Below are 72,089 nucleotides of genomic sequence, written 5' to 3'. Positions count from 1 at the left end.
CAGCCAATAAACGAAACGACCAGTGTTGCCATGTCCACTTATTATAAGCGACTTTGGCCTTGTTTTTCTGTAAATTTGCTTGTACATATTTGTGGTTGCGGTTTTTGGGGCTTGTTTGGAGTTGTTTCTAAAGTGTAGTTGCTTATTTAGGCTTAATTGCTTCAAAATGTTTTAATTATTTTAACCAGTGGTTCTCAAATATTGTCATGTACACCACCACATTAATATGTATTTGTCCCTAAACCCCATCTGAAAATGTTTTGTGCCAGGGAGCCCCGTACCAGATTTGTGTTGTTAGAATGTTTCAAATATGTGTACAGGAGTAGGACAGGATTAAAGTGCTCATATATGGCCTAAGTGCCTATAGTTGCTTCTTCTGGGCTTGTTTTCCTAGACCTGGTTGCTTATTTCTCTCACAAAATCTGGCAACGCTGGAATCGACATTGGTCACATGACCAGGAAGAGATCTCATTGACTGCGTAGTGCGTGATGGTAACGGATGGTAACCTGACTGTGAACATCATCGTTGGGCTTTGTGTCGAACTTGAAATCATAAACTTTAAAGTTGTCAGCTAGTTATTTACATTACCAACTATATAAGTGGCTCATTCAAGCGCTTCTGAAATGGGAAAAAGGGACAAAGGAGATCGAGGTAAGAAGATCTTATCTCGAAGGGCTTTGAACCTCACTCGAGGACCCGAGACAGTGGGACCTCATCTAGGAGCGTGGAGAGTGAGGTTCCAAAAGGGGATTTAGGACATTTTTAGGACATGATAAATAGTGTCAACTGTCAAGTGACGTTCAAACAAGAAGAATCATCCTGATTGTTGCGTTTTGACATTATATTGAAAAACTGAAAGAGCCATTCACTAGGAGAGGATAGCTACGTCTTATCTCAACCGTGACTAACAACTGTGTTTATTTACTACGACGAATATAGTCCCAAGTTGGAAGGTTTCCAGTTAACGGTCCCATGCAGGACAAACCGATACCCTCCCCATACCATAAAGAGCTATCTTGTTGTTAGATAAGATTTGTGAATAACGATAAGGTAGATTAGATGCATACCAATATTTACTTACTGTTAACCTTAATACTCACACACATACTAATAACCACACAATACAACCATACTAGTGTTGGACTGACACCTTCACTCTCAGGCTGCTGTGTTGTCTTTCTCCAGGGCAGCCCACTGGTAGTAGTGAAAGGAAAGGGTCCGTTTAACTGTGTGTTTAGGGTTCGGAACAGAATCAACAGATCTATATATTTGTTGACAATCTTACCACAATTCAATTCTCCACATCTTTCTTGGTGTGTATCTGTCCATGGCCATCGGCTGATAGTGTCCAAGCTTAGCCAACGTGTTGACTGACACGTACGATGTCTACCCATAGAAAAGAAGTCCAAAAAGCGTGTATATGAGGAGGAAGATGAGGAGGAGGAGGCGATGGGCAGTGAATCTCAGGAGGCCATACCCGCAGCTGCGGGGAAACAGGTGGATGAGGCCAGCACCAAACTTGATGAGTACGGGGCCAAAGACTACCGTGTTCAGATGCTCCTGAAGAATGATCACGCCGCACGTCCCCTCTGGGTGGTAAGACAGTAGGATTTGATTAACTCTCCAAGATATACTTGTAATGAGAATCACCTTTTATTTCATACAGTGTCCTGATTCTAAAACAACTGAACTTTGCATCTCTACATGTTTCTATCTTCCTTTTTTTTTATTTTTCTGTCTCTTCTCCTCCAGGCTCCAGATGGACACATTTTCCTCGAGGCCTTCTCGCCCGTTTACAAATATGCGCAAGATTTCTTGGTGGCGATTGCAGAGCCTGTTTGCAGGCCCGTCCATGTCCACGAATACAAGCTGACAGCTTATTCCCTCTATGCAGCTGTCAGTGTAGGACTGCAGACCTCTGACATTGTGGAATACCTGCAGAAACTCAGCAAAACATCCATACCTGATGGCATTGTGCAGTTCATCAAGGTGTGAGAGACATAATACACGTTTTTTTATACAAGGGATGCGAGTGTCTGGGATGAGGATGTGTGAATACATACATACATACATACTAATTAAGACTTTGTTGGACTTGTTGTAAACCCCTCAAATGTGTTTAAACAAATCAGAAATGACCACATTCCGTACCATACATAATGTTTGACAGAAAGAACATTGTACTCACTAATATCCGGTGACAGTGTCATGTGTGTTTGTGTTGTCACTTGACTATAATTACATTTCTCTCTGTCTCGTAGCTTTGTACAATGAGCTACGGTAAAGTGAAATTGGTGCTCAAGCACAACAGGTAAAATCACGTCCTCTTTGCCTAAATATCCATTATTTTATTTTCAGCAAATGTTTTCAAACTGTGCCATATTATCTAACACAGATACTTTGTTGAGAGTGCCTTCCCCGATGTGATTCAGCGCCTCCTGCAGGACAACGTGATCCGTGAATGCCGTCTCCGTACTGCCGACGGAGCGGACACTGAGCTCATCACTGAGATCATCCACAGTAAATCTGCGGTATGGCAACCCATTTCCCCTCTTCCAGTTAATTTGATTACACAAACCTTAAAATCCTCTGTTTAGAGTTCTATCAGAGTTACAAATGGATAAATGAACACTGAGGATTTTACTATGTACATATCGTAGATATACATTTCTAAAAAGCATAGTTCCATTGTTTGGTTCTCACTGGCTATGTACCGTAAAAACACTAGGTCCTCCTAGGCATATAAACAAACACATGATAGGACCACATATCAGTATCACTCAGCCAACATATTGTTTATTATAATCACACTATCGTTCCATCAGTGTACTACCATTCACAATCTTGTTTTTCCTATGGCAAGGTAAGAGGAGCGCTCCTTTCATCCTGTGTATGTGCAAGGTTTACAAATCACTTTAAAACAAGGCAGATCCGCTCAGGTAATCTGACGTAGTGTGACATGTTTGTGTCCTTGTTGTGCATTGATTACTAAGTATCTCACTTATTGGATCTTTATTGAAAAGAAAGGTAGGCCTTTCTGTAAATGCAACCTAGGCTCTCAAACCTTTTTTTAATTGGCTTTATTTATTTAGTAGAATATAAAAAAAAATAAGAAATGCTGATCATTGAAATGTTATGAATATACCATATATTATCTGGTTTATTTTTCCTTTTCTTTTTTTGGGTTGTTTTTTACCTTTTATCTCCCTTTGTTTATTTGTGTCTGGTTTACCAAGCACACCTACATGACTGTTCTAATGTCATCCCTGCAGTCAGTACAGTACCTTTTTACTCACTGGTTGGCCAATGTGGTCTTGTTGTGTGATATATTGAGCTGATAGCACATTGATGGCTTGCAGAGAAACAGTTTCTAGCTATCAGCTCTTCATCAGTGATTAACCAATTAAGCCCTATATACTTCATGGTACAACAAGTAATGGAGTTGTTGCTATTTTTGAACATCTTTGAAAAATGTTGCTACAATACAGTAGGGACGCCAGTTGTTTGAAAGTCGTTAATGGTATGTTGAGCTTTGGCAGTACCCAAATAAGACCATTTGGAAGTCTTGATGAAGTCTTATTCCCTCATACAGATCTCTAAGACCGTGCAGGACAAGGGAGGGGCTTCTACTTCCCAGCAGACCGCTGAAGGTCAAAGTTCAACCACCCAGGTTCCCGATGACATTTTCAGCTACTACGAGCAGATGGATAAGGAAGAAGAGGAGGAAGAGGAGACACAGACTGTGTCCTGTGAAATTAGACAGGTCGGTGTCAATCTTACCTCACTCTCTTTCTCTTTTAATGTAATTACATTAATTCACAACATATGATTGTAATTGTTGATTTTTACATATATGAATCTAGACTGCAGACACACTCTCCCGTTTCATCTTTTCTGTTGTGTTTTCATGTGGACCATTTCAGGAGATGATTGAAGAGCTGCAGAAGCGTTGCATCCAGCTTGAGTACCCTCTTCTGGCCGAGTATGACTTTCGCAATGACACGGTCAACCCAGACATCAACATGGACCTGAAGCCCACCGCAGTGTTGCGGCCCTACCAGGAGAAGAGCCTGCGCAAGATGTTTGGAAATGGCCGCGCTCGCTCTGGAGTCATTGTACTGCCTTGCGGTGAGACAACAGAGTTTCTGTGATAGGTTATTTACATGTAAAGGTACATCTTGTTTTCATATTCTCAGAAAAGTACAAGTAATTGCATTGAAAGCTATTCTGTAGCACATCAAAATGGGCAACGTGCTTCTATATTTGATGTCCTTCATTTCCTTCCCAGGAGCGGGCAAGTCTCTGGTGGGTGTGACGGCTGCATGCACGGTGCGTAAACGCTGCCTTGTGCTCGGCAACTCCTCTGTGTCAGTAGAACAGTGGAAGTCCCAGTTCAAGATGTGGTCCACCATTGATGACTCGCAGATCTGCAGATTCACGTCTGATGCCAAAGACAAGCCCATCGGTTGCTCTGTGGCCATCAGCACCTACTCTATGCTGGGCCACACCACCAAGCGGTCCTGGGAGGCGGAGAGGGTTATGGAGTGGATGCGTAGTCAGGAGTGGGGGCTAATTATCCTAGATGAGGTTCACACCATCCCTGGTGAGCTGTCACAACAACTGCCAATATAACGCATACAGTAAATCAGCCTTTGTAACCCCTGAGTTATGTTACAAGTAAATATAAAAAACATTTACAGGTACATGTAAAACAGTACATGTAAATGTTTATTGACAGCTTCAACTATATATATTACATAAACAGGCAATTGTCCCATTAATGGCTTTACTTTCAGATTTATTTCTCCAAAGTCATTAAAATGTTAACAAACTTATCTGAATAACTGAGTCAATGTTGCCTCAACATCATTACATAGTCAACAAGTCATGGATGTATTTGTATATGTATTTATTTTACTAATTTAATTGGTAAATCGATCTTTTTCCATGGGAGTATTTTCAGCCTGACTTTTCAAATCAATCCAATCCACACTTAAAAATGCGTGTAACGCAACTGTAACATAACTTTGTCAATACTGAATGCTGAATTACCTATCTAATGCAAGTTTAAAGCCTTTGCACGTTGCTTGACATGTTATAATGAAATAAATGGAATCCAATGACTCCCTCAAAAATCATAGCATACTATGGAAAAAGGTTGGCCGTAATGTCAAGTATACCGAGTCGTAGACCACCTGTATGGTCCTTTGAGAGGATTTTGAGGATGTACCTATAGTATTTGCTTCAGGTCATCTGACCTATTGCCATTTAATTTAATAAGATAAATGTGTCCATGGGTGGATTTACAAAAGTCATTTAAATATAAAGGATGTGCTCAGGATGTTATTGAATGATGCACACAATAATGTAAATTTGGTCAAGTTGAGACAGTATTATAACAGTTATGTGTGCTCTTTGCAGCCAAGATGTTCCGTCGTGTTCTGACCATTGTCCAGGCCCATTGCAAGCTGGGTCTCACTGCCACACTGGTCAGGGAAGATGACAAAATAGTGGATCTCAACTTCCTGATTGGGCCTAAGTTGTTTGAAGCCAACTGGATGGAGTTGCAGAACAATGGCTATATTGCCAAAGTCCAGTGTGCTGAGGTGAGTCTTACTGTGGCAGTAAACTGCTATATCCAAATTGGCCCATAATGGTGCATTTGTACACTCAGAATTAAATGAACACTGTGGATTTATTATTTCCACGCCAGTTCCCAACGGGTACAACTAGTACATCAGATAACAGAAGTGTTGCGCAACGGGTGGGGCGTGTATTCCTGACTTGCATCGTTTCCGACTTGCATGACCACCGAGTAGGTCTAGCTTAGTTATACTTGGTCTAGCTATACTTCATCATAGATGTTGATCTGTCTAAGTTCCTCCTGGTTGTCCATACTGTATTTCTTCCGTCTCACTCAATTAGCACACAGAGGGTGGGGAGGGAGGTTGGGGAGGTCTGCCAATCTTCTCTGCAGTCAGATAGTTGTGGATTATTGTGCCATCAACAATACACTCACTTTCTAAACACAATGCAAACTTGTCCCCCAAGATTTCTGTATTTTGGAATTCTTGACTTAAAGACGGAAGCATTAAATAGACAACTTAAATATATTTCACATTTCATATTGAGTGATCAACACAAATGTCTGAAAACTGTCTTCTGAAGGAGGTCTCTGCACCTGGCTTGTAGAAAGAGCTGAGGCATTCCAGGGCACCAGTTAAAGCCTTACTGGAAGCAGGATGCATTTTATTATTTACATAAGACAGTCATTCAAATTGGAGATGGTACACTGCTATAGTGGTTGGCTCTCTGAATCCTTTCTGTGTGGATTTTGCATGTTCTTCCATGTGGGTTTTCCCCGGGTGCGCTGGTTTCCTCCCACACCATAAACGCAAGCATTATGGGCAGGGGTGCACATAACTTTTTAGGTCTAGTACTCAGAAGAGCACCTGGAGATGTGACTTGGTGCGCACAAAATAAATGGTCCCGTGCCGTTTTGTCGGGGGGGGGGTGTGCCTGTTCTCAGTTACATAATTAGTCTTACTAAATGCCATGCAAAATGTGGTAATGTGTCACATTCTCAATACATACTGTAAAGTGTGGTGGCTCTACTCATACTGTAAACAGAATAAAACAGACGTACAATAAATGAAAACAAAAAAACACTTTTGAAAGATTAGATGGATTTGGATAAAGCATATATCCCAAAACCAAGAATAATATTCTTGGGTTTAGAATTTGACAACTTAATGGATAATGGATGAACGCTCTCTGAAGAACTCACCTACAGTATGTGCTTGTCCCTCAGGTGTGGTGCCCAATGTCTCCTGAGTTTTACAGAGAATACGTGGCTATTAAGACCAAGAAACGTATCCTGTTCTACACTATGAATCCCAATAAGTTCCGTGCCTGTCAGTTTCTGATTAAATTCCATGAGCGACGCAATGACAAGATCATTGTGTTTGCTGATAACGTCTTCGCCCTGAAGGACTACGCCATCCGCCTCAATAAGTAAGTTGTTGAAACAATTAACACACTCATTGTTGCAGTCAAACGCCTATTTGCTCAAAATTGCCTCATGTTTGGTTCAACTCTAACATTTTTTGTTTTTAACTGTCCTTGCAAGGCCTTACATCTATGGCCCAACCTCCCAGGGGGAACGTATGCAGATCTTGCAGAACTTCAAACTCAACCCCAAGATTAATACCATCTTCATCTCCAAGGTCAGGACATGACTGTTGCCGCCTTGTCCTTGTAATCTGTTAACAACCCCTCTTTATCATCATACTTTTTACCAGTAATTCTTCTCCGAAGTGCACTGACTATTATGTCAACCATGCACATGTATGCCAACACTGACATCTGATAGGAAAGCAGAATAGTGCCCTTATTTAAATTCCTTAATATCGCTCACAGGTTGGAGACACTTCATTTGACTTGCCAGAGGCGAATGTCCTGATTCAGATTTCATCTCATGGTGGATCCCGCAGACAAGAGGCCCAGAGGCTTGGCAGAGTGCTCAGAGCCAAGAAAGGTCAGTTTCTTTTGCTTATTCAAAAAAGTATGTCGGCAGTGCAGAATATACTTTTTTTAGGGAGTCTCTGTTACACAAGTGTTCTTTACTCTTGTGTACCTGCACATCATGCAAAGAGACACCTAACACTCACTCCTTTTCACTTCAGGAATGGTGGCAGAGGAGTACAATGCCTACTTCTATTCCCTGGTGTCCCAGGACACCCAAGAAATGGCTTACTCCACTAAGAGGCAGAGGTTCCTGGTAGACCAAGGCTATAGCTTTAAGGTGCGTTCATGGCTCCAAGAACTCCTACAGTATGTGCACTCCAGCCACCCCACTCCACCAAACACATTTCACCTTATGCCTGGTACACCTGATACAACTTTAAGTCAGAGAACATGTCCAATGTATGGATCTCACTGCTCTTTCTGTCCTAAAGGGTGTCTAACTAGGCAACTAGGAATCTCGGGGCGGGTAGAAACACATTTCATGATTCCCTCATGACTTTTCAGCACATTTCCAACATCTGTTGAACCATGAGTGTACTGTGATAACGTTTCCATGAAAAGCATCATATACGTAGTGACACCCACTGCTCCTAATAGTTAGCATGGGTAAATGCCTGGGGGGAAAAAAACTGGTGGAATGATTCAATGTGGAAACTGAAGGCAGGGGTGCCAACAGCAGTGGCATTGAGCCCTGTGGAGGCCACGAGTCATCACCCGAGTCGACTCTGCACCGTTCACAGAGGGTGAAAATCGGTCATAATCTGACATTTTTGAAATTGTACATGGTTTCCACATGGAGTCAACCACGTCTGCATTCCGTAGTCCTCAATATAGGATGCAAAAGGTCACTTTGGCGTCAGCATGTGGACACCAAATGAATCTGCCCAAGTATCAAAATGTAATGCCTAGAGACAAGAACAAGCAGACTGTGAGTTAGGTCCCATGTTTTGGTAGCCAGTCATTGTGTAGCACATCTGAATAACATGAGGAACACCGCAAAAGAAATTGAGAAAATCTAAACATGTTACATTTTGTGCCTGTTGCCACCGTTGTAAGACTGAGCATTTGGCGTCTCAGCCATGCACCCTGTGATTTGCCTAGAAATCGTCCCATTTGCTTTTCCGAGTTGACTTTGATTTCAACTCTTGTTTTTTGTGTTTTATTGCTTTTAATACGAGATTTTTTTCCCCTTTTAAAGTTTTTTTTCCTCCTCCCTGGCCCCCACGCACATTCTGTATGTTAAGTGACTTTGAGTGCTTAGAAAAGCGCTATATAAATTCCAGGTATTATTATTATTCATTCGCACACTTTGCTTTTTCTTTCGCGTCCTAGGTGATTACTAAGATGGCAGGTATGGAGGAGGAAGACCTGATGTTCTCGACCAAAGAAGAGCAGTATCAACTCCTACAGAAGGTCTTGGCTGCGTCAGAGCTGGATGCTGAGGAAGAAGTGGTGATAGGGGAGGTGGGCGGACGACCACAGGTGAGAGTCCCTCTCCTTCTGAGTTACACAACAGATCTGGGTTTTTTAATGCTTAGTTTGTGTTACATTATTCTGATATTCATTTCTATTGCTTCTTATTTTTCTTATTCTGTACCTTCCGTACTTCCCATCCCTACCTCTTTCCATCTCTCCCAATTAGTTCTCAAGGCGACCAGGCACCATGAGCTCCATGTCGGGTGCAGACGATGCAGTCTACATGGAGTACCACCGGGGTAGCAAAGCCTCCATGGCAGGCAAGAACATCCATCCGCTCTTTAAGCGCTTCCGCTTAAAGAAGTAGATGTGCACTGGCTCCATCTTCACCCCCTACTGGGTTACTCAGGAATTACAAGGTGACAGGACTGAGGCAGAAAGAAATATGCACAGACTAGTAGCCCATAGTATCGGGAAAGTTGACTTGGAAGGTCTGAAGCAGGATGAGAGCAGCTGGAGATGAAGCTAGGAATGATGTGCCTCCAAGATAAGGGTGATGCTGCCCTCTTAAACTTGATGACGAGCTTTATCCCGTGAGCTTGATGTCCTGTAACTACTGTCTGTGTATGTACTGCAGTCTCAAATGTATATTAGTGTTAAAAGGGCAAGGATTCATTTGTGCCTTGACTGATTTAACCTGTCTTTTGTAATATTTGTTGAAACATTCAATCCCTAAGCCCACATTGTCAGTGGATCTAGAGCTGTTCTGATGTAAATAATTTCATGTTTTGTTTAGTTTTTTGTAAAAGCAGCATCGTGGTCATGAATGATGTTGAGTGTTTTTTCCAAAGGATGTGAGACTGGGAAACTTTTGTGTAAAAAGTGCAGCTGTATAAAAATAAATAAAATGAATATAAAAAGATTTTCTTTCTCAAGCGTAAGAGGGGGAGAAACTGTATAGAAAAAACATTATAGGAAGTTAGCAAATGAATGACATTGAGAAGACTTCACTGATGTTATTCAGAAAGCTGGTATATTCTTGAGTAAATATGCACATATGTAATTCTATCCGAAAGATATTCACTATTTGTTGTATTAATGTTGAAGCACTGAGTAGAGTTTCATAGTTTTGCACAAGGTGTGTTTTTGTGGTGTAATTGAAAACGGTGAAGGGTGCAAGAGAAGGGAGGTCTTGTTTCATTTAGATTCAACATGAGAAGTAGCCAGGGATGGGAAGGAGAGACACAGCGAATGTTTATACTTCGTTGCACACACTGTCACCCAACGAAAATGGCAGATCTACAAGTTCACAGGTTGTGAGCTTGTAGATTGGCTATTTTCGGTGCACAACTAAGTATACATCCGCTTTATTCACTTCTTGAAGACTTGAACGTTTTCCAAAACAACCATCCGCAGCCTGGTGACTTATGCCAGCTTTCAAAGAGTGAGCGTGGGAAAATAGCCACCTCTATCTCAGAGCCACACTGTGACGAGAAGAGAGCAACGGTCTCCCCTGTGAAAAGCCACTCTTCCCCCTGGCCCCTTTGATTTAATCCCTGGATTTGACATTGCAGCGAAGAAGGAAACCCTCATTGGTTCTGGAGGAGGTTTGGACCACACGTGATCTTATTGGAGGACAAAAGATGGAACCGTAGTGTTATGGGTTAGATGTGAATGGAAACGTTGCTCAATATGGGTTGAGGGAATTGGGAGGGAGTAGGCCTACCCATCACGCAATGGACACAATATAACCTAAGAGCCAACATTACAACTTCAACCATTTAGGTTTTCATGTGAATTCAGTAGCATTTACATGATGGAAATATAAAAAAAATGTATATTTCCAGTGTTTGTTCAAATCTATTTATTTATACAGCACTTTTGTCACAATGTGCTACGGTAAACTACACACCCTATAAATACCCACGTCCCTTGTAACAGAAGAGACACAGACAGAACAAACCATATCCACTGTAGACTATACTCAAAGCGGATTCACTCAGAAAACAATATTGCTTATTGATCATCATATCTTTAAAAAAAAATCTTATTACAAACTATTGATTTAATGGGAGATTTGTTACCATTCTTTGATACAATAAATATGATAAGGAATGGCTTTGATGGCTACTTGCCAATATAATATATAAACTTGGTTTTAGGGCCATTCTCAGTACCAGGAGTCTGTTCAAAAGATGCTTTACATTACCTTCACTACCTGACTGCAGCCATAGTTCAGGCAATATGTCTATTTAGTATTTATGTATTTATTTGCAATATCATTCTTGAAACATGATTTAACTTTATTAATCATAAGCTAATAACCATATAATGTGGAATAATTAGATTTCAGAACAATTTTGTTGAACATCTCTCAGGGAAAGACACTTTGTCTACAAGTAGCATAGTAGGGCCTGCCAGCATTGTTTCATATCTAGGGGAGCTTTGCGTCCCTCCGGAGCATTGGTGCTCAAAGATGGGGTCCGGGGACCGCCAGGGGTCCTTAAGGGAGTTCCAGGTGGTCCCAGAGATAGAAATGCCATTAAATGGGGGTCCGTAGCCTAATGCATGTCAAACTGGGGGTCCTTGAAATTAAAATGGTTGAAAATCACTGCTGGAGCTGTAAACATCTTCTCTTATGGGAATATCTTTTCAAATGGGGGTCCGCCGGCTAATAAGTGTCAATTTGGGGGTCCTTGACATGAAAAAGTTTGACAACCAGTCCAGACTAGAGGGCTTTGCATCCCGCACTTCCACCAATCAATTGAACTGTTTTGACACGTTGTTGACACTCCTTCCTTTCCAAAAGGAAGAAAGAACCGTTTTTTGAGGATACGCCCACACCTAGCTCTGGTCCATAGCGTTTGAAGGAGTTACTTTCGAGCCTTTGCCCACACACCCCCGGTAGCGCAGTCTCTCGTCTCTAGTAAAAATAAAAAAACAGCCTTTCGCTACTCACCAAAAAAAGACGGTTTTAATGTGTTGAAAGACTACTTTGTATAGTGGGAACACTCGGAGCCCCCCACCTCCTGTCTAAAATACACTTTTTGGCCAGAAAATTAAATATTTCACCCGAAGGAAACAATGTTTTAGTTACTCCACTGCGCCCTCTACAGATCTTGTCAATAGAAAAATTCCATTGACCAGATCTTTTCTTTCCGGTGAAATATTTTCTTTTCTGGGCAAAAAGTGTATTTTAGACGTACGGTGGGGGTCTCAGAGTTTTCCCACTAAGGAAAGTAGGCTTTCAACATCTTAAATCCGTCTTTTTTTTGGTGAGTAGCAAAACTGTATTTTTTATTTTTACTACAGACGAGAGGCTGCGCAGCCTGCGCTACCGGGAGAGTGCGGGAAACGGCTCGAAAGTAACATAGCGTATTAGCGTGAAGGGGAACTCCTTCTAAAGCTATGGATCAGAGCTACGCCCACACCCAAAACACTGAGTTATTCCTCCTTCTTTTGAAGCGAGCCAATCCTTTTCCATGCCTTTGGTTGCACAAGCAACATTTCACACATATTCAACAATTCATTGCTATTTAAGGAACGATTGCTCACGTGCAGCGAACATGCATCCAACATACGAGAAGCAGATTTGAACTATAACGTGCTATAAGAATTTGTGTGGAACTTGATCACAAGTTTTTATTACTTTTTGAAATTATACATCTATTTTTTTTATTACTTTTTTTCCAAGCAAAAAAGTAATAAAATCTAAATAATAATGGCCCTGCAGAATAATATGCGCTTATGCGGCAAGATGCTACACAAACAGTTATTACCCCTTACTTTGCGCGCTCTGCACAAATCCGTAGCCAGCGAGGCGATGCCAATGTCAGCAGCCGAAGAAGAGGCTTTGCCAACGGAGAGCTTGATCACACACAAAACTCCAGTCAAGTCGCTGAAGGAGATGCCTGGACCCAGTGCCGTTGGCAACCTGGTTGAGTTCTTTTATCGAGATGGTTTCAGCCGAATCCACGAGATCCAGGTAATCCATCTGCCTGTCTTATTTTTATGCATGCATGGATTAAAGCAAAAATATATCTCACGACTGAAAACAGTTGTATGGCCAAAAGTCCTATTATGCGATTTCTGAAACAGTGTTGAAAGAAGCCCACACGCCAGTGCTGTTTCCTAAACAATCGACACAATATGTAAAATGATGATGTTTTAATAATATTGTTCCTGTTGTTCTACATACTGCCAACCATGTGAAGAAATCACAGACTGTGGCTTTAACCTTTGCTTTTATGAAATATCCTATAAAATGCTTATAAATATATTGATAGTTCGACCACTTCAAATGCTCTAATCTAAAAAGAAAAAAATACTAATAATCCATGTGCATGTCAATCTATCCATCCAGTGTATTTAGTAGCCTACTCTTCCCCTTGACAATGAGTTTAGTCTGATCTGACTAGTGCTCACAACTGCGTAAATGGCACGGACTGACTGTTGCGTAAAAGCGCACGTTTGGGACTTTAGTCAGTTACCCTCAACTTGTTTGTTAGTTCACATGGATTTCAGTGGTACTCACATGTCTTACTTAAGTATTGATTGATTGATTGATGTACTTTATTTAGTAAGACATGAGAACATCAGTACATGGAAGTACAAATTCGCAATACAAGGTCTACTAAACTGGGAGACTCATTAAGCACTTGTTTAAGATGAGATCCCCATCCCCATGCACACAAATCATGATGACATATAAGAGACAGACAGATATACACACTACTATACAGAATGTCATACAATCAGCTTACAGGTTACTGGTATGAAGAGTGAAAAAAATGTACAAAAAGAAATAGGGGGGGGGGGGGGGGTAGGTAGGTTAAGACTTAGACAGGGGCCATTTTCGAATTGCAGCCTCCTGAAGGTGTAGCTTTAGGGCAGTATAAGTATCAATACTGCAATATAGAAGCACTCGGTTACAAGTAAAAGTCCGGTAATCAAAATTTTCTTGAGTTAAAGTACAAAAGTCTAAATGTACTTAAAGGGATATTTCACTTTCAAAAAAACTTTGGGTCATTCGTCTACACAGGCTTTTGTGAGCCCCCCAGACAGTTTTTAAGTTGCTTGATTCAGTATTTAGATATTTTTATATTAATTTAATCAGACACGCCCCCTTCCTATACAAACCCATTATAACTTCAAACTCCATTTTTAACATGTTAGATTCATCAAAAACACCCGTCCTTGGTTCTGGTGACTCATCCTGCCCTCCTAATACGCGAGGGGGCCGTGTTTTTTCCATAACTTTTTTCATTTATTTTTTATATATTTTTTGGAATTTAAAAAGAATTAAATACAATAAAAGAAATTAAATAAAATAAATGAAAAAAGTTATCAAAAAAACACAGCCCCCTCGCGTATTAGGAGGGCAGTATGAGTCACCAGAACCAAGGACGGGTGTTTTCGATAAATTTAACATGTTAAAAATGGAGTTGGAAGTTATAATGGGTTTGTATAGGAAGGGGGCGTGTCTGATAAAATGAATATCAAATATCTAAATACTGAATCAAGCAACTTAAAAACGGTCAGGGGGGCTCACAAAAGCCTGAGTAGACGATAAAATGACCCAACGTTTTTTTTAAAGTGAAATATCCCTTTAAAGTACTAAAAGTATGCAGAATGTCCAATTTCACAAGTTTTCAAAAGTATAAAAATCTTGAAAATAGCAGATACAAGCTCACAATGCATCGTGAAGCATTGTGAGCTTGTAGATCGGCATTTTTTAAATGGCCGAAATGTATATAAGGCTGAAGTGTAATAATAATCAAAATATAAAAATATAAAATATAAAAGAAATCTAAAAGCAACTAGTTACTAAAATTGTCAAATAAGTAGTAAAAGTACAATATTTGCCTCTGAGATGTAGTGGAGTAGAAGTAAAAGTACTGAAAACTGGAAATACTCCAGTAAAGTAAAAGTACCTCAAAATTGTACTTAAGTACATTACTTGTTGAGTAAATGTACTTAGTTACTTTCCACCACTGGCCAGTAGGCTTTGTACAATGCAAATTAGCGTAGGTGAAGATCAACATGATAAAGCAAGGCCATCTACAGTATCTGCCCTTTTGTCATACAGGAAACTAAAGTCTACAGTAGGCTATACTCCTTTCATTGAGCACAATGTACTGATCCAAAGAGGGATATCTGTACCACTACCTATAAGAAAATTACACGGGGCGGCCATAGCTGAGTGGTTAGTGAGCCCGCCTAGGGAACCAGCTGGCCCTGGTTGCCCCAGGTTCGATTCCAGGCTATCCCAGCATATGTGCCGATGATATGAATATGCAAGGACTTTCATGAACGACCTGTTAAAAGGAATTATCCTTACACTCTGTCTTACTTTCTTTATACAAGTTTCGTTCTAGCCATCTTGTATCAGCCACATTCTACAAAAACAAAACAAAATTATTGATAGCACAGAATCAAAGTAGGAAACGCATTGTTTAATGGAAGTGGGAACTTAGACAAAATGTGAAAAGTAAATCAACATTTCGTTTTTTGGAAACAAACACCCTTTTCACTTTTGTCAACAATAATAGCTTTTCAGCTGTCAACTAGCTTCCCTAGAGCTCTACTGTCACCACAAGCACTCAGGCCTTTTCCTTCCAGCTAGTGATATTGATAACTGTAAACAGGTTTGCGGAAAAGCAAGAAAACTGTGATGGCAAGCAGGGTTATCAAAGGCCAGGTTTGGCTTAGCCTATACTATCAATGAACTATTCACAGATGTATAACTTCACTCTATACGAGTAAATATATCTTTAAGACACAAATATATGTGTATATGCAACTGTGATAGATTTATTGTGTCATTGTGATGCCAAAATGTACTCCACTGTCTAAAAGAGTTATTCCTTATTACACTAAATTATAAAGTGCTTACATCTGTAGAACAAATAAATCGGCTAAGTTGAGGCTCTATAAGTGGATCATGAACAGTGTGTATTTTAAGCAAGATTTATTCCAATGAAGGTATGCCCGTTCCCAACAATACCCCTCTAATGTAATTTTACAGGTTCCTGCTGAGCAATATCTTGTTTGAATGAATAACTGCAAAAATCTGAAGTATAACTATACTTATTCATTTGTGTTTAGTACTTTTAATAACTGCCGTGTTTATGCTTTGCAGATGGACCACATGCAGAAGTATGGGAAAATTTTCAAATCCCGTTTCGGACCTCAGCTGGTGGTATCTATTGCAGATCGTGACCTGATGGCTCAGGTGCTGAGGGCAGAGGGTGTGGCCCCACAGAGAGCTAACATGGAGTCCTGGAAGGAGTACAGAGATTTGAGAGGCCGTTCCACTGGGCTCATCTCTGCGTGAGTCACCTATGACCTTTGATCTTTGACCTAGTGTCCAAAATAAAATACTAAGAATGGAAGGTGGAATGATTCATTAGATTCTCTCTGTCTGTCTGTCTGTCTGTCTGTCTGTCTGTCTGTCTGTCTGTCTGTCTGTCTGTCTGTCTGTCTGTCTGTCTGTCTGTCTGTCTGTCTGTCTGTCTGTCTGTCTGTCTGTCTGTCTCTCTGTTTCTCTGTTTCTCTCTGTCTCTCTTTTTCTCACTGAGAATTACATTACCAACACCAGGGTTCTATTATACAGGTCTCAAAAGAAAAACATAATTTTAAGCCCAATGTTCTGTGTGTAGTGATGTTTATTGGCAGCGAAGCCTGGTCAATGGTGTGCTCTGCATGCAACCTTAGTATAAAGCTACAGTGCAGTGTCTACAGCTCTTTTCACAGTTATTCTCATTGGTATAACGATGACCTTTGAAACATCATATTAACCTCTTCCAGAATTACTACTTTGTAGTACGTTGAATATATTCAGAACTTTAAATGCTCAAGATAAAACCTGATGCCCTGTATCCTGTTTTCCAGTGAGGCGGAAGACTGGCTAAAGATGCGGAGTGTGCTCAGGCAGCTCATCATGCGTCCACGTGACGTTGCACTGTACTCAGATGATGTGAACAAAGTAGTAGATGACCTGGTGAAGAGAGTGTGCATGCTACGCAGCCAGGAAGCTGATGGTGCTACTGTCTGCAGCGTTAATGACCTCTTCTTCAAATATGCTATGGAGGGTAGGTATCAGCTTGAATAACGCACAGGAAAGGTTGAGTCACGTGATAGGAAAAGAGAAACTTGGAATCAAGAATCAAGAGAAGAATCAAGAGGGATTTATTCGTCACTTACTCATACAGGTACAAGCAGTGAAATGTTGGTGGGACATGTTATGCAGAGACTGTGCTGACACAATACATTATAACAACAAGATAATAATGATAAGATATGTGCAGGGTACACTGTAACTCTGAGAGTGGTCCCACTTGTACACTCTCAGAGTTAGATTAACACTAAATTAACACTTTTATTGTTAAGATAAGCTAAATATGTGAACGGAGAGAGAAGGCAGAAGATGTAGAGAAAGTAAATGTGATGGAGAAAAAAGATTGCATCTGGTAGTTAATAGAGTTATATTCTAATATTATCACACTAAATATTGTCACTTGGTGCTGTTTGAAAAACACTCCATTGATTACTGCTAGAATGATCAATTATCCCTATGGAATACTATTTACACTTGGAAAATTAGCACTGTATATCCTCTCCACATCTTTATGGGGATTTTGTATTCATAGTCAAATATTTGGTGATTAGACTCCCAAACATACGAAGACGTAGACATTGCTGCCCACCCCCAGAGGACTTTACTACTCATATTTCTAGCCTCTTATCAACCTCCCTCTTCACAGGTATAGCAGCCATTTTGTACGAGACTCGGCTGGGATGTTTGGAGAATGAAGTTCCCCAGCACACACAGGACTACATCACTGCACTGCACCTCATGTTCAGCTCCTTCAAGACCACCATGTATGCTGGGGCCATCCCCAAATGGCTACGCCCCATCATCCCTAAACCATGGGAAGAATTCTGTAAATCTTGGGATGGCCTCTTCAAATTTAGTGAGTGTTTTCAAGTTAATCTGAGTCCTTTATTATACAATGGGTGGCATGTAAATATACGTACATTGAAGATTATGCCTTTGGAGTTTACAGTGTAGAAATAATTGATTCTGTCAATAGTCAGAAGTAGTATTCTCAAATAAAGACTAGGTATTTGTGATGTGGTTAATGAAGTTGTAACAAAGCTTTTCTTTAATAGAGCCAGACGAAAATACTATATGATCCCTAGAAACAAATGACAGCTCTTTATTATGCATTCATTTGCTTGTTGCATTCAGAATGTTGTTCAACCATTCAATGAGTTGGCCCCAGATCATTTGAAAAGCTCCTTGCAAATGGTCCCTACGTGCATAAACAAACGATAACAATGTTATCAGCTTCGTCGTTTTACGGCATGGCTCTGCAGGAGGCCAGCCATCTATAAGAGGGTCGGTCTGTGTGTCTGTGTGTCCACAAATCTTTTTCACCCATGATTTAAACCTTTTGAAATATTTCACTTTAAGTTATAATCAATTTGGAGTCAATGTCATAGATACATCATAGATGACTGAAGTCACAGGCTGGCCACATGAAGTCTGAGATCCACATGAGAGCCACGCCGTTCCCATTTGGATTGAGAGATCCATGTGATTCAATTTTTAAATTATGAACGATAAAAGCTTCACAGTAAAAATCCTCAGTGTTTTTTATCCATTTGCAACTCTTTGAGAGTGGAAAAATGTAACCAAATGGACCCCCTAAATTAACATTGAGGATTTTACTGTGTTAGTTCTTGAGTTGGCTGAATTCTTGTGGCTAAACAGTTGCCCATTAACAGAATGGAATGTGGAACTGCATAGGATCCTATACGCCATGTGTAGGAGTGTGTGTGGGGGTACCTATGTTACATAACTTGTCCTCCATCTGCCCTCCCTCCTTTTACACCCGTCCTTCAAGCCCCATTCCTCACTTCCTCTCCTTTATTTCTCTCTCCATTCATCCTATACCCTTTTATTCTCTGTCCACTCCTAGGCCAAGTCCATGTTGATAAGAGACTGGGGGAGATCAAGGCACAGCTGGAGCGAGGAGAGAGAGTGGAGGGGGGGCTGCTGACACATTTGCTAGTTACCAAGGAGATGAACCTAGAGGAGATCTATGCCAATATGACCGAGATGCTGTTGGCCGGAATCGACACGGTACGTATGTGTGAGTGAGTGTGTGTAAGCAGGGCGATGGGTCGGTGTATATGCGTGGCGGGATGTGCAAAGAAGTGTAATATGTGTGTAATATGTAGGGGTGGGCTGTGAAGTGTGTGTGTGTGTGTGTGTGTGTGTGTGTGTGTGTGTGTGTGTGTGTGTGTGTGTGTGTGTGTGTGTGTGTGTGTGTGCGTGTGTGTGTGTGTGTGTGTGCGTGTGTGTGCGCGTGCGTGTGCGTGTCCAGGTGCGTGTGCATGTGCATGTATTTGTGCATGCGTGCATGTGAGCATGCATGTGTATATCTGTGAGTGCGTCAGTGTCAGTGTTGAGTTTCAAGGCTTGGGTTTCTGGCGCCATATCTAAGCCTGTGTAGCTTTGCCAGCGTGGGGTCAAAGCAGTGAACCAGGGGGTTTACACCCATATTCCGTTGACAAAGTTGTTCTCTCTCAGATTTAGTTTCTTTTCATTTGTCTCCATCTGTTAGATCTACACAGGGGGGCTTTTGTCTTTTTCTATACCAGAGTCCAGACATCTCTCTCTCTCTCTCTCTCTGTGTGTGTGTGTGTGTGTGTGTGTGTGTGTGTGTGTGTGTGTGTGTGTGTGTGTGTGTGTGTGTGTGCGTGTGTGTGTGTGTGTGTTAGACTGGGTTAAATAATGTTTGTAATGTTGGGTAAAGGTTGGTTTGTTAATGGTCAGAAATGTCCTTGTAAATCTGAACTGTTGCTCAACGATGTTCACTCTAAGTATTTACTAATACAAAACAATTAACAAAAAAACAAAAAAAAAGTGTCATTTGCTTGTAATTCATAAAAAAAAGTCAAACCCTGTTTGCCCCAGATCTGGTACAGTATTGTATGTGTGTTTTGTGTATATGCACAGTATGGGTACATGATGTGCAGCTAATAGCAAGATTGTTTTGGGTGCTGTCATGTTAATGTGAATTAACATATCAGTTTATGGGGGGGGGGGGGGGTCTTTCCCAGACACTGGGGTGGTGGGGATGAAAGTCTGTGTGTATGTGTGTGTTTTTGTTGAACTTGTCACAACGGCCACATCCTGACAGGGGGTTGGCTTTAGCTGAGCATTACCTGACCTCGGGAGCATTAGCCTTTACTCGGTACACACAGAAGCTGTCAGGATCTGTTAGCCATGGCCAGAGTTATGGCACAGGCTCCACAGAGGTGAGACAAGAGGGAGGCTGAAGAGAGTGGGACAATGTCGGCGAAGCAGTCGCAATTAGGGCGGGGGGGGGGGGTGTAGGGGAGTGTGAGATGGGTGTGAGATGAGAAGATGTAGGGGGGTGGAGGGGGGGGGGGGTTGGATGCTATCTACAGCTGTGTTTGGGTGAGTCCATCATGCGAGGCCTCTCCAGCTTTGTCCGAGGTGTTGCCGGATCATGTGCCAGCTGGGATTGATTAGAGGGGATTGGGTGGACCGTGGAGAGGAAAGGGGGAACGTGCGACTTTCCGCTGGGCAGGGAAACAGAGAACGAAGGAAGTGGAAGAAGAAAGGAATCGAACGAGGGATGGGGAGTAGGCGGAGATTTGGGTAGATACTCTTTTCTCCCTTCATCAGTCCTCTGGGAGATGTTGACCTCAGACTGACCTATGGAGTCTATTTGGAGTGGGATGTTTCGGTAATAACAGATAAAAAAGCACCTGTGGGGAAAAGTGTCAAGGCTGAATGGGAAGAGTGAGGATGACAGGAAGAGGTAGCAGGGTATAGTAATGAGGCTCAACATGCAGTAAGTAAGGGCTTCAGAAAAATACATGCCTTCAACATATGACATACTCATTGACCTGCACAGATGGGGGGGTAGGGGGGGCGCATTTCTTCTCAATGAGACAGAGATAGTTTGGTTAAAAGAATCACGAGAGTGGTAGGGATGGTTTGAATAAAGGCAAAGAGAAAATGAAAAAATACCAGGAAATGTCTGAGAGAGGAAGCATTTTCAGGACAGTGGGAAGCAATGATCTCTAGACGGGAATAGATCAGATGTGAGTTGTAGAGAGACAGCAAAATGTTGGGCAATATGTATGTTGGATATTTGTGGAGAGAGACGCCACCTTCCCTAACGTTTCCCTAACGCGCTACTTCGCCTCTGTTTGTGACTTGCCCACCCTATCTCTCTCTCTCAGACGTCCTTCACTCTGTCGTGGGCCTGCTACCTGTTGGCGCGTCACCCTCAGGTACAGCAGCAGATCTATGAGGAAGTGGTGAGTACCCTCGGACATGGAACATGCCCTGGGGCTGACGATGTCTCTCGTCTGCCTCTCATCCGGGGCCTGGTTAAAGAAACACTCAGGTATTCTCAACTCCCAACCTTGTGTCTATATTTACTTTTCCATCTCTCATTTGTGTGATTGTTTGTTTGATTAATATTAAAGGATCTACACCATGATTATTATTTTTTTTTTAATATATTTAATATCATATGGTGTATGTCCCTCAAACCTTTTTCAAAAGGTTTGAGCCTAAATCATCACTCAGATATACTCATCCCAAGTCAATTGTCTCTGGCTTATACAGCACTTTCAGCTGCAATACCAAAACGTCCTCTTGGGCAGGGGGGGGGCTACTGAGCAATTCTGTCTGGCCAGCATCAATGCAATGGCAATGCAAGTGATGTCACTTGCATTGCCATTCTGAAATGGCCTGTTCAGACACGCCCATTCTGAAAATCTCTGAAATGAGAATGAATGACTGAATGTTAAAAATATATATTTTTTGGGGTACAAGAGACACTGGGGAGCCCAAAAAATACTAAAAACCAAAAAAAAAAATGAAATTCATGGTGTAGACCCTTTAAGACCTGGAACTGTGTCATTTTTAGATTTGAGCTAAAAAGCATTATTTTACACTTTGGGCTATTCAAAAATAGCAGATATACAAGCTCATAGCGCGGCACCGAGTGCCGCGCTACGAGCTTGTAGATCTGCTATTTTTGAAAAATCATGAAAATGTGTGCAAATCTTTGAATATATATATTTTTAAAGCGAAATTTTTTTACTCAAATCGTTGCTTCTGGGGGTCCCTGGAACAAAATATTTTGATGGGGGTCAGCGGCCAAATACATATAATTCTGGGGGTCCTTGAGATGAAAAAGATTGAGCACCACTGATATAGAAACATAGGTTTTTCAGAATACTGTTGAGATTTAGGAGACATGTAGAATCGGCTTCAGGTCTCAATGGGTTAAAACATTAGAAACATTTAGATTGATCGGTGAACAGAGATTGTCTCTTCTGAATGTCCTCCTCGCTCACAGTTACCTTCTGTTTCTCTTGCACATAAATCACTCACAGCATGATGTGTACATGCTGTTGAATAACACTCTTTGTCCGGAACCTTCGCCCTCTTCCTGGGAGCAGGCTTTTTCCAGTACTCCCCGGCAACGGACGGATTACCCAGGATGATTTGGTAGTGGGCGATTACTTCATCCCCAAAGGGGTAAGGCTGATACAGTGCCACTGGGCAACATAATAGCCATGAGTCAGGCATGTGTGCGTGCATGCGGAAAAAAAATAGTCTGCTACTCTGCCAAAACCATTACAATGGTATCAAATGTAACATGATTCTGCATTACTCATGCACATGTTTCTCTCCCCCCTCTCTATCACCCCCCCCCCCAAACACACACACACACGCACACGCACACACGCACACGCACACGCACACACGCACACGCACACACACGCACACACACACACACACACACACACACACACACACACACACACACACACACACACACACACACACACACACTGTTAGACTCAGTTGGCTCTGTGTCACTACTCCACATCTCGGCACGAGGACAATTTCCATGGTGCTGATGACTTCAGGCCAGATCGCTGGATACGTAAAGACACCAACGACCGTGTTGATAACTTTGGATCAATCCCCTTTGGCTATGGCATCAGGAGCTGTATTGGCAAGAGGATAGCAGAGCTGGAGATGCACCTGGCACTCACACGGGTAAAGGAGCAGGCACACACACACACGCGCGCGCGCACACACGCACGCACGCACGCACGCACGCACGCACGCACGCACGCACGCACGCACGCACGCACGCACGCACGCACGCACGCACGCACGCACGCACGCACACACACACACACACACACACACACACACACACACACACACACACACACACACACACACACACACACACACACACACACACACACACACACACACACACACACACACACACACACACACACACACACACACACACGTACACACACACACACACACACACACTCGTACACAACTCAGCCAACCCAATTTGACATTGTGCCTAGAAACATCACAAATGCAATCATAGATCATTTTTGACGTTGTTTATGACAGTGAGTCATGCACGTAATTTGCCAGCTGTGTGTTCTTTTTCTCTTAGCTCATACAGAGGTTCCAGATTGCTGTGTCCCCTCTCACTGGTGCTGATGTCAAGGCCAAAACCCACGGGCTGCTCTGCCCTGCCGCCCCCATCAACCTGCAGTTCATTGACAGGCAACACTAGATATGTATCTTCCCATCTTCAGTGTTAATTTATCCATTGTACACTGAGGATTTTACTGTGTATATTGACACTACCCAGGTTAGGTTATATTCGTACACTCTCCGAGTTAAATGAACACTGAGGAATTTACTGTCTATGTTTCACTGCTGTTACAGAAAGTTTACAAAAGCACGCATGTCCAAATGATAAACAGGTGCTGGCCAGAATAATGTGAAAAACTGAAAAATAAAGTCTGCACACTGGACAGTGCTCTCATGAACATTTATTGGTAAACCACCAAGCGTCAAGTTCTTCTTCTTTTTCTTCTTCAGAAGAGCTCTATTTTTCTGTTTTTCACTACTGTTGCAGCCCACCATTACTGGGAAGGAGACCCCCCCCCCCCCCCCCCCCCCCCATTAGGTCTCAAATCATTCTCGCCGGTCTTCAACTGAGGTTTTTTTCTCAGGCATGAAATACAGTATGTTTTTTATATGTCAAATAGAAGAGGACACAAGTATATTCCAAGCCAATAACATACAATGTAATATCTCGAGGATTCATTTAACTTTAAGAGTGTAAAAACTGTCCCGTAAAGGTCCTGTAAGGAACCGTAAGGGTCAGTTTTTTGCCCCACTAATAGGCGGGGCTCTAACAATGGCAATGTATGTCTGTCTGTCTGTCTGTCCGTTCGTCCCTCCAACGTTTTGGTCCCAAACAAGATATCTCGAAGACTACTGGCTGGATTGCCATGGAATTTGCTGAGCACCTTCATGCTCCCTGGAAGGTGAAGCCTACTGATTTGGGTGACCCACTAGCGCCACCCGTAGGCCAAGATTTTCAGTTACACACAAGATATCTCTAAATGTAATGAGCAGAATGCTATGAAACTTGCAGAGAACATTCATGCTCCCAGGAGGATCATTTGAGTGATCCCATGACCAGCACTACACTCAAGGCGTAATGTCAACTTTGTACACAATATAAGTAATCATTTAATATGCAGATTTTCAGGATGAACACTACTGGTTTTGCTAACTAGCAGTGGAATAATCATTTGAAATCTTCATTTTATTGTGCATTTTATCCCCATTAGTAAGATTGTGGGGCTATGAGGAGGGCCGTGTCAGTCAGTTCAAACCACTTTGGTACGCTTGGGCCTCTGGGGCGACTCTAGTCAGGCTTTTAAAGTCAGTCTTGTTACACTCTCAGTTAACTTGACTGTCAGGATTTCACAATAATTACATATTTGTTTATTTGTAGTAACTGTGCACCACAGCATTTTGTTTTGGGCTGTTTACTCTTTCCATTCATGAAATTGTGAGGTTATATAAAATACATATTTTACACTGTTTGTTTGTGCATGTTTGTGCATGTATGTGCACATGCACACACACACACACAGAATTATTTTGTTACGGACTCAGATTGTGTTCTTCCCTCCCTGTTGTATTGTGAAAGTGATCTCTTGGAATGTCAAACAGTCACTGAATGTACTGAGGAAGTTTTATGAGACTTCAGGAAATGTTGTGTGTTATCGGGTTTAACTTAAAGGTATATTCATAATAACCTTAACGGAGCACTTCTTTCTCCCATTTTCAACCTTAACTTGATATAATTGGTCCAGTAATACTCATTATAAGATGTAACCATTTCTGTCTAGTCACTCTGTGTCTCATAGGTGGGCTGTGGACAGTTATGAAACTTGCCTATCAATTACATCATATATTGGGGATTACAAGCTAATAGAAACTACAGCCTTTCTCTTCCTGAAAAGTTAGTATGCTGAAATAGAAGACATTGTTGTCGCATAAAGAAACAAGTTTGAAATTTGAAATGACAAAACCTGCCTACCAATGATGTCATTGGTATCTGAACTGTTTCTGAACTGTCCACACCCCACCTATGAGACACAGAGTGAGTGGGCAGAAATTGTACCACCCTATAATGAGAATTAGTGAGGACCAAAATGTAGATACGGTTGAAATGGGTGAAGTACTCCTTTAAGTCTACCTTTGACAGAGAAATGTTTGCATATGATAACATAGGAGTAGGGCAAAGGAATGTTGGATGAAAGTAGGCCTCTGTCTGGCTATTGTAAAGAAAGAATAACTTGAGTCATTATATAGTGAAAACATACACGTTGCAACAAATCCTATATTAAAATTGGCTTAAGGGAGGACCAGCGGGCGGGCGGACCATGACTCAGTCATAACCATATAAGGCGTTCCCAATGCAGCTATGCCCAAATATGGAGTCTGTTGTCTAACCTCAATGTGTCGTCATGGCATCAGGTGCAAACAAATCAGTCAGCTCCATATATAGGCACAAAAGGGGTCATGTCCATCTATGGGCATTTACTGATGACTTCAGGGATCTCCATATATGGCCATAGAAGGGACAAGGACTGACAGATACAGAGATCTCCATGGGCATTTCGGTCGGATCGGCGGTGCAACGTAGGTGCGAACTCTAGATGTAAGGGCCACATAGCGGCCCGAACCTCTAGTAAGTAAAACCTCCAAGAAAGTGAAACTAAGTTAACTTATGTTGGTAAAATGTCAAACTGGTGTTTTACTGAACTCAACCTTTTACAATGATGTATGGTTATAACTTTGTTGCTTACACCAAAATAGATGGGCATATTATAAGCTATACAACTTAAAATCTATTGAACTAAACCACTATACACACATGTATGTATCTGTATATTGGTCGTATATATGTTACTTGAGTTGTTGTTTAAAGTAGTCTAATGTGTTTGTATATTCAAGGACAATGGAAACATTTATAAGACTCATATGGTCTACTATTGTGTCCTCATGATACTGTATCCTTTTTGCAACATGTATATTTCTACTGTAGTTCCAGTGAAACTGGGAACCAATAAAAAAAGATCCAATGATTATTTTAAACATTGTGTGTTAACTTGTTTTTGCCTTTTCCCCATACGCAGGGTCAGTACTTGTAGTTTATAAGATTCATAATATAGCCAGACAACTCTGTCATATAGGCTGCAGTTCCAAAGATTACAGCATTGTTTCCAATGAGCACCTGCTTGAGGACTCAACTCCTTTACTCCACACAAGCACATGTGTGAATTTTACCATTGTTGTAACCATTGTTTTATAGGCAATAGCATAATCTATAAAAGTATAATGAAAAATACCAGCAGGAGATTACTGAGACACCATAACAAAGGTAGACAATGAGAAATAATGACATACTTCTACATTATCTCTGTGTAGCCCTGTATATTAAGTCTGTAGCGAGAGAAAGCTAAAATAACTTCCATTGAGAATATTGGCAGCGTCACATTTCTTATTTCAATACATTTCTTTTGGCGAGTTTTAAAATGTAATGCCCACTTCAACCTCTCAGGTGTAGACTATTTTCTGGTAGAGATAAATTTGTCTTTGACATCTGAAATACATCCTGCATCCATGGGCCCCTGGGCCTGGGATTGCCTCAACCCCACCCCATCCCCTCCCCTTACACATGAGATATCTTAAATGTAATTAGCAGATTGCCATGAAACCTGCAGAGCACGTTTATGCTCCCTGGAGGATGAATCATAATCATCTGAGTTACCCCATCACCTTTACACTCAGGTCATAATCTCAATCTTGTACACAATATAGCGTTTACTTGGCATATTTACATGATTAAAACCTCTCTGAATTAACCCAGGAATGACCCTGGTAGCATATCATCCAGGTATTTTACCTGTTCAGTATAGGCTACGACTTTTCGTCATACTGAATCTGAAATGTATTGCAACTTGCAGGGATGGTGAAGAAAGGGAACTTGGAAAGGTACTTTCTGACAAACCACAAATTAGTTAAGACTTCTCCAGCTCAGAAAAAGAAAGAAGGAACTGAAATCTCAGCCATACCGTTTGTATATATGTACCATACAGCACAGTATTTTAATTATATATTTGTCTCAAACAGCAACAACTGCACAGTAATTGCAAAGAAATAACGGAAATTGCAACCATGTGTCCCATACATGAAACTGGATCAAGTGCTATTATATATATACTTTTTGCATTATTGTTTGATAATAACAGTTTTCATCATTTTGCATGCCGTTTTTATTCAAATAAATGTAATTGAAATTAGTTAGTAGTCTATAATAAAGCTGAGAGCTCATTATAATCATCTGAGCAGCCATCAGCTGGGTGAAGCTGAAACTTCCATCCCCTCTCCTCCCTCTCCTTTTCCTCTTCCTTTCCTGCCCATCTTCACCCTCTTCTATTCTCTCCCCTTGATTTGTGTGGGTTCATGTCCCACATGAATCATTTTTTTGTGTTATCCTTTTGATCATGGTGGGTCAGATGTATGTTACATGTGACATGTTATGTTTTATTTCATGATGAATAAAGATCAATCATAGTTTTACAATTGTTGTTTTTATTTCTTGTGTCTCTCTCTCTGTCTCTCCCTCTCCTTCTGCTTGACATTTCTTCAAGAGGGGAGTTTTTTGTTGCCACCGTTGCGAAAATGCTTGCACAGCTTGAGAAAATGTCATGTCTCTTCTCTGTAAAGTGTCTTCTTGAGACACCTTGTTGCTTGTTGTGATTTGACTCTATAATCAAATTGAAATGAAATGAAATGAAATGAAATGAAATGAAATGAAATGAAATGAAATCAATTGATTTGAATCTGAATTTACACCGTGGGTTTAACAAAGGTGTCCCCTCCCTTTCCCTTTCCCTTTTTAGATCTCACCAGCCTCGAAAAATAGCTAAGTAGATCTCGTGCCCAAAACGTTTGCCCACCCTGTTGTAGAGAAGGTCCATGGGCTGTGGCGTGGGCAACCAGAAAGAACAGCAAACAAAATAAATATTTAGCCTTTTGTGAGCAGAGTTGATTCTCGAGACTATTGGAATATCCTGAGCAGAAAATCCCATCAGGCCCTTCTGACCATCTGGTTGAGCCTTTGGAGCGTTTGGGAGCCCCGTATTGCTCTGGACCCTGCATGGGGCCCATGCAGGCAATTGCCTACTTTGCCTGTTCACAATGTCTGTATGTGGGGTCTTTTAGGTTCAACTTCTAAAATTCAGGGCCAGGGTCTTGAACAGTACTGTAGATGTCAGTTGGCCCTGAATGCTGGGCCTGTCCAGCCCAGGCGTGTTGAATTTCCAGGCCATGGTAATTCTGGAAAGTAATCAGTTTTCTACGCAGATTTACAATGTATTTGTCCACATATTCTTCTAAACATAGCTGAAAGTATTCTAAATGAATTACTGTTTGTGTTTAATTGCTAAATGTTAAGAGCTTTAAATGGAATGGAATATGTGTCTGGTTGATAGTATAGATATCCCCCAAAAATGGCAAATCAAATGGAAGGTTATGATTAATGAATAGGAAATTAAAGCCTGGTGACGCAAGGTTAAATCATAGAGTGAGTTATAATAACTTATAATATATCAAATAGGATATGATTTGGCTTGCAGTCAAGGCATCTTCTCGTTCTACCTTTTCTCGCGATGATTGTGTAATCATAAACGAGAACATAACAAGTGTTGCCATGTCCGCTTATTATAAGCGACTTTAAAAAAATATATATTTTATTTAATAGGCAAAAAAAATAAAACAGCACAATTACTACAAATACTTTGTCTAACAGGTCCGTTCATGAAAGTCCTTGCGGTCTTGTTTCCAACGATATTGGTAATGGCCTTGGTATTCAATTCATAGCTTGTTTTGCTGGTAAGTTGCTTGTAAATATTGGTAGTTGCGGCGGGTTGCGTTTTTTTGGGATTGTTTCGAAAGTGTAGTTGCTTATTTAGGCCTTGCTTCCAATTTTTTTTTAAACAGTGGTTATCTAATATTTTTATGAAATGTTTAGTGCCCGGGGGGAGCATTTGTGTTGTTGGAAATTAGAATGTTTCAAAAAATATTCCAAATATTCCACATTTTATTGCAAGAGTTTTTGAAAATAGCAGATCTACAAGCTCATAACGCGTCGCATCGCGACGCGTTGTGAGCTTGAAGATTGGCTGTTTACAAATAGGTTTATAGTTGCTTCTTTTGGGCTTGTTTTCCTAGACATGGTTGCTTGTTTCTCTCACAGAATCTGGCAACGCGGTATATAACCGGAAGTAAATATTTGTCCAGTGCACGTTAGCTAAAAGAGAGATAATAATTGACAAGTGGAGTGTGGAGGAGATGCGCCTGTTATAATTACGCAAAAATAACAGCAGTCGTTGACACTGTGTCGTTAATTGGAGTAGCTGTCGGCGACAACAGTCTCTCAGTCTATGCATTTCTTTAATAAAGGAGTCGCAATAAGTCGGAGAATCGTTGAGCACGTTTTTAGGCATCTGCTAGGCTAGCCAGCTAACGCGGCTAAGCTAACGTTGCCATTAGCAGCACAACTTGGAGATACAGACCATTAGATCTTGCTTGTGGTCCTACAGCTAATGTCGACTCTCTGTGTCGTGGACAGATAACACACGTTACACTAGCTAACGTTACACTATCCTCTGTGGGGGAAATCTTATCTAAAATGATTATTGAAAACCTTGATGCCTTGAAAACATGGCTTTCCAAAACCCTTGAGCCAATGTAAGTAGCAGTGTGTTGCCATGTCTGCTTGTTATTATAAGTGACTTTTGGGCTTGCTTTTCTGTTAAGTTGCTTGAAAATATTGGTGGGTTGCGTTTTTATGGGCTTGTTTCTAAAGTGTCTTATTCGGGGCTTGTTTCCTAATGTTTAAGCCAGTGTTTCCTAAATATATTCATCGTTGTGAGCTTGTAGATAAGCTATTTTCAAATAGTCAATGTATTATGTTTAAAGGGCGAAGGGCTCGCTTCTTTTGGTCTTGTTTTCATAGCTTGCTTCTCTCTCAAAACCTGGCAACACTGGCAAGTAGCTATAGCTTTGCTAAATGCCAAACTGAGAGAAATTGATGATTAACATGGATGAAGTTAGACATCTGTTTGTGTCTTGGTGTAGCGTATCATTTATGCATGTGGACATCATGAGTCTCGTGGAAATTATTATGGTTGGCAGTCTAAATAAATAACAGTCCAACTACCTCTTATGGTTGTGCTAATCCAATTTGTCAACGTTGTGTTTTTTGTCCTTCACTCTCACAGCTGTGATGCAGATCCCTCTGCCCTCGCCAAGTATGTCGTAGCTTTGGTGAAGAAAGACAAAACTGAGAAGGAACTTAAAGCCCTGTGCATCGACCAATTGGATGTATTTCTTCAGAAAGGTACTGATTTCCATAAATATGTCAGTTAATGCACGCCTCTAACCCAGTGGTTCTCTAACTTAAAAATGTCAAGGTCTCCCCTTATCTCTGACAGTGCACAAATGAAAACAAATTCATTTGTACACTGTCAGAGTTAGACTTGTAAAGGTCAATTTAGACCCCCTCCTAAAGGAACCCAGAGAGTCCCTGGACCCCACTTTGAGGACCACTGCCCCTAACCACCTTGAAGTTGAAGTATGTTTTGTGACTGTGTTCCACCTCTGTGTTCTATTAGAGACCCAGACATTTGTGGACAGGCTGTTTGAAGCTGTGAACGACAAAAGCTACCTCCCTCCACTGGAACAGCCAACCTCTGTGGTAAAAGCCGACGTTAACCTGAAAGTAGAGAAGGAAGAGCAGAAAAAAGATGAGGTAATTTGCTGATCGTGTCACTTGGTAAAGTCATATTTGTATAAGTTAAACGTCACCAAACGCATTTCATTGAGTTCGGTTGTAAATCTGTGATTTCCGTTTACAATGGTGATTTTGTTGTCTCCCCTCCATGTAGCCAAATCGGGACGAAGACAGGGAGAAGAAATTTTCTCGGCGAGTGAATCACAGCCCCCCACAATCAGGCTCTCGCTACAGCAGAGATGGCAGGTACGTGGTTGTGATTGTTTCCATCTTTTTGACTTGTCGTCATGTATCTTTGTAAGTGTCACTCTGTGAGTGAGTTGGTATTAAAAGTGGGTATTTAACACTAACCACCACCAGTCAAATACTGGTAGATATTCCAAATTAATAGAAAGCAATATGCACACCACTTGCTTTGTCTGTGGTGCATGGAATCCATCCCTCAAAGATCCATAGAAAAGTAAATGCCCACGCACACGTATCACCTCAATTGATTTATAAAACATCGAATCATGTGGATCTTGGCTGGCCACATGACGTCTGAGGTCCACATCGTAGCCACACCGTTCCCATGTCGATCCTGAGATCTACAGGATTTGATTTTTTATGAATCAATGCAGAGGTGATGTGTAGTGACCTTTCTGTGGTTCTTTGTGGTTTTTGATTCCCTGCACTACAGAAGAGATGAAGCATTATTTGGTAGACAGATTTACCAGACACCCTAATATATCTACCCGTGTTTGGCTGGTGGTTACATCATTGTGATGCGCTGTTATTTTTATTATTATCCAATTAGCTATTAGCTATCAGTTAATGTTACTAACAAGTTTCATGCCCTGGTTTAAGCTCAAGTCCTGCCTTTTTCTTACTTGAATTCTCAGGAGAGTGGATGAAAGGAACAAGAGGGACGATCGCTCCAGGAAGAGGGATTATGACCGCAATCCCCAAAGAAGGGACTCATACCGTGATCGCTACAACCGAAGGAGGGGCCGCAGTCGCAGTTTCAGCCGTAGTCGTAGCCGGAGCTGGAGCAAGGATCATGCTCGAGATCGTGACAGAGAAAGGGACAGGGATAGAGAGAGAGATAGGGATAGAGGAGACAGGGACAGAGACCGCACCAGGAGCAGGACACCCAGCAGGAGCCGCAGCAGAAGTAGAGGTAAGAACCTGAACGATGACTATAAACTGACGTCAGATGTAGGTAGACTGTTTGGGCATGAGCAACTACATGAAAAGATTGAATGAAACTAAAGATAACAAGCTGTTTAATGTTTGTCTCTTCTCATATTATCTTCTCACATTACTGTTGGCCATTTTACAAAGCATAAAAGTAGTTTTTTTTATTTCAATAAGGCCATTGGATTCATTTCAGGAAGGCATCAAAATAAACTTGCAGAGACTTAAATCCAATACAGTGAACTTTATTGTGTAGGTAATTTTTGTTGTTGTATGTATTGTTAAAACATAGATTGAACATATAGATTTATGAATGAAGAATTCAAATATCCATGACTTATTAACCAATAACCATGCAGTGATGATAAGCCAACATTGACTCAGTTATTCAGGTAAGTTACATTTGAAAGACTTTAGGCGAAAATGTAAAAGAAATTGCGATCTTTAACACATTCCATGCCAGAGTTTAATCTCATAATGTACTCACCAGTGCCAGCGTTTTATTGTTGTTTTTTTGTTTTTTTCATGTCGCCACAGACCTCGCTAAATAAGTTAAAAGTGCGCGTTCATTTGGTTCTAAACACACAGCGGATCTGTGAGAAACGGCCAGCGAAAATAGTTTCCAAATGCGAGCCGCCATCTTGAAGATACAGTGGATCAACGCTAAACAGTGATCAGCGAGGAGAAAAACAACAACCGAGAAAATCGAGTTTTAAACAGGATCCCAGACAGGAAGCGGATACGATCGAAAAAAACGGAACCCGAATAATTCTGTTTCCGACCGGAAACCGGAAACGGAAATGGATAAAAATTTTTCGGAAAGTGCACCTGGGGCAATTTCAATGGGAATCGGCGGTTCGCGTAGATCTACGCGACTGGCACGCTGCGGCTTTAAATAGGTTCGCGTAGATCTACGCGACTGGCATTCAATGTGTTAAGAATAAAGCGATTAATGGAAAAACTGTTTGTTTTATAAATGTCCAAACCTGTGAATAGAGAAGGACACGTCACGAACACTGTAAAATCCTCACTGTTAATGTTTCCAATTCCCTTTACTGTATATAATCTTCATTCTGTCCTTGGACGTATCAGGGTTCTTTGTTTTATTGTTAACACATTGGGTGCCTGGATTTTTTTATAACAACTTACCGTGGGTGCCAGCATTCTCCCCATTGACTGCGCTTTGCTGTTTAAAGCTCTAGACTCCACGACGAGCAAATCCACGTAAAAAAACATGCATTCATGTAGCGCGATGACCCTGGCTACATCCTGGAACGATAACATTTCACTCGCGAGTTACAACGGGGAGGGATCGTGCATCGCGCATGACCGGTTTTCCCCACCGGAAACAGATTCGGAGATACAGACGTTTTAAAGAAGGAAATAGACAGGAAGCGGATGGGGAGCCATGTTTTTTTTTTCGGTGATCCATCTGGCCTATCCTTCTCAGGATCACAATGGGTACTCCCAGAGCTGCTCTAGCCCCTCCCGTGTGGAAAAAAAACTAAAAGACACCAAAACCGTTTAAATGCGGTTTTGCCACTCCGCGTCACTTTTTGCGCCTTTTGCAAAACCGTATATATACGGTTTTGGCACCCCATGTGTTAACAGTGTTTTTGTGTCCCCATCACTTTACAGAGCGTGATTCTGGGAAGTTGAAGTTTGACCATGACAGAGTGGACAGGTCTGAGGGCAGTGAGGGCTACACCCCGGCAACCCTGGTGTCCCCACCATCCACTTCACACTTCCCTGTGCCAACGCTGAGCAGCACCATCACGGTTATCGCGCCCACCCATCACCACGGTAACAACACCACCACAGAGAGCTGGTCAGACTTCCGGCCAGAACACCCTGGGGAGCGTGGCCCCTTCATCCGGGGCCCACCCCCCCCTCAGCAGAGGAAGCGTTGCCGTGACTATGATGGTGAGGATGAGTGGAGACTGTGTTTGAAATCGCTGATCACTTTGATCAGCTCTTCGATTATCCCAATGTTAGCATTTAAGGCTATTACTGCTACAAATGACCACCCAAAGCAGTTTTTGAAAATATTGTATATTGTTTGTCAAGCTTGTGATTTGCAGTATTTCAGTTGCACATGTCTGCGCTGTCTCATATTATTATTATTTCTCTTTTTGTATTTTTTCAGAGAAGGGCTTCTGCATGCGAGGGGACATGTGCCCCTTTGACCATGGAAGTGACCCAGTTGTAGTGGAGGATGTTAATTTACCCAGCATGCTCCCCTTCCAACCCCCACCCATCCCTGGTGTGGACCCACCACAGCCTCCACCAGGCCTTCCGCCCCCACCTCCACTCTTGAACCCTCCTCCTGTGAACCTACGGCCTCCTGTGCCCCCACCAGGCACCTTACCACCAAGCCTTCCACCTATTGCAGGTAGGGATATTCATGACAGCAGTTAACAGCCGTTCACAGTATGTTGATGATTAGTTGTAGATGATTAGTTGTATTCTATTGTATTTAAATATGTGACCCAATGCAGCAATTATAGTCATCCTGCAGCTGCACAATTTATAGGACAGCAAATAACATATTTAGATTTCGGTCAAAAATGTGTTAAAAACAGATTCAGTCCAAGAAGGCAAGCCGTGGTAGATGGAATTGCAAATCGCAACCAAAAGAGTACTTGCTTCCCCCTGTGCCAGTTAATCACAGGCTGTCTGAGGCCCCTTTTCCACCGGGGTTGAACTGGTTCGGCTCTTTCTTCCCGCCTCATTTTGAACCAGTGTTTGACTGAAAATCTGTTCCGAACTCTAAAAGTTAGTTCAGAACAGGAACCACAAAATCAGTGGTTCATCTTTTGAACTGTGACGACAAACGTGGGCGTGTCAATAATCCGTAGGTTGGAAGACGGAAGACACTGATGCGATATGTAAACATAAACAAAGCCAAAGATAAATCGGGATAAAAAAACGTAATATAAGCATGACAAAAGATACGTTTACATTGCCAAAGCAAAAATGAAATGATCCAACCAAAACCAGGACTTAAATGCACGTAAAAAAGGGATCCAGATGTGTTAACAGGGAGCTGCCTCTCACATGAGCAGACCACATCCCCAAACCCTGCAATACCAAATGTCATCTCAGCGTAGGGCTTTCACCAACTAGTCGACTAGTATAACTGTCACAGGGTGAATGGAGAACCAGGTAGATTGAAGACAGAGCGCTCGTTTTTAGGCACGGGGCTTCGGTGCGAGACGGGGCTTTTCGAGACAGGGTTTATTAGCGAGGCTCGCGAGAAGGAGGACGCGGCGCTGCGAGGCGGGGGTTTATTAGGGGAACGCTGAACACGCGTTCACACGCACACGCTTGTCCATGACGGAGGCGCGCCGACTCAGTAGAGCTTGAGGCCGAGGAAGCGCGCCCTCGCGCCCCCAGGCGCGAGTGCCCGCGCTGACCGGCCGATGCTCTACTAGTCGACTCAGCGCCGTTTGAGTTGTAAACCGATAGGGACAGAATAGTTCTTTTCATGGATCACTGTGTGTGTGTGTGTGTGTGTGTGTGTGTCAGGGAGAAACTAAAACAAAAGCCAGAACACAATAAAAGTATCTTAACAGTCCTGCTTTCAATAAACCAAATTGAAAGCATGAGCGCGTGTGTGTGTGTGTGTGTGTGTGTATGGTCGCGGCCATATATGTTGTGCACAAGCCTGGCTCGTGGCTCCCTCTAGTGTTGCTTCTACAGAATTGCTGGGTGGGTGGTAAAAACGAGCGCGCCTTCTTCAATCTACCTGGTTCTCCATTCACCCTGTAACAGGGCAATGGGGATCCTTGGAGACGGTGCTGTGGTGCTGTGCTGCTGTGCCAGAAGCGCTTCCCTTAAAATACCATAAAAATAAGGGCAGGAGGATAATAATAATAGTAGTAATATATTAGTAGGATGGCATTAAAACAATGCCCCCCTAAAAAAAAAAAAAAAAAATGTAATTTCTTTTTTTTATGTTAATTTCGACTAGTCGACTACTACTTGGTCAAATGAGTCGACTAGTAAAACTCATTAGTTGTGAATGCCCTATGACTCAGCGCGCAACGTTAAGCATCAGACTTACAATTTTTACCTCCCGGCATTGAATCCCCCTCCTGGCGCTTTGCATTTGTCTCATCTAAAATTTGATAAGGATTTGGGTTTAGGCATAGTTTTTGCCTTAACCTAACTCCTAATAAAATAATTTGTGATGCATTTTAGATAAGATAATAGATAAATACAAAGTGCCGGGAGGGGAATTCGATATCGGGAGGTTGGTGTTGGAAGTCTAATGCTTAACATTGCATGCCACGCTGCCACATAGTATTGGTGGGGGTGTTGGCAAGTAATAGTGATAGGGTAGGAAAACGACACTCGCGTGTATGACGTATCCTTCTTCTTTTCAATATTTATAGTACATTAGTGCCACCAACTGAACCGGAGTACAATAGCTCCGGTTAAATCTGGTGGAAACGCAAGCCGGTTGCGGCCGGTTGGCTAGAAAGCACCAAGGTTCCAAGAATCTTGAACGGCACTGGTCTAGAACAAAGTTCTTTTGGTGGAAGAGGGGCCTGAGCTACAGTACAGTTCAAGCTCAATTCCTAGGAAAAAATATCCGGAAGTTAGTGGACTACGATTAAGCACAGAGCCTATTTAAAAGGAGTATTATCTAACTATGCCCAAGACAAGGGTTTGATTTCAGAATATCGCATTTTTTGTCCCTTGTGAGAGCAAGTCTGCTTGCCTCTCACTCAAGCAAATTTCAAAATAAAGTGCTCCAGGTTACTGGACAGATGAATGGAATGAAATTGAAAATTGAACTGAAAATGAATTGCAGTATATCCCACTTTTACATGTTTTATGTGCAACAGATTTATTTAACAACTAATGTAATGTCATTTTATAGCATCAAAGGTTATCCATTGAGTCCAACCCAATGTAATGGTGATTTAGAGTCATAGTGCCATCTTGTGGTGGGGAAAAAAGGAACATGACTCCCTGTTCATTTCTGCCGTTGCTTCAGAAAGTTGATCTCCTAATCGCAATTTTGAAAAACTGCATTGAAGAAAAGAAATTAATGTTTGTGTATTTTTATGTAAAAACAAGTCCCTAAAAGTCCAGTTTTAATTACTTCCCGTCAAACGCAAATGTACTGCATCATTACATCAGCAAGCCCTTATGAATAAATATGAATCATGATTTTGTTTACTTGTGTTATTACCATCATGTTCCTTTAAACGCAAGTGTTTCTAATTATAGAGACACTGTTTGTACAGCTGGTTTGTATATTAAATTCAGGACGTCACGTCCCCAATCTAACTTGTTGAACTGCGGTAATAAACTCACCAATACTTATTAAAGTATTTCCGCACAGTTGATCGTAGTCACATTGAGCGTAGAGTCAGTTTAGCCTTTTTATCTTTCTGCATGACTCTTGCTTTTTTAGCGCCCTGCCTGCAATGAGTTAATGTCACGTACAGTATGAAATGATAACAATCAACCATGAATGGATTAGAACCGTTACCTAACACCAGAGCTTGCAGCTGCATATCTGCTGTTGCGGATTGTGTGTGCAAGACCAGTTACCAAGAAGTGATTAAATAATGATTTATCAGATGGACTATGCTGTTTTTCTTCAGATTATTAATAAAAAATGCAGAGCTTGATAGTTAACATTTTCTGTCAAGAAGTGGAAGTGGTTTAGTACAATGAGTCACTATTGCACAAGTACATTGTAATGTCGGTGTTGAAACTATATATTGTGCAGCCCTACATTAAAGCATGTATATGTTACAGTATGATTGGAGAACCAGTACGATTGAAGAATGCGCGCTCGTTTTTACCACCCACCCAGCACTAGAGGGAGCCACAAGCCAGGCTTGTGCACAAACATATATGGCCACACACACACACACACACACAAACACACACGCGCACACACACGCGCACGCGCTCATGCTTTTTTTGGTTTATTGAAAGCAGGACTGTTTAGATACTTTTATTATGTTCTGGCTTTTGTTTTACTTTCTCCCTGACACACACACACACACACACACACACACACACACACACACAGTGATCCATGAAAAGAACTATTCTGTCCCTATCGGTTTACAAATCAAACGGCGCTGAGTCGACTAGTGGAGCGTCGGCCGGTCACCGCGGGCACTCGCGCCTGGAGGCGCGAGGGCGCGCTTCCTCGGCCTCAAGCTCCACTAAGTCGGCGCGCCGTGCGTGTGAACGCGTGTTCAGCGTTCCCCTCATAGATATTATGGTTCCCCTAGCGTAGCTTCCTGGTTGCTATGTGGGGGGGAACAACAAAAGACAGGTCTCCGTCGGCGCATCAAAGCCCCGCCTCTCCGCGCTCTCCTTCTCCTCCTCCTCGGAGGAGGAGAAGGAGAGAAGGAGAGGACGGGACGGTTTAAAACGCGAGGAGGAGGAGGAGGAGGAGGCTCCTCTTCCTCGCGAGCCTCGCGTAATAACCCCCCGCCTCGCAGCGCCGTCCTCCTCCTCCTCCTCGCGAGCCTCGCTAATAAACCCTGTCTCGAAAAGCCCCGCCTCGCCCCGAAGGAGCCCCGTGCCTAAAAACGAGCGCTCTGTCTTCAATCGTACTGGTTCTCCAAACGTACTGTGACATATATAAGAATGAAAGAATTGTGTACTAACATGTATTAACAAGTTTGTTATAGCACTAGCTGAAAAACCAATCGCCTACTTAGCATGCACCTGGGCCTACTGTGCTTTTATAGGCTCAAAGTATGTCTATAATGGCTGTTTCATTATATTGCTTGATTGAGTCTACCCACCATATTACATTTCCTATTTGTTGTTCTCCGTTCCGTCCAGGCCCTCCTCCTCCTCTTCCTCCTTTGCAAGCCTCGGGCATGGACGGTCCCCCCAACTCTGTCACTAGCTCAGTTCCCACCATCGTCATCTCTGGAATCCGCCCCTCGCTTCCCCAGGCCTCTGCTCCACCTTTCACTCCCGGTAAGACTGACAGAAGGACTGCCTCGTGTCGTGGGTGCTAAAACGCATCACAAGCGTATGGGGATGGGGGAGTAGCTGTACATTTCTCTCGACTGCTGTTAAATTGAACTGTTTTAACATGTTTAGTTCTCCTCTTTCTGTTGACCAGACGCCTATGAGACCGATGTGTACAACCCAGAGGCTCCCAGCATCACCAGTACCTGCAGGCCTATTTACCGCCGGGTCAATGCTCAGAGACCCAACCTGATAGGCCTCACCATGGCGGAAATGGACCTGCCACACAGAGGTATTTACCTTTTTTCTTTACCATAGCACAGGCTAAAAAATGAACCAACAGTCTTCTCTCTCTGACCTGTCGTGTCTCATCATTTTGATCTACTTTGATAACGTTTGACAGAAGGGCAGAGCGGAGAAACCTTCTCGAGTTTATTTGGAACGGAAACTGAGAGAATGCCAGGAGTCATTGATACACTACCTAGTCGCAGTGGGGCTGTTCATACATGCTACTCTTGCAACTGCAATGCAATGCAATGCACACCTTAGTATGAAACAGTGTAGCTAGTCTTACTCATCTGCCTCTAGCCATGGTTTCCACATACATCAATCTTTCGCTGTTTCTCTTTCAAACAACTGTATGCTGATGTTGCCGTTTCTCCTTCCCAGATAATAATTCAAACAACAATAATATGAGGGTTGTCATGGAGTCTGACCCTAGGAAGAGACCGCCCGCCTCCCATGATGGAAGCATGCCCTTGAAGAAACCCTGGTTTGACAAGTAAGATGGCTACCACTGCAAAGATGCAACTGATGAATGTCCTATTAAAGAAAATATCAAATGGAAGTGAAATAAACCTGTAGCATATGTTGGAAGTACTAATGGTACTCAGAACTCATTGTTTCGTACCTCCGTTATGGGGATCACGGTTTAGTAAATGTTCGGTACAGGAAAGACAGAAAATGGAAAACATAGAATTGCTTTACATTCTTTTTATGTAAACAATTTTGTTAACAACATTGGCCCGATGACGAATGGTCCTTGTTTGATCAACCACCACTGATCAACCACCACTGTTTTGCATAGATAAAAAAAAAAAACACAAAAATTGATACTGAGTGGAACCCAGAGTTGTACATTTCAGTTCCACTCACATTGTAAAACACATTATAAAAGGATAGATAGTACTACAGGTTGTCAAACAACTGCTTACCTGGTGTATCTATGTTAACGTAATGTAAAGACTATTTGTTGACTTTGTATTTCCACCTGCGGGTCAACTCACTAGTCCTCACCGAATGGCTCAGTGGGTCAACTCACTAGTCCTCACCGAATGGCTCAGTGGGTCAACTCACTAGTCCTCACCGAATGGCTCAGTGGGTCAACTCACTAGTCCTCACCGAATGGCTCAGTGCGGATACATGTACCCTTAAACCACTGTACTACAGTAGATGTGTAGAGCAGATTAATGTTATCTAACTGGTTTAAAAATGCCTCACTCAGACCCAACTTCAGCAAACCACCAAACCACCAGGGTTACCACAAGAGGGTCCCGTTCAACTCTGCCAACGCCAAGCTGCTGGTCCGCCAGATCCCCCATGAGCTCAACAACATCAGTAAGCTGAACGAGCACTTCAGCAAGTTTGGCACCATCGTCAACCTCCAGGTCAGATGCTTATCTGCCTCAGTTTACCTGTTCAATTGGTCCTCCCTGATTCAGAGACTCTGAAAAGGCCTGACCAGTACGTTGATGCCTGCCTCGGAGTACTTAAACAAGTGCATCCAATGATGGCCATGACTGTATGCATGATGTTGGGGTTTACTCCAGAGGCGTGGATCAGACTCCTGCACGGGTCCAATTTTGAGAACCCGCGCCCGCCCCGCCTGTCAATACTCAGATCCGTAGACCGACCTGTCACCCGTGATTATTTCAAAATACAAACCAGACCCACCCGTCAAATAAACGACCCGTTGTCCGCCCGTTTAACCGTGATTACATGCAGAGTAAAATGTAAATCCTATTGAAAAGTGTTTTGAAAAAGACAACAGCGCTACATTCATTGGTCAAGTTCGTACAGAAATCAAGTGAAGACGGAGAAGCGAGCTTAAGCCACGAGCGCGAACACACATCTACGCAGCACACATGTGTCGTTGTTTACGTCGTCAGATGGTTTTAATTTGAAGGTTTAACAGGATGTTCAATGTGTTTTTGTGAGTTAAGATAACTGACCAGTGTGCTCCATGCAGTTGTGCTGTGTTAAGTTACACAAATGACGTTTGGGGTGGAAACAGTGCTCTCTGATTTTCACAATAAAATGATACCCGCCCGCGATTAGTTCAGTACCGCCCGTCCCAGTACCTGTGATCTTATCAAAGTAAAATTTTCACCCGTTTTCACCCGTCAAACGCGGGTACCCGTCGGGTATCCGCGGGTACCCGGCCCGTTGCAGGACTCTGGCGTGGATTACAACACAATATCAGTATTTTGCTAATGTTTTCAACCCATAGAGGGCAGGACTGCTGTGATGAGTGTTTGAAATGGGGAGACGTTTTTCTTTGCAATCAACTCTCGATTAAGGCCAGAATTATTTGTTACTAGTCCTTACCCGGTGAAGTGCGCAGGCAAAATTATTACTGGTCTACCTTAAGTCAGTCCACTTTAAGGCCAGGAGCTGATTTCATTAGCTTGTTTACTCCGTGGCTGCTGAAGCTGCGGGAAAGTGCACATTTTCTCTCGGATGCACAGTTCGAGTGTACCGTAATAGTAATCCACTTATCAAAACACCTGTTTAAGAAAATGTACATTAACTCATCCAGTGCCACATGACGTCAAAGACGTCACGTGGCCTGACGCCCCGTGTGCCACATGACGTCAAAGACATCATGGAAAAAAATATATAAACCTTTTTTCTTTATTTATTTATTTTTAAAACATGTTCAGAACCCAAGATATGATGATTTTAAGATTTGCTGCTCCATTCACTCTTTGTTTAACTACTTACTGAAAAAGGCTGTATCTCGGCTCCTAAGCACTTTTTTTTACAATGAATTTTGCTGTGGCACTCAGAGCCAAAATCCCATAAATAAGCATGGCATTGAAAGAGTTAAAGCCACAAATGTACATTAAATAACAAAAATAGTTTGTTTCGCAATTTTATTTAGCCTATTATCAATTATAGCAGTCTATGCGTGCACGGACGTGTTATGTAAGTGTGCGCACATGCACGCCACATGCATTCACATTTGTTCAGTGCGTGTATATTGTTAGATCGGTCCCGACGGCCGGACGGGGGTCGCGTGACTTGGTCAAGTCTATTTGGGGTTCGCCAGCCAAAAAGGTTGAGAAGCACTGAAATAAACTAATATGGGAAGCCATCCCCCTGTTTGTTTTGGAAGAAAATACAAGCCATCGTATTACAAAGCCCTCAAATATCTGTGTGCCCACGTGCATGACTGCCTTTGTCTTTGTGGTGTCTAATGTGTTTGATTGCTGTTCCAGTGTTATGAGCAGGTGAGAAGTCTGAACTGTACTTGAATGTCTTATCTTGTACATACATGTACATGCAGGCAATAGGCATACATGTGCATTAGGGCTGCATGTTACTGATAAACATTTATTTCACATTTTATACTGCATCTGGCACAAAGACGAGATACAACCCGAACCCTAGAGATTGAAAGTCGACAATATTTGAAACTTATTGAACAAAGATTGCTAAGTAGCGATCAGGACGTGTGTAGTTATAATTACTATGGAGTTATACGTTTTCTTTTGTTGTGGGAGAGGGAATAACTGACAACATTGTTTATAAATACCTGCTCTGTCTATAATTCATTCAAACAAACAAATGTTTGTAATAACTTTGTTTTCATAATTGAATAACACAATGTTCCTGAAAGCATGGGTATCCCTTTTTGTTGCTATTCTGTAACGCCAACTGTGGCTTCTGCTTCATTCTGTCAAAAATCCATATTTATGCAATTCTGTAACACCAACTGCAGCTTCTGCCCCATTCTGTCAATAATGAATATCCTTAGCAGGCTCCAAAAGTATCTAAACTGCATTATGTAAGCCATCATTGGTGTCAATGACACTTTTTGTACCATATTCATGCCTTGATGTACCAACCCCTATTCATATTCTCCCTCCGACAGGTGGCCTATCAGAATGACCCAGAGGGGGCGCTGATCCAGTTTGCCTGCCCTTTAGAGGCTAAGCGAGCCATACAGAGCCCCGAGGCTGTACTCAACAACCGCTTCATCAGATTACACTGGTACCGCGAGGATGGAGGTGAGGGACTAGGGCAGTCTCACACACAGAACCAGCCTCAGCTACAGACGCTCATGGTAAGGATCTCTCCTTATTTAAATACTTGGCCACACTGGATGTAATTTATTGTAAACATTAAACCCCTGTCTCCCATAACCTAACATCTAGCAGCCCGCAGCCAGCACATTGAAACAATCTGTCAAAGACCGCCTTGGACCCCTGATCACTGGAAACTCGGAGACCCTCCAAGAGTCAGCCATAGCCTCTCAGGTGTGTGTGCAGGTGTGCGGTTGCACTTTTTCATATGTGTTAGTCAGAACTTGCAGAACATAATGATATTCTCTTTTGGTTCAGAATGCTACCAAAATGTCAGTGAAGGAGCGTCTGGGATTTGCTGCCAAACCAACAGCTCCTGTTGAGAAGGTAATGCATTCCCTTCATTTGCCAGTCTCACTAGCTGTCTCTGGCCAAAACCTTTTAGCAGCGGTGTATTTCCTTACCACGCATTACAGGCTTAACCTATCGTAACCACCATGGCTTATTCTCTCTCTCTCGCTCTCGCACTCTCAGCTCTTTTCCTGAAAACGGGTGCAATGTGTGTAATTAGGAGATGGCATAAACCGACGTATTCTCATTGCCCCTGTTTCATGTTCGATAAACCACTTATTTTCTTAATATTATCCCATTTTCAGGTGTTTTCCACGTCTACAGGTCTAACTAAGACTGTGTACAACCCTGCTGCCCTGAAGGTTGTTCAGAAGACAACTGTGGAAGCCCTGAAGAAGAAACGGGTGAGAGCATACAGGCTTAAACACGAAACCCACAGGATGCCCACCGATGGTCTGCTCGCACACTTGAAGATCTTTTTTTCCTCTACACTGGGCAGAAAGAAAAAGCTTGTCCGCACGTATTCTCATAGAAATACATTGTATGTAGAATGACCAGAAGTCCCGGTTTGGCGAGGTTTGGTCAGAACAGTTGTGCAGCGTGTGTGCCGACGCTCTTTTGGTGGGTTTGGTGCGTTAGAACCAAAGGACAGTCAACAAGCTATGACGATAAAGTTAACTGCCTGAGGAAGACCTGTGGTTAACGCACCTCTGCTTACTGTGCCCAGCTCTCCATATTGGCACTATGGAGATGTACATTTTAATAAACCATTACGTGTACAATGTACACTAGTTCATTACAATCTTATTTGCATATTCAAGTGGATACTCCATTCTTAATAATTGGTTGTTTTTGGCCTGTTGAGCCTTTTTTCTCCACTTTTGAACTTACTGATCATTTCCCATGGTTCCTTTCACAGGAAGCACTGAGGCTCCAGCAGGACGTGAGGAAGAAGAAGCAGGAGATCCTTGAGAAGCACATTGAGGCGCAGAAGGTGAGATCTTCTGAGATCATTGCGTCTGAGCAGATACCTATCCTCATTGTTTTGGTCTGACCATGACCAAATATGTTGCTGACTTAATGTTGGAGTTTTGATACAACCATATTAGGACAAGGTTCAAGGTAATTGTTAGGTCTTATGTACAGGTACATAAGACACCAACATCTGTTTAAGAGTACATGTCTACATTCAGAGAAAAAACACCTTGTGATGTACTTAAAGAAATGTCTCTTATCTTCCATAGCTGCTCATTAACAGGGTAGAAAAGAACAAAGCAATGAAAGCAGAGGACAAGGCCAAGATCATGGAGACATTGGGCACTCTGACCAATAGCATCAAAAAACTGCAGGAGGAGATGAAGGCAATCTCTGGTAGCAGCAACCCCCTGCGCATAGCCAAGAGCAGGGTCCAGGTAGGAAGCTCAACTTGTTCCATCACTATGGGTGCATGTTTAATCGAATTAAGACTTTAAGGTCAGTTAAAATATTTAACCCAAAAGCCAGTTTTTGTAAAATAAATCACAAAGATTTCACTTATATTTTCTCGAAATTACAAAAGTGAATGCGCTAAAATGCAAGTTTGTATAATTTATTTCAACAATTGGGCTACTGACCTGAGTACAACAATTCAAAAATGTATCTAGCTATTGTTTCTAGTCTATATCATTGTTGGATCTTTCAGTAAATCTTCATGCGCGTGATTGTACTTGGTATTGTTGTGTTCAGGCCCAGAAGGAACTACTGGATGCAGAACTGGACCTGTACAAGAAGGCGCAAGCTGGAGAGGACACTGCTTTGTTAAAGCTTAAATACACTCAGTTGCAGATTGAGGTATGGGGTGTAGAAATGGAGGGCAGTGCTTTATTTTTATTTTTTTTGACTCACATTGCAACCACATTTTGATACTCACATTGCAACCACTTGGGGGCGCTCATGCGCTAACCAATGAGCATGAAAATGTTTTTAAAGTAACCAAAAACATGTAGGCACTAAACTGCATTTTATCACAGTTCAGTTTGTGCTTTTAATGAACGTTGTAGCTGTGCCAACTTGGCAAAAATAATGTATGGTTACTGTTAAAACCCAAGACATTTGTGGTCTTTGTTTTAATTTTGTCTTCCATTCACCTCCTCACTTGCCCCAGGCGGCCAAACGGGGTATCCTGGCACCAGGACGAGGCAGGGGAGTCCACTCTCGGGGTCGTGGTTCCCTCAGAGGGCGGGGAAGGGGTTCCAGAGGACGGGGAAGAGGCATGCCGCATCATGCAGTCGTGGACCATCGACCACGGGCGCTGGAGATCTCTGGTTTCACTGATGCAGACCGTGTAGACGTGCTGCCACATTTTGCTGTAAGTGACCTTCAAACTGCATTACTGGGAGTGGAAGGGTTGATATCCAGTTATGTACCAATATGGCCCTTTTGATGGAAAACCCCACTTTAGGGGTTGTTTGATTGATAGAGGGGGTAAATAAGTGATTTTCAATGATGGCCTTAGTTTTATTGAGCAGGAAGCGTATAGCTGGTTTGATTAGGCTACATGTGATCTTCATTTGTGTTTTCATGCTTTCCTCCTCTCTGAAGCAATTTGGTGAGATTGAAGACTGCCAGATTGATGAACATGTCCTACATGCAGTCATCACTTATAGGTCCAGAGCTGAAGCAGAGCAGGTGAGGTCCCAACTTAATGCACATGCATACACACAAAATACTTGGTTTGAACCAGTGAAATCATATGAATCTAATATATTGGATTAACCGATATATCGGGCCGATATTTACATTTTATACCATATCAGTACATAGTATCGGCTGCTAAGGCCGCAGATTTATAATAATTTATTTTCCTCCATTTTTTTTTTTTTTGTTTGTTTCAAAGTAGACCTTTATGCACATTGTTGAAAGATATGAATTATCTGGTGTAATACTTTTATTGCATTGCACGTATTCTGGATGTATAAAAAGAAAATGTAAGATGTGGTAAAACATGCTTGTCTAGAATGAAAGGCAAATGCACAAGTGACAGTGGAATCAGATGCATTTTATGGTACAGAATTCACTGCATTAATTATGTATTTGCTAGGAAGAAAAAGAAAACATCAGTTGATATTCCTGTTATCTAAAATATCAGAATTGGTATCGGCTTTGAAAAATCCAAATCGCACAACCTCTACTTTGAACCACACATAATGCAGGCACTCTAAGGTTTATCAAAATTTTGGACCTCATTGACATGAACACATACCGCCTTATACATGTACCTGTATACATACAGCTTTAGTATGTATAGCTTTTGTATTTCTTTTAGGCCGATTGTTCTTACAATACTCATTTAGGTGCATACACATACACCTGTACTTAATATTCGATTTCTTTTTCTTTTATTAAATCCTTTCAGGCGGCGCTTCACGGAGTGACGTTGAACAGCCAGCCTTTGCGTTTGGCCTGGCATAAGCCGGCACTTATGCTTGGCGCCGCGAATGTAGATGAAGTGGAGCCAGAGGATGATGAGGTCAGTGGCGATTTCACACTCGGCATGGAGTTTGGTTGTCTTTGCAAATACCACTTCAAAAGAAAAATATTCTAAACATTAACCTAATGAAAGAAAAATATTCTAACCAAGTACTTAACCCATTGATACCTGGAACGCATCTGTGTCACTTTAGATGTCTTCGGCTATTCAAAAACAGCAGATATACAAGCTCATAGCGCGGCACCGAGTGCCGCGCTACGAGCTTGTAGATCTGCTATTTTTGAAAAATCTTGAAAAAAAATGTTTTAGATTTTTTTCAAAAAACTGTTAAAATTTTGAAAACATTTTAAAAAATCGCCTCAGGTCTTAATGGGTTAACTAACGCATTTAACATATCAAATTCTTATAAGTTGAAGCAGGTGCACTGAACAGGTGCAGATGATTGGAGCATCGTTAAAGAAAGTAATATGGTCACCCCTAAATTTCCTGCTGAAGATTCTTATGGGGTCGAACTGTTAATCTCTTATCAATTAACACAAACGTGGTAGAAAGTTTGAGTCTGCCGACTATTATTCTGTCCTGTACCTGATTACCCGATTGGATATCCATGCTCTACTTTTGGTAATTATGAAATTCCCTGCCTCATAATAATGCAAGCCTGGTTGCTGTTGACTAACATCCTGCTGAAATCAAAAGAGCTCTCCGAGGCCCTGAGAGGAGTGATTCATTGCTGATGCTTATTTGTCCGGGAGGGGTCTAAAACCATTTCCCAGAAATTATTCATGAAGTTAATCATTCCACTGTCCGAAAGATCATCTATAGAGAACATTTCCGAAAACTGGAAATCTCTCCAGGCTGTCCAATCAAGTTCAGTCCAAGAACTAAAAGATACACAGAGAAATCTCTTAAGAACCCCAGGGTAACATCGAGGTATCTACAGGTAACTCTGGCCTCCAGTCAATGTCAAAGTGCATGTGTCCACCATCACAAAGAGACTCTACAGATTTGATCCACATGGCAGGTCAGGCAAGAAGAAGAATCTGCTGTCAAAAAAGGAGTATAGATGCATGGCTGAGGTTTGTTTGACAACACTTGGGTGAAGGAACAGCAGCAGTGGGACAAAGTGGTCTGGACAGATGAATCCAATGTTGACTTATTTGGCCACAATGCCAGACGTCATATTTGGTGAAAACCTAAAACTATCTTTGAGCAAAACAACTGTAGAGCATGGTAGAGGAGCATTACGGTTTAGCGCTGCTTTGCTGCCTCAAGAACTGGCCAGCATAGCATCATCCATGAATTCCCCACTCTACTACAAAATACCAGAGGAAAATTTGGAGTCTATCAAAAAGCTGAAGCTGAATTGTTAAGGTGGACTTTTAAACATGACAATGACCCAAAGTGGCTAAAAAATACAAAATTGTGGTTTAGGGAATGGCCAAACTGAATCCAATAGAAACGGGTGGGGTGGTGGGTCTTGTAGCAGATGGAATTCTGTGCGGAAAATCCCTCCCAGTTCCTCATTTACAACAAGTTACACTTAGCCAAAGCAACACCAGATATGAACCCTTGGGGTTTTCTTATTCTTTATGCATGAGGAAACAGTTTTTCTCTTTGGAACTTAATAAATTAATGCAAAACAATGTTCCATTGTCATTTGTTGAATTAGATCATCATAATAGTCAGTATTATTGGAATGAGGATTAAGATTCCTAATCTACCCGTTGTCATGGGGTGTACTTCTCTATGTTCTAATAGTTAAAATAAATAAGGAATACTCTGTTTCGGTAGGTGTGATGAATAAATGATCATACATGTAAAAATGATGATGAATCACACTCTGCACTCTGAACCACTGGTATTGTACAGTGGAGACAGTCAACAATATATGAAACTTGATTCAATGAAAGAGTGGTAAATGGGAAGACTGTTTTTCCAGTTCCATTTTACATAGTAGTCAGAAGAACGGTTGAAACCAGCTTGTCGCAGTTTTTAACTTGGGATCATCGTTAATTCTCTATTTAATTAATTCTAAGCTAGTACCAGTAGAAATATAATCGTTTGTCAGATTGTAACAGTATGGCTGATATTAGTTATAGACAGCGAAGGAAGAGATGAGAAGCAAGTAGAGTTGGGAGAGTCAGATCATGAAGGGCAGCTGATTCAAGATTTACAGAAATAAAAGGTGGAAAGGGATAAAGGCAGAACGAGTCAAGAGATGGAGATGCAGACATTAATTATGGTCACTTCTCCATTTGGATTGCACCATTATTAAAAAATATGTTTTTTTGTTTTTTAATTCAACACATTAATGCGACTTACTTCAGTAACACTTTAAATGATGATAAATAACTTAGGCTTGCTATGTGTTTTGGGTTCTTATACAAGCAAAACCGCCTTCATCTGGAATAACCGCCTTCAGTAATAAGCACTAACTTGTATATTGTCCTGGTTGACATGTTTACACATACAGTTACATTATCTTTTCAGCCATAACCCCTCCAACCAATCCCTAAAAAGTTGGTCTTAAATATGGTATAAAATAATCTTAAAAAGTCTTACATTTAAAGTGAACGAAGGAAACCGTATAACCTAGTCTTCATACCGGAATAGTATTATAATAATTGTTCACTAAATCCTCAACTACTGCTCATCATACCCTTAACATTTTTTACAGATCTTAGTCAAAGTAGCTACAGCTATAAATATTTTTTACAGATCTTAGTCAAAGTAGCTACAGCTATAAATACAGAGAGAGAGCGAGAGAATGCAGCAAGATGAACCATTGAGCTGAGTCTGTGTTCTTCCAACAGTTCCAAGAAGAGTCGCTGAGTGACGACGCGTTGCTTCAGGATGATGACGAGGAGGAAGACGACAATGAGCCTCGATCATGGCGCAGATGAAGATCATTTGACCCCCTCCGCAGCTTGCACTTGTGTGGAAGAGAGCAGCTGATGCAACGACTTCACACGTTTTCAATGCCTGTTTTTAAAATGACTAGGCACATTTGATTTTTGGCTATAGACTTTAACTTTTTTTTTTTTGCAGAATTATGTACCGTCAGAAGTACCAAGTGTATGTTTGATTCAATTCAATGTGTTTATCAATTTCAGCAATGGTAATTTTTATTCTTACACTGTAGAAATAGCTCTTGACAATTTTTTTTGTTTGTTTTTGCTTAAAGAAATGTTCGGACATGACAAACAAAACGATTGAAGTGTTTAACTTGTTAACAGACAAAAGAAACCATGTTGCAACTTAATTGGTTTTGATCTGTAGTATTTAGACCACTGGATAGTTGCTCATGTGTAAATATTTTATGTATGGGTTTTAATGATTTGTATGACAGCTATGCTTCTCAATTCTTTGGCTTTTCTTTGAATTGTAAAAAAAAAATAAAGAATTGAAATGGTCTGAAAAAAAATATCAGCTGCAAAAAAAATCAAAAAAACAAATGATGCGGCAATAAAAAAATGAATCAAAAGAAAAAAGTTGGAAAAAATGAAGACCATTTCAAAAACATCCTTCCTTTTCACAAAAAGAGTAAAATCCTATAGAAATTCCTTTTTTTTTTTTTTTATCTGTAAGAGAAGGTATTCAGTATCATTTTTCGTGTCACGGTAAGAATATCACCACTGATCTATAGTACACAAATACTTCAATTTAGAGCTTTCAGATTTTTATACTGACATATATATATATATCTCTATCTAAGGGAATTACATTTGCGAAAAAAGACTACCTCAATTTTGGTACCAGCAAAGCTAATGAAAACTTTGTGTTGTACATTTTGTTAACAGGTGCAGTCTTATCAGCAGGATTTTACCAGCACCATGCACCTTTTCACAAGAGGCCTCAACCATGACGAGAACAAAGAATTACTTGTGAAGAATGAACATTCTATGTGCTATACTTGTTTAGTACGTGTATTGCGTAGTGCATTTCCCCCCCAAAAAATCATGGAAAAGTTCATTTTCTTTATGGAAATGCTGATTTCCTTTTCCAGCAGTACTTGGCACCTGTCCACGGTGTCAAAACTACAAGCAAATGGATGCGTGACATGGTATTACTCTGCTTGATTGGCCAGCCTGACCTGAACCCCCATAGAGTATCTATGGGTTATTGTCGAGAGGAAGATAAGACACCAGACCAAACAATACAGACTGCCTGAAAACTGCTATCAAAGCAACCTGGGTTTCCATGACACCTCAGCAGTGTCGCAGGCTGATCACCTCCATGCCACACTTGCATTGGTGTAGTATTTTGTGTAAAGGTGCCCCATGCCAAATCTTGAGTGCAGCATCAATGAATGTACCTTTCAGAGGGTTGACATTTTTCTATCATAAATCCTCTTTTTGCTGAATTCTAGATTTTCATAAACTCTATCAAGTATCGAGATAAAAAGTTTAAAGATTTCACTTCATGTATAATTTGAAAAACTAATTCCACAATATTCAAAGTTTTTGGAATGTACATGTATACCATACTGGCAAATGCAGAATCTGGATCTGATGTGATAACTGCAGCAGGTTAGAGGAGGTACACTGGAGATTCTCAAAAAGTACTCTCAAAAATATCAACTGCTCCGAATACGAAGCATGTATTTAATCTAAATATTTAGAAGGGGTGGCTATGGGGAGACGCATCACCTGTCTGGTGTATTGCTCACCTGTCAATCCTGAAAGGGATTCCCCGCATTTCTGATCCTTCTGAGGTTTCTTCCTTTTCTTGCCACATCATGGCTTTTACATGGGAGTTCCTTGCCTGATTTGTAACCGATTCAGGCATAGGAATAAAATACAAACTTTGCACATATAATTAGAAATGAATCAAATCTAATGTAGTAATTCTGAATAACACATTCTTAAAGGGGCAAAGCAATACATCACACAATGTTTGAAGTGACTGATTAGCCTATATAGATAATTTATTTACACAAGTTAGGGATGCACAATTAATCGGTCATATCCGTATCTGCAATATATAACTAAATCGTATCAGTTTTTTCCTATATTTTATTTCCGTCTGTGAAGCTGAAAAATACTTTTGTGATGAAGACAGCAGGTCTGTTGGAAGTAATATGTGCATCAGCAGGCCTAATAAATTGGATAATAAGAATGCAGAATTTGTTAGAAGTCTGCGTCTGCACCCAGAATCACTGCTACTGTATAACCGGTGTAAGGTAAACCTTACTGCAAACTTGTATTGCAATATCAGTAACAGTTGATTTGAGCATGCAATTTTTCGGTAGATTAATCAGATAAAGGCCAATGTTTCTATATTGTGCATCCCTAACAAAAGATCAATACAAATTGACCCCCTAATGTCTGTAGAATAACTTCATACATTTGTATTTCTATTTAGACAAACGGAATGGTCTATACATAGGACCAACAGCCCATCGAAAATTTTAGGAAAAGATGACCCCATGACCTTTCCTCTAGTGCCACCATCAGGTCAAACCTTCAAATGAACAAACTTGAGATTTTAGCACTTAAGGCAGTGAACTTTTGTTTGTTTTTTAACAAGTTATTATTCTGCACTTTATATTAATGTTAATGTGTCATGATAACAGTAGATGTGATCACTACTGCTGCCTACAAGAGATCAAACCATGCTGCCTGCAAGGAATAGATGACCCCAGACTATGCCTGCATGACCTGACAATGCTCTCGGACAAGAAAGAAAGAAGGCAGGTGGTCAGCAGTTATTTATTTTATTTTTCATCACAGTCTGATGCATTTTCTATGGTTTATCAGTTTCATTGTATTAGTCAGGGTGGCTGTATTTCCTTTTCTCACCATTGTAACAAGCATTCTTAGTGTGGCATTCAGTTTGTTTTTCCTGTTTGTTGGTCGTGAAGCCTTAGACAATGTTATCATCTGGCTGTAGTATTTCAAATGGCCAAACTGTTAATTGTTGACGCAATATAGGCTATGCCTGTTGAAATCTTTTGCACTTGAATGACTGTAAAGAGTTGCTATCCACCTGCAGAGAACCACCGCACAGCTCCCTGCATTCGACAGGCATCTCATTTGAATAATGGGACAAATAACCAGATATTGTCCACATGTTCAGTATGGCTGGGCCACCCCTTGTGCTTGTCGGGCTTGCGTGGATAATTGTGAGAAATAAGATTTGCTCTTGTGGTCTATAAGCTGTTTATCATTTTGATCCTTTTATGTTGCCCTTTCCTCCACAACACCCCTCCCCCAACCTGACATCTCTTTGTACAGGAATTTTAAATGAAATGCCCCCTCCCATCGCCTCATTTACCTACTGGGGCATTGCCATAGGCCTAATGGAAACACCAGTGGAAGGGACTGGAGATGACCAAACAACCTGAGCTAGTGTTACACTGTGACAATTGCATGTGCCATGTTCCCGTAGCTTGCTTTCTTTGGAACGCAAATATTTGCGTTGAATCTGATTTCCTCCAGAGGTATTTGATCGCACCGATCAATGTAGTTTAGAGAAAGAGCCCTGATCTTGGCTCATGGAGTAACAGTCGTTATCTGACTGTTGGCCTATGCATGTTCGTTGGTATGCTTCTGTTGACTGCAGTGATGTGATTATTCTGCCTCCCTTTGAGTCTCAGTGGGAAGAGGATGTTTTTCTTCTCTGTGTGAGCTCTGAGAATATAGGCTAACAAGTTTACAGCATCACTGTCATGCGTTATATAGATCTTCACTTTCTGATCTGTGTCAAAGAGACAAATGGGATGAAATTATGTCATGGGCTCTGTTGATGTTTTCCTGTTTTTCAGAATATGCAATTGGATGAAAAACAAAACTGGAAAGAAAATGTTAATTCTTTAATGGGCCACAAAAAGTCAATAAAAAAAAAATAAGCCATGAGGATTTTCAAGTTTAAATGTAACACTTTTGTTTGTGAATAAGCTATCGGTCAATGTATGATTGTTTCTTTCGCTGAAGCCCTCCGGGGCTCTAGAAATCGGTCAAATGGATATGCAGAAACTGGGGCAAGTCATACAATTGCATATTTGTGATGTATTTATTCAAAATTATTTGAATAATGTCACATTATCACAACATGAAAATACACCAATTAAGCAATTTGGTTAACTCAAGAAATTAAGAAAATAAAACATGTAGCCTAAGGTGTTTTCACTTTTCAATATATTCAAGGAAATAAGCAATTGGTGGATGGGTAGATTTGAACACTTTAAGGTACAATCTCAGGTTTAAACTAGGTTATGCTGGTCTCAAGTAAACAGTGACCCCTCCCAACACAGCCCTCGCAGCTTTCATACTCCTTGCTCCCATCACTACTATGCCAGTTCTCTGTATAGCCATTAATATTTTATGTGATCATGGGCCTCCATAAGCAAATTTCAGTCCCCAGCAAGTTGAGCCAAAGCATGATTAATTTAGTATTTATACCCCGACAACCCTTTAAACAACACAGGGCCCCCAGCCACAAAGCAGAGCACAGTTTGATACAAAACTAGCAGCCCCTAAATCATAATCAACATAGTAATTCCGAATCATTTGAGTTAGGGGACCCATTTTTTTCTGTGATACCAGCTGTAGTTTTTGGGAGGAACTGTTGTCTGTGTGAGCAGTGCATTCAGTCCTTAGCCTTACCAGAATCATTTGGTTTTCCTTAAACCATTGTTATTTTTCGGACACAAGACACAAACCCATTTTTTTTAACGCTCTCCATCACTTTTTGCCTGCTCAGTGGGCTTGTTGACAGGAAATGCTGCTGGGTCAAGACTTAACAGGACTCTGTAACGTACCCTTCTGGCCTTGGACCACACATCCCAGGTAACCCTACTAGTCGGGGCAATGCCATCAATAAATCAAGACATTAGCTGCCCTGCCCCACCGGACCACAATAAATCTTTCTCTCACAACACCAGAGAGATGTATCTGCTCTGCCCTGTAGCAGTAGTACAACTGAAAACATGGGACATTTGAAGATTTAGTTTTCAGTACAGTATGCTTAGAATGGCCCTCATCTTTAAGTTTTTTTTTTTTTTACCTTATCAATTTTGTATGTACAGTCTACTGTGGTAGGTGTCAGGAAAATGGAGAAAGAGAGTGAGAGTTACATAAAATGTTGACCGTACCTAAGCTGGTGCAAGTGCATCGTATGCTCTCAATCCTCCTGATTCACTTTTGCACACCAGGATGGCTTCCATTTTAAATGAGCTACTAAATATCTGCATAAATACAGCATAACTGAATTATCATATGTTGTGTGTAGACACTTGAAGGGCTAAGTGTATGATCTTTCTTTGTATTTGTTTCAGAGATTTCTTCCTTATGCCTTATCTGCACTGGAGCCTCCTGTCCCCTGTGAGGATAGATTTCGTACTGTGGTGGTAAGTCTTTTACAACATAATTAGCCTGCACACTAAACTGATCACTGTACAGTTGAACCTCATTAATGATAATCTCTTTGCATAGGGAAGCAGCAGGCACTGTGCGCCACATTCCAACTCTTGCCTTCCACCCTTCCTCCTATCATTGATTGGCGCTGTGATTTGCAGCATGTAATTCAATGCTCTGTGACAGGGTGTAACTGAGGTTAAAGATGGCAATTTAATTATGTGTCAGAGGTCACATTATAGACTGACCCTTGACCCCTTACTAGAGGACTCTGCGGATTAGTGACAACATTTTGTTATTGTTTGAACCGATTGACATGAGAGACAGGTCTAATATAGAAGGTACAATTAGAAGGAAGGGATGCAGTGTTAATTTACTGTGTACAACATCAAATGCTGGTTAAGTGCTTTATAGGAGGAATAGACATTTAAGAAAGTCTCAGCTCTTTACCAAGGCCAGATGGCAAGTAAAGAAAATACTACTCTGTATATTAAGGAGAAGTGGGAAACTGGATTTAAGGTACAAATGTGAATATGTAAATGCTGACCATGAACATATACTTTTATATATACTTTTGGAACTGTCCAAAAATGGACAGTTATTGGGATAATGTATAGTCAGTGATAAAGAAGATACTACACTATTGAGATACCCAAAACAAGTGTTGTACTATACTTGGGAAACTTGACACAGGATAATACACAAAGAGAAGATATGTACCTACCTAGTGAAAGTATTATTGGCAGCCACTAAAAAAGCAATTACAAAGCTATGGTACAAAGCAGATCCTCCAATTTGTGCGCAGTGGCTGAGCATTGTGGAGGAGATATTTGTAATGGAGAAACAAACTCATAACTTGAGATTGCAAGAGACTCTATTCCTTGAAAAATGGGAGAAATGGACTGAATATAGAACCCAACAAGACAACACCACTAATAATGATGGACATTCATGAATGGATTGGAATATGATGCTTGATAATGTTACATATGTGTGACTGTGACTGTAACTGTGAATGAAAATCTGCAAATAGAAATTTAGTTTAAAAAAAGAGACGACATATAAGAAAGAGTTAGGGAGAAACAGTAAGACAAACGTGTGTATAATACTTCACTTTATTTGTTTATTTAGATGGAACAGTGCATATTAATGAACGGTACATAATTATGAAATGTAAATACACCAGATTTAGCAAAGATGCTAATTTTCATCCAGCTGACACAAAAAACATAAAACAAGCTACAAAGTAATACATAACAATGCAAAAAACACACCATCAATATATAGAAGTGAGATAATAAATGTATATAATATGCATACATATATACATACATATGTATATGTGTATGCACACACACACACACACACACACACACACACACACACACACACACACACACACACACACACACACACACACACACACACACACACACACACACACACACACACACACACACACACACACACACACACACATATAATGTATTTATGTACATACAGACATACATGTACACATAAGCACACATCTAGCATCGCAGCCCAAATATAAAACCTAAACTCATAACCTATTTAAAAGCGCTCACAGGTTTGTTTCTCCATTATCAATTCTTTAAGTTGGGCTTTAAAAGACATAAAGGTTGAACACTCTCTTATGTCCATAGGTAGATTGTTCCAACTAATTCTCTCCTGAACCGATGGTATGTTTTGTGCAAAAGTTGTGCGTCTAAACTGCACCTCACAGTTCCCTCTGGTGGCAGCCCTTGTGGCAATGCCACTGTTGGGCTTCCTGTTTATACATTCTCCAAGAAGAGGTGGGCATAGTCCATGTCTTGATTTTATACATGACACAAGCTTGTTTGAAAACCTTAAAAATGGTCAAAACTAAAAATAACTATATATATTATTTATGTTACAGTGATGATACGAATATGGCTTTTTATCAGACTAGAGGTTCGGGACGCGTCGGCCCTCACATCGAGTTCACACCTACGTCGCACTGCCGATCCGACCCATATGTCTGAGTCATAGTGTCGTGGGCTTTGTCAGAGTACCTGTTGTACTTGGTTGTCTGTCTGTGTCCCTTTTGTGGCCATATATGGAAATCCCTGTATTAATAATAATAATAAAATAGCTCAGATTTATATTGCGCTTTTAAGTACCCAAAGTCGCTTTACATAAAGAAAAAGAAGGAACCAACTTTATTAAGACGGGAAAAAAAAGGAAAAGATAAGTGCTAGTTCTCTACAACTGGATATCCATATCTATGCCCATATATGGACATATCGGTCGGATCGGCGGTTCTGGACAACTGCATATCCGAACGACGCGGCGGTGGGCACTGCACTCCCTCGAGTAATGTGCCTACACTGTAGGCCCTACAGTATGCATGTGCCGAGTTTGAAGTCGGCCAGCCGGCCCCATATATGCAAATGACCATATATGGGCATAGCGGTCGGATATGTGGCTCTGGACAAACGGATCTCCATATATGCCTATATATGGGCATATCTTGTTTGTTTATGGTTATGTCTGAGTCATAGTGACGCGATCTGCCGGCGGGCCAGCCAGCCAGCCCCAGGGGGGGGGGGGGGTGGCGCCAGAGGCAAGTACTATCACGATCATTAAAATGGTTAGGGTTCATCCACCGAGTTCATCCTCCAGGTTTCATGGCAATCCGCCCATTACATCTTGAAATATCTTATGTGTAAGTTGACACAGATGGCGCTAGAGAAAAGACTATGGGGTCAAAGACATCAGTAGCGTTCATACTCTGTGGAGCATGCAAATTCTGTGGCAATCCAGTACGTAGTTACAATATCTTGTTTGGGAGTAAATTGTAGTATGGACCGACCAGCCGAATGCCAATAGAGCCACTTCATCAACAGGACTAAAAACTAGAATTGCCAGGGAGGACAAAAGGACACAAATCCTGTTTGGGCCTGATTGTCATATAGGGGGAATGTAATTGTGGCCATCAAAATGTTTCCTAACTTCAAGATTTATTTATCAAATCAAAACATTGTGAAAGTTTTGCTGTTTAACTGTAATAAAAGCAATGGTCCAATTTGTCCAAAGGAATTCTAAAGTCAACCTGTGGGAAACAGACTCTTTATCCCAGTATTAGCCAAAATGATATTTTTTTATTGACGCTATTAATTACATAAAGGCTCATATTGTTATGATGGTCTGAATTATGGTGTTATAAATGAACCCACAACCTTTGGGGAGTGGTTAGGACTAATATGAGTGCCATTGTGTTGGCACATTTGTGCTATTGGTGGAAATTCTGAAAGTTGCAGACCCCTGATGGCCTTGTTTTTAACACAACTTAGATTATTCATTGCACATAATACTTCGAGGGACTATGCGCGTGGCTTTGACTGTGAGAGTGAATACGAAGTTGTTCCATTCTGTCATTAGACCCCTGGGTGCAAGCACAGACTAACATTTCTATTGCTGGCCAGATATGCAAATTATGGGGCATTTGTAGATATACAAATATGTACCCATGGTCCACATAGCCTAATGGCCTCCCTCCCTCTGGCTAGCTCAATGGCTCATTTAGATATCTGGTTGGTTTATTATGGGAATAAGTCATGCCTGACTTGTTACGACCCTCTAGGTTCTTGTTTCTGCTGTGTAGTTTAGATGTGTGGCGCTCAATTAGGCTGCCTAGCTGGCGGAGTTAACCCTTTGCGTCAGATAAGCGAGATAGGGAAGGTACAGTATTGGGGTTCTAGGCAGGGATCAAAAGATCAATCCTAATACAGTGCTACCAAGCTGACCTCTCACATGTAATAAAGGGACCATCTTTCACCCTTGGGGCCCATTCAGACCCCTCCACCACCAGGAACAAACCTGGTATCTCTAAATTAGCTGACTTGGTTGCCCTGCAGGTAATTGCATTAGTTTATCAAGGTTCACCACAATTTATTGCTCTCGCCAATACCACTAGGAACCCAGTGTTAATGTTTTCTCTAAAGAGACAGCACAGGAGGGGGGATCTGGTTTTTCATTGAGTGCTTTTGTGTGTTTCTGTGTGTGTGTGTGCGTGCGTGCGCATGCATGCACACACACAAGTACTTTTACTCTTGCATGGTGAAATCCTCAATGTTAATTTCACTCCGAGAGTGTACAAATGTAACCAAATGGCTTACATTTACATGAATTTAAGGGAGTTATAAATGGATAAATTAACAGAAAGGATTTCATTGTGTAGCAAATAAAAGAGCCAAGTAAATTGAATGATACCAACAAATTCATCCAAACATGTTTAATGCCAAGTGTATGGTGTCTTAACATTCATAATTAATAGTTAATTTTTAAAGCAAAATTATACTTTGGTAGAGGTTTGGGTTGTGTTACCTTGCCATGATGTAATTCCAAATTCTTGCGAGATATCTTCAGTAGTTGCTCTGTTGATTAGACACTGCTAATTACAAATAGTCTCCTCGTTGACTTACTGGTTTCAAAGTCACTCTTTTAGCACACAAAGTAAGAGAAAGTGAATTCTGTAAATGTATGACATTAAAAAAGCTGACACTGCATTTTTCTTTCTTTTTTTTAATTGCAAATTCCTGTTGATTTTATTATTTGAATTAGGAAGAAAATCCAGACTGGATCGGGATTCGGATCTTGGTAACAATGGTAATAATAAACAGAAAGTTGACATTTAAAAAATAGAAAGAATAAATAAAAATGCAGTGTCTGGTTGTGTTATGTTTTAATGTTATAGGCAGAAACCACTTTGTTTGTAAGAATGACATTGAGACATGTTTCCTTGTGCAATGGAAGTCAATGGGGAGTCTATTTTGGATTGTCAACTTTTAATCAACTGAGAAACTATTGCAGGTGTCTCACCCCAATATTTGGAGTTACACCATGGCAAGGTGTAACTACACAACACAACCCAAACATCTACATTACCAAAGTGTAATTAAAAAACTGCCATGCAGTCACCAATCCCTTATCGTGATAGATTTAGAATAACTAAACCTCACTATAAGAATATTCACATATTCTGTTCTGCCTTTCTAGAGACCCTGTTGTTAGACTGAGTTGCTAATTACGTGTGTTAAATAAACCCTGTACTATTCCTCTACTCTTACTCCTACCCGTCTCTCAACTCTTTCTGGTCTGCCCCCCTCCATTCATTATCAGCGTCAGTGCTTAAGACTTTAAGACTATACTTCAGTTCTTAGACATGGAGCAAACTTTAACACCTGTGCCTTAATAGGGGCTTCAATCAGATTGTCTGTCATCACATACAAACCATATCGCTGTCTCTGGCGTTCTATAGAGTGTTCTGTCCAGAGGCTGCCTGCTGAATGCCTCTCCCACATCTGTATACATTATGGATCCGTCGGAGATTGTAATAAACAGACCCTGCTCTTATTCTAGCTTCCTGGTATCATTATTCCTTGGCCCTCAGATGGATTATGGCCCGCTTTGCAACATGCAGATGAGTGGCGTTCCTCTGATTGCCTTATGGCCATCAGCCTTTGCATATTTACTGCCCATGAATCACGGTGCACGGAAAACCCACAGCAACATATTCCAAGCCCATACCCCACCCCCCCTCCTTTCTATATCACCCATTTCTGTCATTTGCTCTCGTTCGCTTTTTCCCTCTAAACCCTCTCTTTCACTCACCCTGTCGTTTCTTTCCTTCGCCACTCATCTCTCGCTCTCTGCCTGTGTCTCCCTGTGCCTTGGTCCTGCTGCATGCATTCCCAGTCGCTTAATTAAAGCATGTATTATTAATATTGCCATATCTCCGTCCATCCTTCTTCCCTGCACATATGACTGCTACATTAAGTGTAAATTGTTTCGCTGTAATTCCCCTTTTAATGTCCCTGTTATAATCAGTGTTGCTGGTGTGCATGGAAGGGGGGTAGGTAGACAGATGGAGGGAGAGAGATGAGAGGCTCTTACTGTAACTTACTGTTTGATGTGTAGATTGCGTACTTTGGGCCCTGTAATTAGGTCTGCTTTACAAGTCAAATGCAGATGTCTCTAGCCTGGGAATTATGAGGCTAATAAATGTCATCAAATGTAGCAGATTACTGTAGCTATGTTAGCTGTCTCTGCAAAGCTGTAGGGTTCAAGCTGCACATCTCTGCACTTCAAATGCCACTTTTTTAAATTATGAATACCCATTGTTATAACCACTTTAAACCTGGTGTCCCTATTTTGGACATGTCAGTATGGGCGAAAATCTTCAAAACAATTCAATGTTTTTTAAATAAATAGTTAAAATAGCAGATCTACAAGCTTGAGCATGTAGATTGACTCTTTGTCGCATGACAAAAGTATATAATGCTTAGTTTATTATAAATGAGACATAACCCTTACTTTAACCCTCATGTAACATTTTCTGTTTACAACGTTCCCTATTGATTTGAAACATTTAATCATATTTTGTCTAGCAGTTTTTTTTCTAGCTATTTTTAATTGATCAGCTATTTAGGGTGTGTGAGTTTGAGGCCAATGAGATCTTTGTTCCCTATCTAATGCACTTTCTTATACTCCATTTTGGCCGTCTTATCCTATGAATTAAGTTACTACTGCACCATTTATCAGTCACACAAGCCTCCATCCACCGTTATTGATTCTAGTGGGCCAATTGGCTGGGACTGCACCATAAACAAGTGGATTTATGGCTTGGATCCTTCATTGTCAGATGATGGATGCAGAATGAGATCGTAAGAAGCTTGAAAGCGCGCAGTGACAATAAATAAAGAGGACCAAATATAACCTTGCAGTCAGACACACAGGCTGTCGATTGGATCACTGTGTCTGATGTAGTGATTAGTTACCATGGGAATGATGATGTGCAGGGTGACATTTCATTCTGCTGTATAAGTTCCGTCTTCCGTCGAGATAGATTTTGACTAATGGCAATCACATTAACCTGTATTATGTCACGCAGTCAGAGGCCGAGCCACACCTCGCAGTTGGGTAGGTAACGGGGGAAATAGCGTGTGGACCCTGGTAATATCATAAAGCAGTGTTTAAATATTTTAATTTCATTTGTCAGAGGGGCCCATCCCTTGCACTCCATTACCCTGACAACCATCCCTCATCAGCTGAATGAGTGCATTATTCATTAGCGCTAATTATTTTCACATAACGTCTGCCCTGATATATTTAACCTCCACATTACACCCGGGATAATGGCCTTGTAAAATTGAATTGCGAGAAAGAAGTGGAGTTGGAAAGCTCATTTAAAGAACATCAGAGGAAGGAAAAAAAGAGTGAAGGAGGTGTGTGGTGATGGTGGTGGTGCTGAGGAGGCTGGGGTAAAGTGGGTGGGGGGGTGGGGGGGGGGCTGACAGGAAGAGCGTTAAGCACTTTGGGACATGGAGCCCCGGCAGCAATGGGACATTTGTTCCTGTCTCATTTGCATTCTGGGAGAAGAGCCGGGTGGTTCTCTGATACCTAAATGCCCTGTGGGGTGAGGTTGAGCTCAGCTCGGCTCACCCTGACCTGCTGACACTCATGACCACGACTATGGCTAACTATCGCCGTGTAAAAAGAAAAAGAAAAAACGTGGGTCTGGGACACAGGAGAATTGTGTGTGTGTGTTCATATCCGCATGACTACGCAGCGAAATACAGATTGTTAATTTTAAATGGTCGGGTTCATTTTTACATTAACATTATCTCTATAGTTATCTCTGTATGGAATGGGATGGATCCTATAACCTCTTGGCTTTACTTGTGCTCGTACTGTATCTACATCCTCCACAACTTTCTGCCCATCCTGTTCCTCCCCCTCTTCTTAGCTTCCTTTGTATTCTGGCGGTTACCTGTAGCTGGGTTGCGGATGATGTGTAAACCGCCCTCTCAGGCCTTGGCTGCTATCCCCCATTGAGAGGTACCGGCATTCTCCGTGCAGGCGAACTTCAAAAAAACATTCGGGACGCCGAGCACCATGGAAGCCTTTCTCCCTCTCTCATTTATTCATGAGATTGACATTCCCCAGCATGCAGAATTTAGACCTTCACCTGGCTTGCTGCTCCACTTGCTTCATCTGTGCTTTCGTTCTGTGACCTCCTGGCCAATAGAATGCTCTCATCAACACAACGGTAAACTGGAGAACAGCACATACAAGTACTGTATGTGCAGTTGTGCACTCAAACAGATGATGCACGTGTGCAGCCTCCAGCTTACCGTGTGAACATGTTTAAGCCTAATTTATACAGCACTTGCGACGTACGATGGAGCATAAATTGAGCACCACTCGTGAGACTCGGCACAACGTTCTGTGGTTTTGCAGCGCTAACTACACAATGTATTGAAACAAAAAGAAGAAAAGAAAAATCATTAAATATATCTACTATACACAGTATATAATACAGTATAATAGCATATACTGTATATACTATGCAGTATTTGTGTGTGTGTGTGTGTGTGTGTGTGTATGTATATATATTTACATACACACACACACACAAATACTGCATAGTACACGCACACGCACACGCACACACACACACACACACACACACACACACACACACACACACACACACACACACACACACACACACACTGATTTCACAGGAAAATACTGTGTTGAGTCTGGGTATTCTTGTTAACCTCTCGTGTGTATACAGTTCACATAAAAACAGCAAAGACTGAAAATAAAATATCGACAAAAGACCAGTGTCAATATGATCGTTTAATATTTGATTCATTCAAATAAATTCATTACAATTCAGCACAGTTTGATTCATAGACAGGAGCACGCTGTTTAAATGAATACATTGTTCTTTCTTTATTTCCTGACTAATGGAGTGAACACAGTAACACACTGACCAGGCTCGTCTCCAGGCTATAGTAAATATATAAGTCCACTATTCTGTATGCTTGATGCTGGGTAATTGCAGTTCATTTCAACTGGGGAAAAATATTATTCTCACGCCTTTTGTGTTGCACCCAGAAGGCAGCACACACTGTGTAAAGTATCTGTCTCCCTGACATTTAGATTTGCCTTTTAAAGACTACATTTTTCAAAACTGGCATTTCTTCATATGTTTTTCTGAGAGTGAAAAAATATCTTTTAACATCCCTGAGTGTTCTTGTAAATGGCTAATTTATCTAACCTTGAATTGTTTAGTCTGCGTTGTTTCACTGTTACATGTTATGGTGTTATTTACTGATATGTGAAAATGTTATAATTGTGACAATGTGCAATCTTTTACCATGAATGAATACTATCCTGAAAAAGCCACGATTTCTTTAACCACTTGCAACCTGGAACCCCTATGGGCTTTGGGCTTGATAGCAGATCTACAAACTCGCAATGCGTCATATCGAAATGCGTTGTGTGCTTGTAGATTGGCTATTTTCGCAATTTGTCGTACAACAAAGTACAGTGTACTGTATATAAGTGGTTAACAAACCTTTTGGAGTCAGACTGAAAGTTAAGATCCTTCACTGGTGGTTGAGGCTGGGAGAGTGGTAGCTGTCATCTGAAGATAGAAACACAAGAGCATATTTGACAGGATGATTGAGCGTGTAACGTATATATTGTGCAAATCGCCAATGTGACGGCACCATGAGAGGCCTGGATGACATTGATAGTTGTTTAGATGTCTGGCTTCAGGGTTAATGGTGTGTTGAATGCACGTTGATAGAGTAGAGACACGCTCATCTTTAAATGACTCCTGTGAGTCACTGGAGATTTCCAATTACTTCGCTGCCACAGAATGAACCTTTATCCATTCTGCAAATTAGCCGGCTATTCCTAAATAATTTCCTCTACAAAGAGGGTGATATGCATTATGAAATATTCAGGGCTCAATTTTCCTCTATCAGACTTTTTTAAAGATTCATCATTACATGGTAATCCACAATAATTCATTTTGGATACTTTGGGAATACTGAACTGTCCTTGTGGCAAAATGTCATAAACACCATTAAAACCGAGTGAACCCTGTGTGTTGTAACATATTAACATTCTTTTCTGTGTGTTTATAGTGAGATTGATTGGGGTTTGCAGCAAATTGGACATGGCAGCCCCCGTGTCACCTTCATCCCTGGACAAGACCTGTCTTCACGATGGAACTTTAGACCCTGTTGAGCAGTTCAAAATCAGGTGACACACAGATGGACACCCTGGACTGGACCAGAGATGACAGACAGAGAGACAAACAGACAGGTCAGTTGTTACACTCTCAGCGACTGTCAGACCAAAACAGAATGGGAATAAAACTTAAATGTATACACCGTTGTATGGCAAAGTGTAAATCACGCTTAAAGGGGAGAACTGAGAGGAAATGAAGGAACATTCAGGAGAAACAAAGGCATATCCTCAGCATTTCAAAGAGCAGTATGTTCTTTGAATTGCAGTTTTGTCTCAAAAATGGAACTTATTTACGGAAAACAATGCCAGATTTTACGTTTGTAATTTCAGGAATGACACGAAATAGAATTATATGAAACATTGAGAGGTACAATGCGTGCTTGCTGGTGAATAGTGGCTAGATTAGCCAACATGTAGGGTTAAAGTGCACTTGATATGTAGTGCAGTTCGGTCAGCAGCAGCTACCCCTGAGAGTCATGGGGCAGATATATTGAGATTTTAAAGGCAAAATTGAAACGGTCAGCCGCATATCTGAGGGAAGGCAATTTGGCCAATAGGTTCTTTGCCATCCTGTTTTAGAACACTGTAGCAGGTGGCAAATGAGGACTAGCACATTATCCACACTGAGTTTACCTTGAATTTTGTGCCATGAAAAGTGGGTATCTCATATTTCCAGTAAAGCCAGGGTAATTTTCAAAGTAGCAAGTTTATTTTGTTTTACACAATTTCGGCAGCAATACCTTACCTTTGGATATTTAAGAAAGTGGGACATAAAAATGTATGTTAGCTACCAGCTTTATAACCATGAAGTAAAATAGAGCTGCTGCCATTTTTGGCATTGCACCCTTGTACTGTAAAGTTTGATTTATTTTTGAGTTTTGAGCAAGTGTAGTGCACCAAAAATAGCCTATCTACAAGCTACAAGAGTGAGTTTGTAGATCTGCTTTTTCTGGTGCACGAGTCACGACACCTGCGCACCTGGGTCCGACACCTAAGTATAAATCAAGCCTAAGTCAGTCTCCAGACTCTCCACACTCTTGTATGTGTACGTGGTCCAGCAGCCAATGACTGTCAAAACAGTTGTCAGTCACAGTGAGGGAATGCTCACCGAGGTGACGTTAATGATGCTCTTGTTAAAATGTGACGCCCAAGTGATAACAATAGCAAGCTTAAAGGGCAACCTGTCACAGCAGAAGAGGATCAACGTGGTGAAGAGGATTGCCTAATTTATATCACACAAGTTACTGTATGTGAGCTTGTAGATCAGTTCTTTTTGGCAAGCGCCACCATCATGTGATGAAGTATAATTTCAGCTTCAGAGTTCACTACAGAGATAGAACTACATCTGCTGCTGATCATAGTGTCAAGTTCAAATGAATCTGATCTTCAATAAGATATTATTTATTTGCACAATCATTAGCATACACTGTATATTTGTGACCAAAACACTGATAAAAGACTTAATGGTTCAGTGTTGCAGCATAAGACGTTGGGATGACAAAGTGTTGATAGGATCTATAATATTATGAAAAGTTAAACTAAAAGGATAAAATGAAATATAGATGCTAGCAGACTGGATGCAAACAGTGGGTCATGTCTGAGGCTTTTCAGTGTAATACACACCTCTGCTGTTCAACATTACTCTTTTTACTCTGGGAAAAAAAGTCTGTTTCTGTCAGTGTAATAAAATCCTCATGTCCCTCTTTTTTTTGCGATGCCGCTTTGTGATGAATTCCCCTCTGCAAAGTATTTCCGAATATTTCGCCCAAGGAGGTGTAATTTAAATAATATCACTCATCGAGCTGTATCCAGAATAAGAATTATGTCCATGGTAATATCTCATCTGACGTGTAGCAGAGAAAAGATTTTCCTCCTAAATAACAAAAGTGCAATAATTCACGACTCTCAGCATTATTATGAACCTAATTATAATGGGAACTACTACAGGCACAGCTCCAGCTCAGATTCTGATACGGTCAGAACTGCTACAGTCGAAATGATCAATTGCGTTAATTTTGGTCAGAATAGCTGCTAATCATTCATCCTATTAAGACACCGGGATGATTGATATTCTTCAATTACTGAACAAAATGGTCAAAATGGGCCTCCAACAAATACAAGCAGGCTCCATTATTATCTCATAACCGCAGTCTAATTAAACGACCAATGGTCACTTTTATTTGCAAACCACATACTTTAAACTACTTAGATATTCCCTATTGTTATTAAAACTCTATATCATAACATGCTAATTAACCACACAATAAGTTCATTAGAAAATGTCCTAAATGTACCTAATGTGTGGTAGCCAGCATTGCAGCCATGTTTTCATAATTATGCCATTATACCAAATTTAATGAGAGCGATCACCGCTGAAGTGCTGTAATGTACCTCCAAAGAAGCAGAGGTCCCCGTTCCTCACTGAGGGAGTTTCTTGGTCATTCTCTATTAATTTGCACAGTGTGTTCTGTGGCTGTCAGGGTCTTGGCTATGTCAGTCCCTGATGACTTCTACCTCCAAGCCCCCCTACGAGAGGGGGCCCTAATTAGACTCTCATGTGTATTTAATGGACTCGCTGCCTTTGGTCCTGAGAGAGAGAGCCCGATGGTACAACCTCTGCATGAAGGTGCCTCTACCCTTGGGAGTTAGCTTGGAGAGGGACTCGAGATACTGTGTATGTGTGTGTGCGTGCGTGTGTTTTTGCGTGCGTGCGTGCGTGAGTGTATTCTCCTGCTGTTGTCAGGGCCCCAACTTAAGGCCAGACTGGAGTCGCCAACCTTTACACGTCCCACTGGTTTTGTCCACTCTTTGCGGCTGGGGCCAAAAAGTCGTCACTTTGATGGAGAGCACTTTTAACCTCTCGAGTCTGTGAACAGAATATGTAATTCAGAATGCTTGCTCTTGTAACCCCTCAGTCACCCCTCTATTACTCAAAACCTCTCCCATCTTCAGCCCCTATACTCTAATGTCTAAACACTATGTTCCCCCTTAAGTCTAGTCAAGTTTAGGCAGAATGTAAAAAATCGGATCGAATCATAACAGCACATTAACCACACTCTATTCTGGGACAAACATTCAGCGAAGTAAGCAGATCTTCAAGCTCACTTCCCGTTGTAACACGACACATTGTCAGCTTGTAGATCAGCTGTTTTCGGCAAAGAGATTTAAGTGTACAGGGAAATCCTAAGTTCCTGACAGACCTATTGTATATATCCCTGGGGAACCCTGGTCAACTAAGTATGTGGGGTTTAAGTGGTTAAATCTAGTATTTGGTCCATGCATGGAAGAATGATTGGATAACTCTTTGCTTACTTACTTGAATGTTTTCAGAGGAGTCTGTTCTAATGAGGACAGACATCTGGGCCAACCTATAACACTGGGACATGATGAATGTGACTCCTGTGGTCAGCTCTTGTCCTCAAACCCACCAGGACACATAAAGCAGCAGCACAGACCCTGTTAAAGGGCTGCTCTGAAACATAAATCGGCCCTGGCGCTTCTTAACTGTCCAATTTGCATGGCCCATACACAAAGAGTCTAACGATGCTTTACAAGACAAACACACATGCGCGCAAATGCAAACACAGGCGAATAAAACTATACGGCACTTAACTAAAATAGACATCTACAACACATGCCAGTTGAAAACATGACACAAATTTGTGGGTGTATGTTTTTTTTTAACGATTATTCAACACAAAAGCACGTCCTGTGAAACAAAACCAAGGAAGAATGAAGTAATGATTGATATATGAACACAAAGATGGACAGAGAGAGAAACACAGAGAGCGAGAGAAACCGCCGTCCTGCCGATGGGAAAAGGTAAGATGAAGAGGTTGGCGAGAGGCGTGTCTGTGTGGTTTTATCTGGTGGGCAGGGAGGATCTGTCTCTGTTAGCGAGAACATGGCTCTGTTATTAAAGCCATTTATCACTTGCTGAATATTCTCCCTTTAATAGGCTGTGTCGTTAATTACCCAACTTTGTCAAGATAGGGAGTCAGGGACTCTCTCGCTACCCGTACACTGACACACATGCAAACACGCATGCTCACGAATGCAAACACACTCATACGTAAATAAACACACATTTTCCTAATGCCTTCATCCAGCTCTGTTCATTCCAGGCCAAGGTTTAATACATACACAGTCAAATCCTCAGTGTGTGTTAATGTAACTCTGAGAGTGTAAAAAAATACTGTGAGTTGACGAGAAAGTAATTTAATTAATCTTAATTTAAAATTTTGCACAAGCAAAGCATTTCACAGGTTGACTAGTACACCAGCATTGCAGTCTATGACTGTGATTGGTGGCAGCCTGTGAGCACTAATTGTTATACACTAGTAAATGCGTAACCCGTGTCTGGTTCAAACAAAAGAGGGAGGATTAGTCTGTTGTTTATCTGTCTTTAGACTTGATTTGTGTTGAGGTTATTGTGTCATAATTGCCACATGTGGTCGTGTTGAGGGCCACTGAGACACCGTAACTATAACCCCCTCCCTTCTTCTCTTGTCTACTTAATCAGAGCCTTTTTTTGTGATCCTTTTATAATTAGCCACTTAACTCGCCCAGAGAATCGAGCTGTGGATGTAAAACATTTACAAGGGCAGCCAACAGGACACACCAGTACCTTTTGTTTAGCAATTAGTCTGTCTGTGAAAGAGATGAATACATCCGAGCATCTGGCGTCAAAGCGCTTACTGCCTCTGAGAGAGAGGAAGAGAGAGAGAGACAGAGACAGAGAGAAATATAGAGATCCCATCAGTGACAATAGGGATGGCACCACAAGGATTTTCAATGTGGGCTGTAAAGTTTAATCTGTGTAAGCTGATCCAGAAATGAATGAGGAAGCTCTGGCAAATATGATGATAAGAGACTCAGAGAGGGCTGCATAATGGGGACCTATTTCTTTCACACAACTGATTAAAACTGGCTAAATGTCTGTGGAGATTCCCACATGCACAATACAGTATAGACAGAGTTTAGTATACATCCCAGTAGGGTATGCTTTAGTACTGACTCATTTACATTGTATTGTAGTGATCTGAAGACACAGGCAATGCAAAACGGTGACAAATACTCCATTGATCTCTGCTGGCCTGATTAGCTCGCCAGCGTACCATCAAACCAAACTAATCAGATACATTGATCATAGACTACTTTTTAACGCTTCCCTGGGCAATAATACGATTTTTCAAGTCAAATTACTGGTTAGTTATCTGTCAAGGCACGACGCTAGACATTTGGGATTTGGACATTTCCTGTGAGATGTCAGTGAGAGTCAGTGATTCAATTTCGAGCCCAACAACGGTGTATGGGAAGCACTGTAATGTCCTATTTCATAAAGATTTATTTTTTGGGCATGTTTATGCTTTATTTCAGTGTAGAGCGATACAGGAAAGCAAAGGCAGAGAGAGAGAGAGAGGAGAGACATGCGAGCAAGATGGTGGTCCGATTTGAACCCGGGTCCTCAGGCTCACTAGGAGCATATGGCAGTGCACTAACTGGCTGAGCCAATAGGAACCCCTGTAATGCCCTATTCAATTTCCATAAGCATAATAATAATAATTTGGGTGAATGCTACTTAAGACTGCATGATGCTCTCAGCTTCTAACTCTTCATCTTTTGACCAGAAGAGGGCGCTGTGTTTCCTAACACTGAAAGCAGTGCATGTCTTTATGCAACATGTTGAGGGAGCTTATAAGAGGTGTTGTATGTATCATAAATCCACTGAAACAAGACAATATACCTCTTTCGTCTTCTAAGTTTTTACACTCTCAGTGTTACAAATGTATTATCTGTACCAAACACCAATTTCATTCACTTAAAAAGATTATTATACAACTTAAGACGAAAATGTACATTATTCAGGGTTGCATTGGCTTTCAGACCTTTTAAGTTGATTGTTAAATATTCTGTTGTTTTTCTCTCTTCGCCTTATATCGTCAAGCACAATAAATTCAAATAAAACACATCTCATTGGGTTTCAGAGAGTAATAAAAACATTTAAGGTGTCCACACATTTCTTTGCATTTGGTAGTAATTCTAGAAAGCTCTCTGCTTTGAAACATGTCTTGCTGTGTGATGTCCTGTTACATCTTGGTTAAAGCATTTTGACATCTTGTTACAAAAATAATCTGCCCTAAAAAAGGA

The 72,089-nt window shown here is 41.3% G+C and overlaps 3 protein-coding genes across 4 annotated transcripts; all 3 read left to right on the top strand.

Annotated features, from left to right (window-relative positions):
- The first annotated feature begins 488 nt into the window (after positions 1-488).
- ercc3 (excision repair cross-complementation group 3) lies at positions 489-10,790 on the top strand. The gene is made up of 15 exons (XM_080426811.1): positions 489-652; positions 1,398-1,597; positions 1,754-1,990; positions 2,263-2,312; positions 2,397-2,532; positions 3,594-3,764; positions 3,925-4,129; positions 4,290-4,604; positions 5,423-5,607; positions 6,813-7,015; positions 7,131-7,227; positions 7,421-7,538; positions 7,687-7,805; positions 8,861-9,010; positions 9,171-10,790. The coding sequence occupies exons 1-15, from the start codon at positions 625-627 to the stop codon at positions 9,309-9,311; spliced, it is 2,355 nt and encodes a 784-aa protein (XP_080282937.1). The 5' UTR covers positions 489-624; the 3' UTR covers positions 9,312-10,790.
- A 1,746-nt stretch (positions 10,791-12,536) lies between these two features.
- Positions 12,537-23,948, top strand: cyp27c1 (cytochrome P450, family 27, subfamily C, polypeptide 1). The gene is made up of 9 exons (XM_080426823.1): positions 12,537-12,929; positions 16,086-16,276; positions 16,838-17,037; positions 17,710-17,919; positions 18,931-19,094; positions 21,233-21,399; positions 22,466-22,544; positions 22,869-23,072; positions 23,503-23,948. Exons 1-9 carry the CDS (start codon positions 12,666-12,668, stop codon positions 23,623-23,625), a joined length of 1,602 nt encoding a protein of 533 aa, XP_080282949.1. The 5' UTR covers positions 12,537-12,665; the 3' UTR covers positions 23,626-23,948.
- Positions 23,949-29,734: 5,786 nt separating this feature from the next.
- rbm26 (RNA binding motif protein 26) lies at positions 29,735-53,691 on the top strand. Of its 2 annotated transcripts, none has more exons than XM_080426792.1 (22): positions 29,735-30,176; positions 30,710-30,828; positions 31,103-31,239; positions 31,376-31,467; positions 32,103-32,380; positions 34,036-34,320; positions 34,544-34,789; positions 39,226-39,366; positions 39,515-39,652; positions 40,030-40,141; positions 40,865-41,027; positions 43,517-43,708; positions 43,803-43,901; positions 43,986-44,054; positions 44,324-44,422; positions 44,938-45,012; positions 45,263-45,430; positions 45,744-45,848; positions 46,162-46,365; positions 46,599-46,685; positions 47,413-47,526; positions 50,301-53,691. In XM_080426792.1, exons 1-22 carry the CDS (start codon positions 30,118-30,120, stop codon positions 50,388-50,390), a joined length of 3,072 nt encoding a protein of 1,023 aa, XP_080282918.1. In that variant the 5' UTR covers positions 29,735-30,117; the 3' UTR covers positions 50,391-53,691. The 2 variants fall into 2 exon arrangements, with proteins under 2 accessions (XP_080282918.1, XP_080282917.1); XM_080426791.1 differs by having other exon boundaries at positions 43,800-43,901.
- Positions 53,692-72,089: the final 18,398 nt, after the last annotated feature.

This window comes from Gymnoscopelus braueri (assembly GCF_963280865.1).
Source record: "Gymnoscopelus braueri genome assembly, chromosome: 1".
In the NCBI taxonomy this organism is placed as follows: Eukaryota; Metazoa; Chordata; class Actinopteri; order Myctophiformes; family Myctophidae; genus Gymnoscopelus; species Gymnoscopelus braueri.
Note: the sequence above shows the minus strand (reverse complement) of the source record. Positions and strands in the feature narration are given on the sequence as shown.

Coding starts and splice junctions, on each gene's coding strand:
- cyp27c1 (XM_080426823.1), top strand. CDS start 12,666: ATGGCCCTGCAGAATAATATGCGCTTATGCGGCAAGATGCTACACAAA. Junction 12,930..16,085: donor GCCGAATCCACGAGATCCAG/GTAATCCATCTG, acceptor TATGCTTTGCAG/ATGGACCACATGCAGAAGTA. Junction 23,073..23,502: donor TGCACCTGGCACTCACACGG/GTAAAGGAGCAG, acceptor TTTTTCTCTTAG/CTCATACAGAGGTTCCAGAT.
- rbm26 (XM_080426791.1), top strand. CDS start 30,118: ATGATTATTGAAAACCTTGATGCCTTGAAAACATGGCTTTCCAAAACC. Junction 43,902..43,985: donor AGTCAGCCATAGCCTCTCAG/GTGTGTGTGCAG, acceptor CTTTTGGTTCAG/AATGCTACCAAAATGTCAGT. Junction 46,686..47,412: donor CCAGAGCTGAAGCAGAGCAG/GTGAGGTCCCAA, acceptor AAATCCTTTCAG/GCGGCGCTTCACGGAGTGAC.
- ercc3 (XM_080426811.1), top strand. CDS start 625: ATGGGAAAAAGGGACAAAGGAGATCGAG. Junction 2,313..2,396: donor TTGGTGCTCAAGCACAACAG/GTAAAATCACGT, acceptor TATCTAACACAG/ATACTTTGTTGAGAGTGCCT. Junction 4,605..5,422: donor TGAGGTTCACACCATCCCTG/GTGAGCTGTCAC, acceptor TGCTCTTTGCAG/CCAAGATGTTCCGTCGTGTT.